Genomic DNA, 72089 nt, shown 5'->3' with positions numbered 1-72089 from the left:
TTTTGGTTCCAAAAGATCAATGAGAAAAAATAATTCTCTTTATTTGTCTTTAGAAAGTTACTGATCTCTCTTTGGCTTTAGCTTTGTTTAACTAAATGTTGGAGGAGTTAATTGCTGTTTTCTAGGGGAAGCTATCTGAACTGTGAGGTTTTCTGTTGAAGATTAAGTTGATGTCTTGCGAAAATATAGGGTCATTGAAGTTGGAAGGAGGCTTAGAGGTCATCTTGTTTAGTGCCCTCATTTTATAAATGAGGAAACTAATAAAGCCTAGGCAATATAATTGACTTGTCACACACTTTCTCCTCCCTTTACTGTAATCTCTGACGAAGATGTCTTAGCCAAGATCAACTTCTCTGCCGGTTCCCTTCATCTTACTCCATTTTCTCTCCTCTGGTTTGTTGCGATCAATCCCTCTCATTATCAGTTTCAATTCCTTCCTGTCTTTTGACTCTTTCCCTGCTGCATTCCCTATGTTTCCACAGTAGCTTTGTTTTATAAAACTAGCAAGTTGTTTATTTGCTATGTGCTGCAGTTTCATATGCAATCATCTTTTTAAAATTATATCATGTTATGGGAATGGTTTATAAATTAAAAATAAAATAAAAATTTTTAAAGATCCCTCACTTTACCCTATCATTCCCTAAAGCTATTATTTGATAATTTCATCTCACTTTGACAGCCAAATTCCTTAAAAAAAGCTTTCTGTGCTCATCACCTTAACTTTTTTTCATCGGTCACTTTGAAACTTCCTGCAATCTGCTTTAGTCTTCATTCAACTGAAATGGCTTTCTCCAAAGTTAACACATTTCTTTTTTTTTTAAATTATTTTATTGATAACTTGTTGTTGCATCACATTCATTTCCAAATATATCCCTGCCTCCTTCCTAACTCACCAAGCCATCTCATTTAACAAAGATTTAGAAAGAAAGAAGAAAAAAGTTCAGCAAAACCAACTAATAAATCAATTGATTTTGATGGCAGATGTGATATTCCACACCTCTGCACTGAACCAAGAGATTTTTTTTTCAATTCCTCTCTGGCCAAGTTTGGTCATTATATTTTTATAGCATTAAATTTTATTTTATTGACTTTTCTTCCATTTAAGATTGTTGTTATGTATACTGTTTTCTGGTTTTACTTGCTTCATTCTGTATCATTTCATAAAAATTCATGCTTCTCTGAATTCTCTCATTTATCATTTCATATATCTGTATGTATAGATACATGTATGTGTGTTATATATATTTATATAACATTGTTTTCCTAATTGTCAGATCCAGTGGCTTTTTCTCAGTTCTCATTTTTTCTGATTTACATTTGACATTTCTAATCCTTGCAGGGTTAACTATCCCCTCCTCCTCGATATTTTTCCTTTTGGGATTTTTGTTACCCTTTTCTCTCTTGATTCTCCTCCAACTGATGTGACTACTGGTTCTTAGTGTCCTTTGCTGGATCATCATCCAAATCCTGCCCCCTACCTCTGGGTATCCCCAAAGTTTTGTTCAGGACCCCCTCCTCTTCTCTACAGTCTTGTCAGCTATGGTGGGTTCACTTATTTTCTCTATTCAGATGACTCCTAGATGCATGTATTCAGCCCCATTCTCTCTGGGTTTTGATTTGATATCACCAAACCGTATGTCCTGCAGGTGCAGAACTCCCTATTATTTTTTCCCCACATCTACCACTCTCCTGAACTTCCTTATTAGCACTTATTAGCAGTCTTCTAAGTCATCCAAGTTTACCAAAGTAGTATCATCTTGGAATCTTCATTCACTCTTGCATGAGTTGCCCCATCTTGTCATCCCTTCCACCACATCTCTGACATCCGTCCCCTTCTCTCTACTCACACAGCCACCACCCTAGTTCAGACTCTTTATCACCTCTTGCCTGGACTTTTCTAAATGGTCTCCATGTCTGAAGTCTCACTCTATTCCATTCTTTTCTCCATGAACCTGCCAAGGTAATTTTCCTCAACCACAGGCCTGACTGTGTCAATTCCCTGATCCAATGGCCCCTTTTCTCTCTAGGATAAAATATAAACTCCTCTGTTTGGTATTTAAAGTCCTACCCCACCTGGCTTTAGGCCTAAATTTCAAGACCAATAAGTGGGATAATTATTTTCTTTCACACATACACTCAACTGTCCCACCAAATGGGCCTATTTCCAGTTCCCTGCATAAGACATAACATCTCTCATCTCCATGGCTGTCTCTGATGCCTGGAATATATGTACTTTCTTCATACCTCTGTCTCTTGAAAGAACCTAGTATCCCTAAGTTCCTTTAAAGACCATGTTAAGTGCTCCTTCTACACAAGGTCATTCTTAACTCCCCCAAATTCTGGTATTCGTTTTGTACAGATTACAGTCTTACATATTATGTGAACATGTTTCCCCCAAGAGAATGTGAATTTCTTTAGAATTGGGACTTGTATCCCTAGGACCTAACATGGTACTTACTTAACTCGTAGTACTTGTTTAATAAACGCTTTATGAATAAGTGGTAAGTGGCAAAGATGGAATTTGAATCTTTAGCCCTCTGGCTCCAAATCCAGCCATTTTCTTGATGCACCAGGCTATGACTGATGATTAAATAAATTAATAAGACCATCAATTTATACTTTTTTCTAATTTTTTGTTGGGCCTTGTGATTTAATCTGCCTAGGGAATTCCCTTTGGAATACCTCAGGAATTTAGAGTCTTGGAGAATTGCCCAAGCCGCTGAGGGTTTGTCACATAGATAGTGTGTGTCTAAGACAGGGCTTCAACAGAGGTTACTTGTTTGTAAGGCCAGCCCTCTATCTCCTAGGCCAGGTGCTTTTCAGAAGGCAGAGTGATCTGTAAGAACTTTTCTCCCCAACCTCCTTTTTGTTTTGAATGGATCAGAGTGTGGGTCAGATAACAATCTGTCCTGCACATCTCCTTCCCCAAAATCTTGCCCCTCCTCTGAATTTTCCTCTTCCTGTTGAGAGAGACCTCGTTCTTCTAGTCAGCTACCTTCTATTCCTCACCCGATATAAACACGTAGTTACCAGATCTTGTGTTCTCTATCTCCCCATCTTTCACGTCTTTCCCCTTCTTTCCATTCACACAGCCATCATCCCTTGTTCAGGACTGCTTTAGTTCTCTCCTGGCCTGTTTCAGTGACCTTCGAATTAATCCCCTTTCATTACCTCTCCCCACTCCAATCCATCTTCCACATAGAAGCCCAGGTGATTTTCTAAAAGGTCGTCTGAGCATATCACTCCCCCCTTAGTCAATAAACTCCATCAGCTTCTTGTTGACTCTACAGTCAAAACTAAACTCCTCTATTTGGCATTTAAATACCTGCTTAGCCTGGCCCCAGCCTACCTTTCCAGCTTTATCATATACATTACTTCCCTTCCTTTACTTTATGGTCCAGCCAAATAGGCCTTCTTGTTGTTCACACTCATACAAAAATGCAACTAAAATATTCAAATGTGGCTAGGAAATTAAGGTATCGTACCATCCATTTAGCAGAACTACTGTGCTTCGGTGACACTGGCCTCCTGGCTGTTCCATCGCCAGTACTTAGCATAGCGTCTGATTTAGAGCAGCTGCTTAATAAGTGTTTATTGACTATGGAAACTTAGCCGAGTTGAAATCAGACAGTTTACTTTCCTTTGTTTTTTTGTATTATATGTGATGAACATGTGTACACATAGAAATAAGATTCCTATGGACAACCTAGAGTTCAATGGCTGTTAGAACCTATTATTTGATTGTTACATTGTATATCTTTTAATTTAAAAATATTTTTAAAAATTACTCATTTGGCAACCTACATTGAGCAAAAAAGAATTAACAATTATTATTTAGCAGTCCATTCTATTCCCCAACATACATACAAATTTTTTAAAGTAATAAAACATGTTCAATTCCACTGTTCTCTCTAGAAATATAATTTTATTTGTTTTTAGGTATAGAACCTGAAGCTGTAATTTCATTGTTATAGGGCTTCAATTTTCAAACTTTTTGGTCTCAGACCTCTTTTATAACTCTTACCATTTATTGAGGATATCCCCAAAAGCTTTTTAGGTGGGTTTATATCAACTGATATTTACTGTATTAGAGATTAATATGTATAAACTAGTTTTCAAAATTAATTTTATTAATATTATTGTAAAAATAATTTTGACCTCACTGACGCACTGAAAAGGTATTGGGATACTCCTGATATAGAGAATTACCAGAACTCTTTCTTCCAATATGAGATACAACCCTCTCTGTACCTTACAGTCTTAGAAAGTTGGCTAGCACACAGAGAGGTTAAGTTGGGTCACACAGCTAGCATATCTCAGAGGCAGGACTTGAACCCAGATTTTCTCAGCTTTGAGGTTGTATCTCTATCCATTATACCTACTACTCTGCCCCTCCATTCATAATTTTAGTAAGAACAAAAGTGTTTCTGTACCATTAATAAATAAAACATTTTTAAAATACTGTTTATCTTTATTTCATCCTATTTAGATTTCTTTTTATGTATGTTCTATAACGTGATATCTAATGCAGCACTAGATGTTTAATATATAAGTAAATTTATAATAAATATAATTATGGGATGTGTGCTTGCCCCTAATTTTTTTAATGGTGGTGTTGTACAATCAAAAACAGTTGGGCTTTACCAAGCTATGTTGGTCCTCCATCTACTGTGCCATGCTACCTCATTTCCTACTTATTAAAAAATTCCTTCTATAATTTTGGTTTCTCCCTGCCATTTCTGCCTTTTGTGGCTATACCTCCATTGATTTCTAGAGAAAAGTGCTACTGACACTGTTGGAACTTATGGTGAACAACATTGAAATGAAGCCTTCTTTCTTAAGTCATGAGAACGGGAAGCACTTCAATGATGGTTTCATGGTTCTTGGAAGTCAAATGACAAGACTCTTCACAGTAGCAGACTCTAAGAGTTTCCTGAGTCAAACTGTGGTCTTCACTAGATCAAATAGAAAGTAGCTTTCTATTTTTAGAAACTATACTTCTCAACCTCCTTTTCCTATTAGTTAAACTAAAGTTGAATTTTGAAATCCTCCAGTGGGCTGCCTAGGAAAAACTGAATAGAGTTCAGTCACAGAATTTATAGGAAAATTTGCCTGTGTGCTTAGACACTGAAATAAAATATTCAATTTTTATTCCATGTCTGTGTGTGTGTGGTTTTTCTTTTTTCTCACATTTCTGCTTTCTAAGTAAATCTGGGTGTTCTAAAGAGTTTCAAGATAAGTGTAAGATAGTGTCCTCAATCAGACTTGTCATTCAGGTATTAATAGTAGTAGATCTTAATATGTATTGCTTTGTTAGAGTTGTAAAATAAATGTATTTTGTATTCTTTTGTCATGACTGAGATGGATAATTTTCTGAAGATTCCCCATGCTTTTTAAAGTCAGGTGGTTTGCGCAGCATTTAGGACAAACAATGAGTCACACAGCTGTGTCTGCTTCTGGTTGTGAGTAGTTTTCTCCAGAGACACGTGATAGTCAGTCATCCCTGAGAGAGAGGAATAAATGACCCTGAAATAGCCAAAAGAAACCCATAGCCTCCTAAATCTTAAATTATAAGCCTATTGATGTCATTTAAAGATGCCTGACTTTTACTAAGAATAGAATTAATCCTGTTCTATAAGCAAATAAATTTGATTGGTTTCATTCATTGGGCTTTATTTGAAGGCAAAGAGTGAATGTATTAACATAACCTAAAATAAAAAAAATTAAAAATTGAAATGAGTATATCAGTTTAGAGAGCGTACACGTCTTCTTTCTTTTCCCTTTAAGCAGAGGAAGAAAAAGAAATGAATATTTCCCACAACTATTAGTTCCTAATATTGGTTTTTGTTGTATGCTAAAATTGAAGTATACATTTATCAGTGGAGAAAAAAAGCTAATATATGTATATGGTGCCTACTATTTGCCAGACATTATGTTAAAGTGCTTTACAAATATCATCTAAAGTTTCTGTTTGAATCTTATAATTTCCCTCTTACCCTCTTCTATTAAACTACAATTTTATAACATCACTCTGTGAATTCCGTGCTTTCTCTAAATATCTTTCTGTTTCCCCCCTAGTCACCCCCTAGTTTGTGAAGCAAGTCTTTAAGATGGTGAAATTTTTTATATTTGGGCAGCTAAGTGATTTATGTTTTCAAGTTGCTTCTACTGTTTCTCCAAAAGCTAGCTCCTCCCCTTTCCTTTACTAGCATGTCACACCACCTCATACCTCTGGCCTTTTTGTTGTCGCTTTGTCCATTCATTGGTAGTTCTGGTCACCCTGACCTCTCCGCCTATTGGTATAAAAAACATTCTTTTTGGCGTCCTGGTTTCTTGCTTCTGGCATCATTTCATGGGCAGAAATGTTAGACACTGAAGGAGTAAAGGGTGGGGATCTTTTAATTTAAAGCTACCAAGCTCTAGTTTTGTCCCTTCCTTCTCTGTTGCCTTTTGGGGGTGGGGGGAGGGATGGGGAGAGGTAGCACTTCCCTTGGTGTATAAAATTTGGATGTAATTTGACCTTCAATGTGCGTAGCCAGCTTTGATTCTCTGCTTTGCCATTTGTTTTGATGCGAAGACATTCCTCTCTATGACCCCTCCCCCCCAAAAAAAAAACCAAACACAAAATATGGGGTGATCCAAAAGTTTTTAGTTCTGTTTTAAGCTTTAATAACTTAAAACTGCACCCCCTAATAGATAAACATACATATGTACATACATATATGCATATAAATAGGTGTGGGGGAGGTATAAACTTAGCAGAGATGAGAGACTATGCTTCAATGTGTATGTCCTCTTGAATGCACACAGGTAAAACAAGATACTTTAAAGCAGTTGTTTTTATGTTTTGTGTTTTTGTTTTTGCTTTGGCCAGGTATACATTGGGCTAAGACTGAAACTTCCTTCAGAATTCCCCTTGTTAAGCTGTTCTTCCTGTTTTCCCTTAGTTCAACATTATGACATCATGGTTATTCTACTGTTATTTGCCATAATCCACTAAATAGAAACTAAGGATTTGGTTCCAGGGGAAAAGTCTAGGCACAGTGATGTCCACAAGCACACTTTATGCTGGAAGGGCAACTTATATTTGGTAAGCACTTTCCAGATGTTCCTAGGAAAATAGACTGTACATCAGCATCTTGGGTTAAGGTGATTTGCTAGTTTTTCTTTTAACATTTTTAATATAAGCAAGTGTAAGGAGAAGTATATATAATTAGCTCATGTATATATGGCTACAAAACCTTTTTTTTTTGGCGGGGCAATTGGGGTTAAGTGACTTGCCCAAGGTCACGCAGCTAGTACATGTGTGAAGTGTCCAAGGCCACATTTGAACTCAGATCCTCCTGACTTCAGGGCCGGTGCTCTACTCACTGCTCCACCTAGCTGCCCCCACCCCCTCACAAAAACTTCTTAATCAAAGAAAATAGTCCTTAGTTTTATGACAGATGACAGGATCACCATAATGGCTTTTGGCAGTTGCCTGTATTATGTTCTATATTATATTACATTCTATATAGTTTTTAAATCTTTTCCCCTTTCTTGGGCTTAGCAACATTTTGGGAAATGTTTATCTTGGTAGTGGAAAGTTGGAATGGGGTTATGGTTTTGTATTTTAAGGGTGGATGGAGGTGGGGGATGGGCTAGAAAATGCCTGCACTGTTCTGTGTTCCTAAGCATACTAGTATCCTGCCAAGAAGATTTTAAATTGTTACCCCTACCAGTACAATACTCAGTGGGTTTTCAGAGCTTCACCTGGCATTATGTGGCCTGGCCTATATCCTTATCTCTTCTGATACAGTTTGGTCTTTGGAATTACAGCAGACTGGATCCATAAAGTTGCAAAGGTCTTATGCATTATTAACTTGTGGTATAACTGGAAACTCCACCTGGCAATCTTTCTCCACAATCCTCCCTACACCAAAGGGATTCTGTCTCTAAAGACTGACTTTGATGTTGATAAGAACAGAGGTAACAGCTATAGGAATTGGTTCTTTTGATTCAGCGGTGTCGTCTGGGGACTTTATCTTTGATAAGGTTACTCTTCTGTATACTAGCATTTCCCCTGAAATTCTGAATATTTAACCACTCCAATTATTGATCCATTTTCAATGTTGTAGTGATCCAATATTAAGAAGCTAGAACTCCTGCTTTTAAATTTTTTTTGATCTCACACTCCTATGTTTAAAAAAAAGTTAGCTACCTCCAGTTTGTTTACAAATTATTTTTGTATTGGTGTACATGTAATTATGTACATTTTATAATGTACTTTAGAGCTATGCAAAGTAAACATTAAAAAGGATTAAAGATGAAATAAATCCTAGAGTCAATAGGAAGCCAATGGAATTTGCGGAGGGGAATGGCATGATTTGAGTAGGGAATCTACTTAAGGAAACTTACTGCAGCAGCTGTGCAGAGGAATGTTTGGAGAAGGTAGAGACTAGAGACAGGAAGACCGAGAAGAAAGCTATGGCTTCAGGTGGTTACCTAAGTAGAGACAAGAGTATAGAGATAAGAGACTTGACAACTGATAAATGATGTGAATAAGAGGGAGAAATTGAGGATGATACCAGTGTTTTGAAACTATGTAAGTTGAAGGATGGTCATGCCATTGCCAGAAAAAGGAAAGTTTAGTAGGACGAGTTTTGGAGGAGAAAGGTAAGGCAATGAAGATTGCAGCCTAGCCATGCGTGCTCATTCTCTATGATTCACTGTATCAACCAAAATGAAAACAGGGAAGGGGCAGTGTTATGCTCACTCTTCCTAACAACTGCCGTAGATTGTAGTGCACTGCCCTCCCTAGCACCTGCTCAAGCCATGAGGCTACTGTGGGGAGGGAGGATTTTGCTTGTGCAGCTGCAGGTGCAGGTGCTCTTGTCTCACTTAGGTTATAACCTCCTGAGGACACCTCTCTCAGTGGAGAAGGGGAGGGGCAAGGAGTTTGTACTGCCAAAGAGTAGGGCTTAGCAAGAGCATAAGGGGGGAGTGAAGGAAATTTGACAATATTGGGTGAAGGGAGTGGTGTGGTTGTGTTGGAGATGTGTCCAGGAATTGGCTATGCCATAGAGTACCACTGTTACTCCTTGGGGTCATGATCTGGTCCCCATTTTGGAGTCCACTGCTTTAGCCCCACACCAAGAAGATGGTACCTTGGAGAGGGACAATCTTAGTTTTTGTCTGTTTCTCCAGCACTTAGTACAGTGTTTGACCATAGTAAGTATTTAATAAAGGTTTGTGAATTTAAAGGTTTCCTTAGATACCTTCTTATTGCCTAAGGCAAAAATGCTAAAGTGCTCTCTTAGGCAGCTTGGTAGTGCTGGGCCTGGAGTCAAGAAGACCTTAATATAGGTCTGGCCTCATACACTGCTCAGTCACTTCACCTCTGTTTCAGTTTCTCCATCTATAAAATGGGTATTATATTAGCACCCGCTTCCCAGGGTTGTTGTGAAGATTAAATGAGATAATGTTTCCAAAGTGCTTCGCCCAGTACCTGGCATATTATTGGTACTATATAAATGCTAACTATTATTATTATCGATTAGCAGTCAGTGACTACTGGAAGAAATTTGCCAGTATCATATTGAAACATTTGTGTTTGTTGATGATTATGTTCATAAATAAGGAAAAGAATTTTTAAGTTCACCATTGTTTTCAGAAGCAGCGAATTAAACTTAGCCCAAACCATTTCCATTTTGTGATTCTTATGCTCTTGTCTATGATATACAAAGTTGGGTAATGGCTTTGAGGACATTCAGTTGTCCCGGGTATTTGGTTACCTTCCCACCCACACCCACCCCCCGCCCAGACTGACAAGTTTAGTTCTGTAGTAAGTAGAAAGAAGATTTTGGGTGATCTACAAAGGTGGTAACTTAGTAGAATAGTTGCAAGGCACTGAATAAGGGGCATGTACTCTCTTTATTGTTTTTAGCACTGTGCTTAGTGATTTGGGACAGTTGTAGAAATAATTTTATTTTAATCTATTAAAATAAAATAGAGGTAAAATATAATCACCCCCAGAACATTTTGGTAAAATTATTGGATAAAAAGGCAACAAAAAGGCCTATGTAGTAAATACCTATAATAGTATAACCATACCTATGAACTAAATATGTTTTTTGCTTATAGGTTAGAATTGTGAGATACAGTAATACATCTGTCCTACAGACATAAGAAATAGAATCATAAAATCTCGTAGTTGAGTTCTGGAACAGTATCCCACTTGAAACATTCCTAGCTGATAATCATTTGAGTCTGTGTTTGAACATGTCTAATGTTCTAGAACTTCTTATCTCCTAAGAGAGTCCATTCCTTTTTTGGATTGTTATGGTTGTTAGGAAGTGTTTTCTTATATTGATAAATTTGGCTCCCACCTGAAAATACAAATACAAAAATGACACAATCCCTACTCTCAAGGAACTTAGATTCTAATGGAATGTTTATTTATTATTAATGGGGAAAAAAGAGGGTAGCCTTGACTCATTCTTCTACATGAGTGGGAAAAGCTCTCATGCTTCCCTCCACTACACCAAGAGATATTGGGATATAATAGAAAAAGTACTAGACTGGAGGACAAGTTTTGGTTCAAGCCCTAACTCTTCCCTGACTAGCTCTGTGACATTGGACAAATCATTTTACTTCCCTGGGCCTTGTTTTCCTCATCTGTTAGAGAGAGAGAGAGAGAAGGGTAGGTTAGGTGATATCTAAGGTCTCTTTTAACTCTAGCGCTTAATAGCATCACTTTCACTTTCTGCTCTTTCTTCTGATGCACGGAGAAGTGGGACTTTGCCCCAGTAGGGGAGAGAGAGAGAGAGAAGGTCTGTAATTAAGAGAAAGTGAGGCAACATGGTGTAGCACAAGAGATAACATTCTTTGACTTTGACCATGACCCTGAAGTAGCATAGTGACAACAAGCCTTCCTTGCCAAGGTCTGGCACTGAATCCACTCCCTCTGCTCCCTCATGAGCTAATCATGGCAAGAAATGATCAGAGAGAGATCCCTGCTAGCAATGGGACAGTGACCGAAGAAGCATCAGTCAGGAGGATCTCCTAGCACCAAATAGCAGATCCACGTTCTGTGACCAGAGTTCCTCAACCTTCACTTAAAAAGGAAGAGTTCCTAACCTGGGGACCCCAGGCCTCCAAGGGGTCCACAGATCCATGATTTTCAGGTGGTCCCTGCTTACATATGTACATGTCTACATATGTGTGTACACACTATGTATGGTCTTCATTTTCGCTAACTTCTAACTAAAATTCAGCATTTCCCTCCATTATGAATGTAGGCAATAAAACATTCTGAGGAGGGAAGAGATCTATACATAGTCGTCTCCTGCCTGACAAAAGGGGTCTATGACGCACAAATCCTCCTGGCATCATGGATCAACTGTAAACTGTTACGTTCACTAATCTCCTTTGCTAACTGGCAGGACAATGGCCCGGGCAGAATAAACAATTAAGTTAATTCATTTCCTAGAATTTCTCAATTTGGAGCAACTTATATACAATCTGGGAACCGCCAAGGTCTTTTGGGGTGGTAGAGGTTTATTGTGCATTTATTGCTTTTATTGATAGTATGTTAAAAGTAAAACAATTATACATAGTTGAAAAAGTTTTGTTTCTCTGGGAAGAAACTCCATCATGCTAAAGTCGCATCGGCAAAATATGGAAAGGCCAGGGAAGACGTGGGGTTTGTCAAGTGGAGGATTGAGAACTGATCCTCCTGGGGGACAAATATGTTATAATGCACACCCCCAAGGTAGCAAATAGGGGGTGGCTACCTAGAGAAAGGAGAAACAAAGTCAAGTATTCTCTGAGTACCATAGAGAAGGTCATAGGGCCACACATTTTACAGAAGGAAGATACCTTCAAAGTCATATGATCCAACTTCCTCATTTTATGATAGTTGAAGAAATTGAAGCCTAGAGATATCAAGTGACTTGCTCACTCAGTAAAAACAAAGTCAGGATCCGAACACAGGCCCTCTGATTCTAAATCCTGGGCCTCTTTCTGGTGGGCAGAAAGATTCCTGCAGAGGTATAAATCATCAGCCCTTCTTCAGCACTATTGCCCAGTGAATACTTTTGTGATAAGTAAGTGCCAGGGTCAGTTAGTAAGGACTTGTCAGATAGTGTCAGATTATTAACCAATGCCACTACCAGGTGGTCAAAGTTCTAAGATTCTCTATAGATTTTGTCTTCTTTTTGTGGGGTAGTGAGGAAGAGGTATAGGCCAACATAGAAAGAATATAGTGGAAAAGTCATTGCATTTGGGGTCAGAGAACTTGAGTTTGATTTCTAAACTCTGTTATTTATTCTTTTTAATGCAATTAATAATAATTAATAATAGACTCATCCAATGATCTTAGATGAGTCATTGAACCTGTTTGGGCTTTGGTTTCAAAATGAAAGATTGGACAGCTTCTTCTCCACCATCCTTCCAATTCTGAGTTCTAATAGCATAGTTTTTGGTAGTGTTTTTTTTAGTACTACTACTACTACTACTAGTACTAGTACTATATCACTAGTATAATAATAGCTGGTATTTATATGGTGCTTTAAGACTTACAAAGCACTTTATATATGTATTAACTCATTAACTTATTCTCCCAATAACCCTGTGAAGTAAGGGCTGTTATTATCACTATTTTACAGATAAAGAAATTGAAGCAGAGAGGGTGTGACTCCTCTCCTCACTGACACTGCTAGCTAGTGTCTAAGAAAGGTTTCAAATTCAGGTCTTTCTGACTCCCAAGATCTTGCTCAATTCGTTGCATAATTAACATAAAGAGGTTTTAGAGATGTTTCTGACTTGCTATTTGTGTCATCCCTGCTCCCCACCCCCACCCCTAAGTGTGGAGATACTGTAAAAAGTCTGACAAGTTTGACCAGGAGATTTTTTAACCAAATATGACTTGATGATTTCACCCGGGTAGTCTACAAAGACCCATAAATCAAATGTGTTACTGATTAAGGGTGCAGAAATAGAATGATTCCATTATGTAAATAGTGTGTTGTTGGGTGGATTCTTTTCTGGTCATTTCCAAGAAGCATGGGGTGGCACCTTACCTAAACATTCACATTAATATGTTGAGGTCAGCAATGACTATTTTTAGTCAGAGTCCTGAACTGAGTCTTAAAAGGGCATTTATTTTTTCAACTTAGTTGTTTATATTTGATTGATGGCTGCTTTTTTCCCCAATTAGAAGATTTAGAAATATTTAGAAGGTTTTTTTTAAAAAAAATTATTTGGATCACTAATAAATTGTTCTTCCATCAACAACATAGCATTTCTATAACTAAGTACACATTTGAGGACCCAACCCATGGAAATATTTATAGCAAGAGGATGTGACACATTCCAAAAGGATTTGAAGTGATCATTTCAGGACTCACTGTGCCCTCTACCTTTAAGTGCATATTTTTTAAGGCAGCAAAGACTAGGATATTCCTTTCTCTAAACTAGTCACAGGTCTTGCCCCAAATGGAAAGATAGTTCCTTGAAACGGTGGACATAATGATGGTGGCCACACAGAATTCATCCCTAATGTGTAAATCTCCCCTGAACTAAATTTTCAAATGTATGCAAAACCTCAGTGTCAAATCTAAGCAGATAAATTATTTATTTCAAATGATAGCACAATACCCTCTTGTTCTCAACCACCTAACCTCTCTTAACAGTAGTTTCCTTATGTATAAAATAAGGATAATAATCCTTATCTTACCTACCTCACCAGACAATTAGGTTAGAGCCAGTGTATCCAGTCATGGAAAAAAGGCTAGGCCTGTAGTCAAGACACCCTGGGTTTGAAGCTTGACTCTGCCTTACAAGGTGTGGGGGGCTCAGTGAGCCACTGTATCAGCAAGGCAATAATCACAATATAGATGATAATTGTCAAAATGCCTATGTGGGTCTGTATTGCAAAATATATGAGACTCTCCACGTAGAAGGTAGAAGTAAACCATTTATTCAGACGCCAGAGAACCATATCCTATAAGCCATCTGCACAATCCATCACAGCAGCAAAGAATTTGATACATAATATCACAACATGGAGCCTCACCATCCCAAAACCATCTGCCGCCTGCTTGGGCCTTCCCCAAAACAAGCAAAACTCAGAGCACAGCTATCACAGGTCAGCTCTCTTTCCCTCAGCTCTGTCATAACTGCCATAACTGCTCTCTCAGCATTTCCTATGATACAGCTTTCTTTTCCTCTCAGCAAGCTCCTCCCACCACATGTGACTTAGGCTTCCTGTGATGTAAGCAGGTCACATGGCCTATTAATTGGTGACAAAGATCTTCAAATCTAAATTATTACAGCCATTTAATATTTTTTGTCCCTAATTTTTCTCATCTATAAAATGGACGGCCACAGATGATGAAAAAGAGGACCAAAAAAGTTAACTGACCCAGTATTAAGCATTAAGAGGTAGTATTGTATGGTAGATGAAGAATGGGTGTGAGTCATAAAGATCTGAGTTCAAATGCTAGCCGATACATGCTGGCAGTGTGACTTCCCTACCTGCCCTATCCAAATTTCTAAGACTACAATGCTAATAGCTAACATTTATATAACACTTAGCATGTGCCAGGAACTGTGCTAAGAGCTTTAAAGCAATTTACACATAATACCTCACACTCTTGTTTTGAAGATCAAGAAAAAAAATCTTTTAAAAATTTAGTACCTGTTAAGTACATTGGTACCTATTAAACACTTCACAACAACCCTGCTCATTCTTAAAACCATTTTACAGTTGAGGAAAATGATACCGAGAGGAAGTGACTTGCCCAGGGTCACACAGCCAGTAAGTGTCTGAGGCTGGACCCAGAGCTCTAGCCACTGTACCACCTGACTGGCCCAGAGCCAAACAAAGCATTTCACCACTCTTCTGTTCTGTTTTTCTGCTGTAGAGGCTCACCAGTAAACCTTTGGAGTTACCACTTCTATTTATAGGTCATTGCTTTAGTGCCAGGTTTGTTATCGCCTTTCTTCAGGCATAATAAAATCAAAAAATTTTGGACTTAACCCCTGGTAATGTCTCCTCTGGTGAATAGGAAAGTCTGGAGAAAACACTTGAGCAGGAAATTCGAGTACCCTGAGCTGTTTTTATCAGTTCAGGAACACTAGACTTGCAAATTGTATCCTGTTCTTTTCTGGCTACAGAAAAGCCTTTATTAAGGCAAGTACAATGTTAAATCCATTAGGGGAATGAATTTGCAATATAATAAGTGTCACTCAGCTGACTGGATCTGTGGTTTGTTAGGTCCTATTGTTTCATTCTTTGGAATTCATTACTAAGGTCCTCATAGGTTCAGTTACGCTATAACTTGATGGTAAACAACTGAGTGTGTTGGTATACATCTGTGTGCATAGGGTTTTTTGTTTGTTTTTTGCTTAAATTCCCAAAACACCATTTGGCCAAAACTATTTTGAAGAGTTGGGATTTTTCTTGCATGTTTGCATCTCAAGATGAATTTTGCTCCTGAAAGCACGTCTGTAGTTTTAATCATTCAATGTAATTTTACTGCCCTAAAGTGAACTCAGTATATCCAGATTTGAAACCAATGAGTCTAATTTCACAGGAAAATCAGCCACTGAGTGACCCCATTTGAGTTTGGGTTTTTTTGTTTGTTTGTTTTTTGGTTTTTTTGGTCACAAATACTGGAGTGGTTTGCCATTTCTTTCTCTCATACGTTATAATCGTTGTTGTTCTTGTTGTGTTTGTCCTTCGTTCTCAAAGAGGACCATGACATCAGGGAAATGATGACACGATTTTGCAGTTGACTTTGATTTGAGTGAGGGAGGGCTGTGCAAGGTCACCAGCCTCACTTTCTCCTCCAGAGCCACCTGGGTCCAGTGGCCTGATAGTCACCAGGAGGACTGGAGATGGCCCAGGATGCATTGTGTGACCCTGGCCCTTTCAGGCTAAGGTCTTTTCAGGTTCTCACTTTGAGTGAGGTAATGCCCATTCAGTGAATTGGCCTCTTTAAGAAGTTAATCAAGGGATGGCCCCTTTAATCAAAGCTCAAAAAAAAAAAATCAAACTGGGAGGGGAAGACCCTCAGGGTTCCTGGCCAAAAGAGAAACAGTTATTATTTGGTATTTCCATTCACTGTGTGCTAGGAGGGCAGGGACCTATTGTCCAATCTGTGAGCTCCAGAGTGAATTGCCTTAAATATGTATAATGCCCATGGGATAAGTATGGAACCTTGTGCCTGCACATTGTGCTGCATCTACAAATGTAACCATTTGGCAAATACTTCTGGTTCGAAAACTTGGGTTTGCCATGTTCTTTTTTTATTGATTGTAGCATTGTTATTTATAAATTTTGTTTTGATATAGGCACTTCCCATAAACAATTCAGTTCCCTACATGGTACTTTCCCATTAAAAAAAAAACAACAGTAAGATGATATAATATGAGGCACCTAGGTGGTGCAGTGGATAAAGCTCTGGGGCTAGTGTCAGGGAGACCTGAGTTCAAATATGTCCTTAATAAACATTAAGTGCCCACTATGTGCCAGGCAATGCGAGGGTTAATAGTTGTGTGACTCTGGGCAAGTTAGTTAACCTCTGTTTGCCTCAATTTCCCGTCTATAAAATGGGGAAAACAATAGCACCTATTTTGCTGGGTTGTTGTAAGGATCAAACGAGCTAATATTTGTAAAATACTTAAGAGTGCCTAGTATATAATAGGGGCACTATATAAATCCTTCCCTTCCCTCTTCCATGATATAGTGATTGAAAGTGAAAGTATATAATTTCCATTTTTTTGTTGCTTGCTATGCTTTAATTTTAATAAAGTCAAAATTGCCCCTTGAATTTGACTTGAAATTAATATCCTTTTAAGCATTGTCTTCATTTAAATTGTGTATGTTTTTCCTTTGATTCTGCTTTCTTTGTTCTGTATTAGGTCATACAAGTCTTCCCATATTTCTTTGAATTTCTCATATTCTTCATTACTTGTAGTATAAGGCTATTCCATTATATTCATGTAATATTTTATCCAACCATTCCTCCATTGATAAGCACATAATTTGTTTCCAACTTTTTGCTAGTATAAGCGCTGTTATCAATATTTTGTTACATGTTGTATTTTTTTTTTCTGTCGACCTCCTCGGGAGATTGGATAAACCTTGTAGCAGGATTACCACATCAAAGAGTATGAATAATTTAAAAACTTTTCTCACATGATTTCTAAGTCATGTTTTAGATGATAAAACAATTCACAATTCTACCAGCAGCAAATTAGCGCCTTTACCTTCCCATAGCATTGGCGTCTTCTGTCTTCCTTGCCATCTTGATGGGTGTGGCGGGGTGATAGTTCAAAGTTGTCTTAATTTGCATTTATCGTAGTGCTAGTGATTTTGAAAAGTTTTTCAGCTGGCAGTAAGAATTAGCTTTTTTTTTTTTTTTTTTTAGAAAGCTATTCGTCCTCTGAATGCTTGTCTATGTGTTACAAAGGTTTTCTCCTCTCTAATTGTATTTTTTCTTTTTATCATGTTTCGATTTTTCATATTCTAAGACCATAGATTTAGAGCTGAAAGGGACCACTGAGGTTGTCTAATCCAAGTCCCTCATATTTTACAAAGGAGAAAACTGAGGCCCAATTTACCTAAAGTCAAAGAAGCTGGTCAGCATCAGAAATGGGATTAGGATCCAGGGCTTCGGACTCTATAGCCAGGGTTCTTTCCACTGTAACATATGGCCTCTTAGTTATTTTGGTTTTCTATTCTCCTCATGTCTAGCTGTGAATCTTTCTCCATTTGCAATTGTAAAACCTTTACCTTTTTTTTTTAACTCTCTTCATTTTTATGGTATTTTTTTAAAAAAAATTTTACAAATCAAGAAATCCTCCCCAAATAATACTGTGTGTTCTTGAATTTATCAAATACTAGATTTCATTTACTTCTATGTATTGCGCTTATTTAATATTCTTTCTTTTTTAAATCTAGTACCAGATAATTTTTACAATTATTATTTTATAATATGCTAGTCTCATTTCATTTCTGTTTTTTTCTTCATCATAATTTCCCTCATAATATATTGTTGACCTTTTGATCCTTCTTATTAATTTTGTTTTTGTTTCTTCTGGCCCCAGAAAGTATCCCCTTGATAATTTGATTGGGATTACACTAAATCTGTAGAGTAATTAATATACGTAGTTTCATTTTTATTATATTAGCATACATCAGTCATGAACACTGAATTACATCTTTAGTTATTTAGACCTCCTTTACTTCTGTAGACCTTATTTTATGGCTATATTTATATCAATCCTGCATCCATTAGTAGCTTGGTTGTGTGGATTTATTTTGTATCTTGCTTCTTTTTTGATGCTATTAATCATCTCAGTGTTCTATTTATTCTCCAAGGTTCTTAGGCAGTCAGTCATCCATGCATTTTTTGGCAATCTTTTTTTTTTTTTTTTTTTTTTTTTTTTTTTTTTAGGCAATGGGGGATAAGTGGTTTGCCCAGGGTCACACAGATGGTGTCTGCAGCCAGATTTGAACTCAGGTTCTCCTGACTCCAAACTTGGTACTGCATGCACTGTGCCATCTAGCTGTTCCTCATCCAGGCACTTTTCAAAAATATTTTATTATAATTATTTCAATATAATTGGTTTCCTTTGTAATCCTGTGTTATTTTGTTTCATGCATTTAAAAATATACTGAGTTTTCCCAGGCTTTACCAGACTTCTAAAGTGATCTTTGACACAAATAAGGTTAAAAAAAATCCTGTTCTAGGATTTTCCAAGTGAACCATTATATAATCTACCAGCAGGGATAAACTTACCTCTGTTTTGCCAATTCTTATCCCCTTAATTTCTTTTTTCTTTTCTTATCACTATAGTTAGCATTTCTATTTCTCTACAATAGTGGTAGGGGGGAAATCTTTGCTTCATCCTGATTGGGAAAGCTTCCAGTGTTTCTCAATTGCAAATAGCACTAGCTATTGGTTTAGATAAATGCTTTTGATGATCTTAAGTAAAGGAATTTCCATTTTAATGCCTTTTTTGAAAAAGCATTTTTTAATACAAATGAGGGCCATATTTTAAGTTTTTTTCCTAAATTAGTTGATACGATAATATAGGTTTTATTAATAATATGATTGATTCTGCTAATTGTTTTTCTTATGTCAAACTCTTAGTATAGTTTTCCCATAATATTTTAATGCATATGTTAATGTAGTTGCTTTGCTAATATTTTGTCTTAAATATTGTATCAATATTTGGAAGTGATAGGTATCTAGTTCCTCCTGTTTTATTTCTCCTTAATTTGACTATCTGAAGAATATTTGCTTTAGAAAAGGGGTTTGTTAGAGTGCCTTCTTTTTCTACTTTTTGAAAAGGATTGATCTTAAAATATTTGATGCAATGGAGTTATAAATCTATTTAGTTCAGCTGTTCTGTCATCCTTCCTTTGGGAGTTTATGTTCTCTCAGTCTCTTTTTCTGAGATTGAATTGTTTAGAATCAATTTTTTTAAATATTCATCTGTTACCATTAAGTTATCAGCTTCATTGGCAAATAATTAATTACACAATTTTCTAATAATTTTCTTTATTTCTGCTCCATTCATTGTGAATTTGTTCTAATTTTTCATTTTGTCCATTTAATTTTTAAGTCAAATTTGCTAATGGTTTGTCAATTTAGTTAGGCTTTTTAGAGAATAGCTCTTTGTTTAGTACATCAGCTCAATAGTCTTTTTGTTTTCAATTTAATTTCCCCTGTGGTTTTCTACATTTTTCTTTTATTCTTCTTTTAAGATTATTAATTTGTTGATTTTCCAGTTTTTAATTGCAAGCTCAATTCATTAATTATCTCCTTTCCCCCTTTATTAATAGAGATGTAAATTTTATTTTAAGAATTTCTTACATCTCATAAATATTGGTATTTTGTCTTCCTGTTTTCATTTACTTCAGTGTGATTTATTTATTGATTCTATGATTTGTCCTTTGACCTGTTTTTTATTTAGATAAGATTATTATCCTTTAGTATACATTTAGGTCAGTATCCCAGTGCTTACCACAGTGATTGGGACATAATAAGTAAGCGCTTACTGACACATATAGTGCCTATCTTTGTGGGGTTTCCACATAAATCTCTTCTTATTTGTTTTCTTGATGATCTTAAGGTAAGACTTCTAAAAGACAGTTGTCTTATCTCCATTTCCTCCTTTCCCTAATAGAGATAGGAATGTGGTTCTGGATCTCCTCCCTCTCCATTTTCCTACTTCGTTTTAATGATCGTCATATGTCCTTTCTCATTATTAAAAATATCAACTCACTTCTTCTTCTTCTTACTTCTTGCCTCATATAGGATAATTTTATCTGTTTTACTTTTCATGGAGAACATGACTTGTTCATAATTATTTTCTCTTTGTTCTTGTTATCACCTTCAGATAAGGTAGAATTTCTGGAAGACAAAATAGTTTTGTCTTTTCCTTGCTGTTTGCAGATATTAACATATCTCCTTGATTTATTTTTTTCCTACCTAGACTTGTTTACTTTTTTTAAAGTTTCCTTTTGCTTGATGAATTTATGTTGCCAAATGTCTTACTCAACTCTGTTTTCTTTCATTTTTCATGATTAGCATATAGTTTTGCATGGTTCTAACTGATTTCCCTTGATTTGTGAGAGCCTCTGTTGTTTGCAAGATTCTTTCCTTTTGATGTTCTAGAATTTGGCAACTACATTTCTGAGGTAGTTAAACTTTGGGTTCTTCTCTGACAGGATCAGGTATACTTTGTCCTCTGGTACAATTTCCTCTGAACGTATACTCTCTTACTATGTCTACCTACTACCTTTGAGTTTCAATTTTAGTCATTTTTGTTGCATCCTGTCCTGGGGAATTCTAGTCAAGAAGAAATCTTAGTTTTTAGTCTAAAGGACTCTAGAAGCATGGTGGGGTTCAAATCTATTTGAGGTGAACATAAGTGTCTTGCCAAGAATAACCACATTTTTTTTCATTTGTGATATTTTTAAAAATCCTTCTGGACTAAAGATAGCCTGAACTATTTTTGACAACCTATGATTTATCCAGACTCGATCTTCAATGTTGGACATACCCCCTCCTAAAACAATCTATTATTAATAATAACTCAAATATATATAAATGATAAAGCATTTACTAAGTGCTTACTATTTGATAGGTACTTGTGTTAATCACTAAAGATACAAATACAAAAAGTTGCCCTCAAGGAGCTTATATTGTAATTGGGAAAGAAAACATATAGAGAAAGGTGTTCAGAGTGAAGGACATTTTGGTCTGAGAAATCAAAATAGCATGATAGGAAGAAATAGGAAGGAAGAAGTAGTGTGTTTGTGAACAATTGTATGACTGGAATACAGTGTGGTGGGATTGGGCCTGTGGTGAGTATGGTTAACTCTTACAATAACAAATTTGTGAGGAGGATAGTACAACTATTACCTTCATTGACATGTAAGGAGATTTAAGACAAGTTAAATGACTTGCATAAGGTCATATAGCTAATAAGCAATAGAGATGAGACTTAAACCCAGGTTGTCTAAGTCCATAGCTTTTTCCCTTACACCATCTTGAGTCCACTAGCTTGATGAGAATGTAATGTAGAGCTGTCCAACCTTAGGTTTTTATTGAAACAATAGACAATATATTTTGATTTGCCGTTTTAGTGAGAGCTCTGCAGTAGCTGGGCTTCATTTACTAAAGCATTTATGTAAATTTCTATGCTTGTAGGCAGCTGTATAAATCGCACTGCTACGGTTGCACTTTGGACGGCCCTGATATAATGAATGCAACAGTCTATGTTACCTTCTCCATTATCATCCTTTTTGCTTGCTTACTTAGTTATCCCAGCTATCCCCACTTTTTTCAAATTCCTTATAAAAAATCATGACTTTCTCAATACTAAGCCATCAAAAAAGTAAAATTTTGGGAAGAAATTGAGCCAAAACATTAGCAATACAATGTGTCCTACCTCCTATACCTCCCTCAACATAAGGAATATTTGTTCCTTAGGCAACTCAAAGGGAGAATTTGTTATATATTCTGATCACCTCATACAGTGCCTGCTACTTGTTAAGTGCTTTACAAATGCTTGCTGATCATTGGACTATAATATCTTCCTATAGTATAGACCTATCAGTACAGACCAACTAATAGAATAGCTAAAAAAAAAAAAAAGCTTAAAACTATGCAAAGATCTTGGGGACACCCTGTATGAGGTACCTAGTCCTGTGATGTTTCCATTATACCATGCTTCGTCAGTACAGTTTTCATTTAAGAAGATGTTATTTTTGCTATCATGGTATTTGTTTCTCAAACATAGTTTTTTAAAATTTATTTTTAGTTTTCAACATTGATTTCCACAAGATTTTGAGTTACAAATTTTTCCCCATCTCTACCCTCCCCCTCACCCCAAGATGGCATGTATTCTGATTGCCCCTTTCCCTGCTCTGCCCTCCCTTCTATCACCCCAATCCCACCCCATCCCTTTTCCCCTTACTTTTTTGTAGGGCAAGATAGATTTCTATACCTCATTGCCTGTATATCTTATTTCCCAGTTGCGTGTAAAAACAATTTTTTTAACATTTGTTTTTAGAACTTTGAGTTCTAAATTCTCTCCCTCCTTCCCTCCTCACCCACCCTCCTTGAGAAAGCAAGCAATTCAATATAGGTTATACATGTATCATTATGCAAAACACTTCCATAATAGTTATGTTGTGAAAGACTAACTATATTTCCCTCTATCCTATCCTGTCCGCCTTTATTCAGTTTTATCCACTTGACCCTGGCCCTTTTCAAAAGTGTTTGCTTTTGATTACCTCTTTCCCTGCTCTGCCCTCCCTTCTGTCATCCCATCTCTCTTATCCCCTTCCCCCCTACTTTCCCGTAGGGTAAGGTACCCAATTGAGTGTGTAGTTATTCCCTCCACGCCAAACCCAATGAAAGCAAGATTCACTCATTCCCTTTCACCTACCCCCTCTTCCCTTTTTCTTTCCCCTTTTATGTGAGATAATTTACCCCATTCTATCTCTTCCTTTCTCCCTCTCCCAATATGTTCCTCTCTCACCCCTTAATTTTATTTTTTTAGATATCCTCCCTTCATATTCAACCTACCCTGTGCCCTCTGTCTATGTATATGTATATTCCCTTCAACTATCCTAATACTGAGAAAGGTCTCTGTAATATCAATTAAGTTGGGTGTCTTTGAGTCTCACTAGGTGCTAAGCCCCAGGCCCAAACCCCTATCTACTAGGTGCCAAGCCTGTGTGGGCGTGAAGCCCTCAGGGTCCTAAGGGGAGTTGCTAAGACCAGAGCCAATAGTAGGAGCCTAAGTTCTGGTCGCTCAGATGACATTTGGTGATGGCTAAAGAGGGTATAAAAAGCTAGAACAGAGCTATTTGCGGGGGATGTCACTCTTGGAGGTGTGTTGATGTGGAGACTCTGGGCAGCTGTAGTTGAGAGCCTTCCAGGTTGTAATCCCAGAAGTTCAGACTTTGTTAAACTCTGGTAACTGTGCATTGAGATTTGAATCAGACAAGTTCTGTCTGTTGATGTTTGTAATTTCTTTGTATTTGCTCTGAAGTTCAGGGTGCTGGCTTTTCTCCCTGAACTAAGTGAATGATATTTGTATGCTGGATTAAAGTAAGATTGTTAACCACTTAACTGTTGCTTTCCTTAGTAAAGCAGATCAAAAGAACCTGTGTTGGCAGCTTTCTGTGTGCTGGTTGTTGGTGGGTCTTACACCCCTTCAGCAGCCACTAGCAGATTGCTGCAACAGTCTCATGAGTTACAAATATCATCTTTCCAAACATAGAAAGTTTTAATAGCTATTAGAGCTTAAAATTGTGTCTGTGTGTGTGTGTCTCTGTGTGTGTGTGTCCTGCTCTATGGGAACTTGGACTAATTCATTTATGTCTTTGTATTCTTAGATCTTATTATAATGCCTGGGCACATGGCTGGTGCTTATTGATCGAGATAGTAGGTCAAGGTTCTTGTTTTTGCTCCACCCACGTATCAGATTTGTGACTCCGGATATGTCGCTTGAACTTTTCTAACTCTATTACCTCATCTAAAAAATAGATACAGTGTCTTTTCAGTCCAACTTTCCCTTCCCTGAGATGTGAAAAGCAAATGAAATAATATATGTAAACCATTATATAAATACATATAAGGTGGTTTGATGAATTTATTTTCTGCTGCTACATTACTGGTATGAGACAAATTATTTTGGACCTTTGTTTTATTATAGCAGTTGAGTTTTATTTGAAAGCAGTACAGTTTTCTGCTTTGCCTGGCATATGTTTTTTGGAATTCAGGAGGCTGAATTATTATCTGGCTATTTGCAAGGAAACATCCATGTGTATGTATGTATGTAGAATACATATAATAATTCCTGTATTCTCCTTATTGCTTTGTTGCAATTTTTTCTTTGTTTTGTTATAGATCATTCATCTTTATTATTTTAGGTGAGTGGATAGCACAATCTTCTCTACTAGTTTGATGTAATTTTATGGTATGAAATGCTTAGATTTGCTTAACTATTCAGGGTAGATTCCTCTTCCAATGAAATTAAAACATTTGGAGTTTGTCAAGAAAGTTTCTTCTGTTGAGTAACTTGTTATAATATATTCTGTTTCAGTATCTGTTACTATGGCAATGACTGCGGGGACTACAACAACTTTTCCCATGAGCAACCACACCCGGGAAAGAGTGACTGTAGCTAAACTTACATTGGAGAATTTCTACAGCAACCTAATTTTACAGCATGAAGAAAGAGAAACCAGGTATGGGAAAAAACTAGTCCAAGTCACTTTCTTATGTTGTTTGGGCTGTTACATTGATTGGTCAGAATACAAAGGTGTTTTCCATTAAGAAGTCTTACAGCATGGAACAAACCATGCAACTTCTGAATAGCCTACACTTAGTGGAAATTCATTTACTCATTGGTTTGGTTTCTAGAAATGCTCTCTCAAGGCATATTCAATTCTGATCAAACAAGTACCCCACATCACACACAAACTAAACACACATAAAATTTTCTAGTTGGGAAAAATGTGTTATACCTCTGAAATGTTTTTTGTTTTGTTTTTAGTGGACATATTCCCAAGCTGTTTTTTTTTTTAAATTGGTAGTAGCTAACATTTTGAAACTTATGCATATGGGTTTTCAGGGTTGCTTAGGCCAGTCGTTCCCTTCCCTACATAGAATACAGAATTAGGGACAAAAGTAGTAAACTGAGAAAATTTGCATCTTCATGATAGTAGCCATTAGTACTTTGCAAGACTGACTTAAAATGTATAATAAATTACAGAATTACAAAATTGTCTGCTTTCATCGTAGGCATTGCAGAGAAGGTATCTCTGGGGAAAATCAGTGTCCCTACATCTGTCTATTAAAATCCTTCAGAGGTCTAGTTCAAACAGGATCTTCTCCATGAAGTCTTCTCTGATCCTTCCTATCAAAAGTGATAGCATAGTATTTTGTACACCTTGCCTCTACTTACCAAATTCTTAGCTTCTTGAGGGTAGAGATTGATGCCTTATTCATCTTTGTATCCCCGCCACCATCTAGCATAGCACATTATACAAACATGATAGCATTCCATAATTGTTGGGGATAGAGTGCTATTATTTTAGGTGACCACTGAATGCCTATTGGAACACAAGCTTCCCAAAGGGAAATATTATACCATCTTATTGCCTTAGCCGTATCTTCCAGCTAACATTGGCAAGCAGTGCAGGTCCTTAATTATTGTCATTTTGAACAAATACATCAGTTTTCTGAAATCTAAAAACATTCCTATGATTTGGTCAAATAATGCTTGCTGGACAACTTTACCTGGGTATTTCTTTGGTACTTCAAACTCTGTTGAAAATTGAACAACTCATATTTCTACTGAAACTTGCCCCTTTTCTCAGTTTCCTTCTTTTGTTGTTGTTGTGATTGTTGCTGGCACCAATACCCTCTCAGGTTTGGTGCCATCTTTGACCCTTTCTTCTCCTTTACTGCCCTCCACCATCAGTTGCCAGGTCCTTCAATATTATTTCACAATATCTCTTTCATCTGCCCCCTCCTCTCCCTTCACACATTTCAGGTCCTTATTACTTTTATCCTGCGTTATTGTGACAGCTTCTTAAGTCTTCGTCTACCTCCCAGTATATTCTGTTCCAGTCTGTCATTTGCACAGCTGCCAAAATAATGTGAGTAATGCATAGGTGTGCGCATGTTGCTCTCTTGCTCACAAACCTTTAGTGATTCTTTATTGTCTGTAGGATAAAATACAGATACCTTACCCTGGGCATTTCAGACCCATCATGAGACAGCTTCCTCTTATCTTTCCAGCCTGTGTTCTTACTACTTTCCTTTACATCTTCTACTCTACATCAAAACCCAGTGCTTTTCCATCTTTGCATTCACCCAGGCCTTCCCTATGCCTGGGGAATTTGTTACCTCCTCACTAATGCCTGCTGAAATCCTTCTCTTCCTTCAAGGCCTATCTCTTCTTTGAAGTATTGTGTTATTTCTCTCACCACCCCACTGCTAAAAATGATTACTAGCTTCCTGAATTTTCGTGGAGTGCTTTGGCCTTTGCCTTTGCACATAACACATTTTTACCTTATACTTACTTGTTTATATGCTCTATTCCCTTCTGTAAGACTGTAAGCTCTTTGAGGGCAGGGACTGTGAATTCTTAAGTTTGAGCCACTTCTTAAGTTTTTGTTGAATTGAATTTTGCTTTATAGTACATACCATATATTATTATATGTTTTGCTGTTGTTGTTCAGTCGTTCCAACAGTGTCTGACTCTTCGTGACCCCATTTGGGGTTTTCTTGGGCAAAGATACTGGAGTGGTTTGTCATTTTCTTCTCCAGCTCACTTTACAGATGAGGAAACTAAGGCAAACAAGGTTAAGAGACTCATCCAGGATCACACAGCTAGTAAGTGTCTTAGGCCAGATTCGAGCTCAGAGTAAATTGAGGCACAGAAAGGTTGTTCTTCTCCCAAAGTTACACAGCTTGAGAGCAACTGAAGCAGGATTTGAACCCAAGTCTTTCCAACTCTTAACTTTGTTCCCTGTCCGTTAAAATATGCTGCTATCATCTACACTCTTCTGAATATCAATTTGAGTAAAAAGAAAAGTGATTAAATTATCCATACCGTTTAGCCCACTTTGCTATGATCCTAGGAAAAAAATAATAGCCAGAATTTATTACATATTACATTATACATATTACTATAGTATGTTATAGTATATATTCATTCATCTATAAATGAGTGGATTGATCTCTCTGGTCACTTTGATAAATTTGTGTTAAGTGAATTAAAGAAAAATATAATCTTCTACAAGGTTTGAGGAAGGAACATCCAACATTCAACTTGCCTTTGAATGACAGCAAGGTGAAATGTTTTTCTACATGTTTATTGATTGCCCAGAGATCATTCTTTAAGCTTGTTTTCCACATTGTTTGACATTTTCTACCATCTGAAAGAAATCTTGAACTCATTTTTAAAGGAGAGGTTTTCAGGTATCAGATAGTCTTCCACTCTTGCCAACCTAACTGCATTTATTGATGCATTCTCTCCTGTCCACCAAGCAGAGGGTTGAGAAAAAGTGGTCATTGTCATTGTTAAAGGCATTCTTAATCATTTCTCTCTGTGTCATGCCATGTGAGGCATTATTCAAAATGAATAGAAAATTGTCCCTGGCCTTTAGAGCCTATAACTTGATAATGACAACAGACTTAGGGCATAGAAAAGTGAGCAAGTGCAAAATCGCAATAGAATATAACAAGAAGATACATACTTTTATGGGGTAATAGGTAGTGGGAAATGATAGGAATTGAAAGTTTACCTAAGGTAGGCTCAGAAGAAACTTCCCACATTGCTTCCAAATAAAGATGTTTTCGTGATGTATGTAGGATTTTAGGAAAATTTTTAATGAAAGAAGAGGACTTGGCAAGCTTTGGCTTGAAGGAAGATTTGGACATAGAGGGCTAATTATGCAGAGGGGTAGACTTGCTTATTACAGGTTCATTAATCCACTGTGTTACTTCAGAGAATAAAATCGGGAGCCACCAGCACCTTACTGGCAGACTTTAAATATTCTAGTCATAGATTTAATTTCATAGAAAACAAACGTAGGTGACTGAAAATTTGGTTCAAAAGGAGGCTGTTGTGCCATTTTATCATTCTCAGTCTACCCAGAGATTTGTATGACTGCAAAGTTTTTATCCCAAGTTGGTTGTCATTTTAATGCAGAGGCCAGTCCTATTTTAGTGCATTCTAATGCTTATTGGTATGTGGCATTCCTGTTTTTCCTTAGTTAGAGTTGTACTATAAAACTACTCTGAAGTATTTTCTTGGAAATATGTCACAAAATTTTTCCTCCTTCCCTTCTGCTTCCTCATGCCTAAACACACACGCACACACTCATGTTTACACACACAAACATATGCCACCACCAATAACAACAGAAACATCAACAACAGTGCCTGGGGTGGCTTCACTTAACTGATTGATTCCTTTTAGGCATTTTTCATAAATAATTCATTTTTGCTTCCTGTAACAATAGTATCAACATGAATCCCATGTTATTTGGCATGATGGTGATTAGGCTGGCATAGTTAATTAGATGTTCTAGTCAATAATAATTTGTCATACAGACATCCATTGATATCATCTTCTCCCAAAACCCTACCCCCTCTCCTTTCGTCTGTTCCTGTGGTTTCTTTAGTGGGAGCTGCCTGTGAGGAACTTCCTCTACCAGTGCATTTCCACATTCTTCTCCATGACTTACAGTCTTAGGGGAGTTCCCCAGGGCCCCAAAAGGCTGTGACTGACTCAGAGCCCCACAGCCAGAATGTCAGAGTTAAGCCTAAAAGCAGATCTTCATTCTGAGGTCAGCTCTCTACTGTATCAGACTGCCTCCATGGCTTTGTCATTATCAAACAATTAAAATACTGCAAATATTTTTGATACCCATTAGGATGTCAGAGTTGAACCTAGAACCAGATCTTCTTCATTCTGAGGTCAGCTGCCTCCATGTTTGTATAATTATCAGACAATTAAAGTATTACAAAATACTTTTGATGCCAAACTTTTTAACATAATTTTTCCTTGATGATTTGGAAGGCACTTTAGGATCTTGCCTTTATTCAGGTTTGCTATTAAATGTAATAGATACAAATGGTACTTGCCCGTGGTGTAATGCCTCACACCTTTCCTATGTACACGTAGATACCTACTTGTTTTTTAGGTTGCCTTATTCATTCCAACCTACTCTCAGACCAGCAGGTCTAGTTTCTCAGAGAAGGACTAAATTCTGTCAGGGTACCTAAGCCACAGAACTGACTCTTGAATTGTGGTGCTGGAGGAGACTTTTGAGAGTCCTTTGGATAGCAAGGAGATCAAATCAGTCAATACTTAAAGAAATTAACTCTTTCTATTCATTGGAAGGACAAATATTGAAGCTGAAGCTTAAATACTTTGGCCACATGATGAGAAGACGCGACTCATTGGAAAAGACTGATGCTGGGAAAGATTGAAGGCAAAAGGAGAAGCGGACAGCACAGAATTAGATTGTGTCATGGAAGTGAGGAACATGAGCTTGGGCAGACTTTGGGAGATAGTAGAGGACAGGAGGGCCTATTTTATGATCCATGGGGACACAAAGAGGCTAAAATGACTGAATGACTGAACAATAACAACCTAAGGAATGTTATTTTGTGGGCATTTCCTACCCACCATTTTAGTTCTTGAACCCCTACCAAATCATTTCCATTTACATAAACCAGCTAATCACAATGATGACATTTTTAGATCTTAAACAGAACTGTTTACTTAGCAATAAGGCAAAATGAAATAATAACATCATATGTTAAAGGAAATGCAGGAATAGTAAATACATTATAATCTTCACATAAACCTGGGTCATACTCTACCACCAATTACCTTATGACCTGCGGGGCAGCGTAGACACACACAGTTAAAAGAAACTGGAAAGAAAGAACATAAGAGGGGAAAAAAAAATGTGCTCAGGTTAACTCATAAATCTGACCTATAGGTTGAGATATCATTGGTTCATTCAGGAACATCTGCACTACATAAAGCTGCTTCTCTTCCTCACCTGAGCAAACCTTCCTTTATTCTCAAATCAATATATGGGATTGACAAGTTCTTTCAACTTAAAGTCACCCATAAAATGGCATTGGAAATGTGTTAACAGCATTGAATTGGATAGCAGTTCTGATTTTTAAGTCAAATAATTCTAAAACTCATCAGACTGACTCTAAAGGCAATCCAGGCTAGCCCAACCAGCTACTCATACAACAGGGATTGTCTTACATTGTCATGTGCCGTCTTACCAATTTGTAGCAAATAAGCCTCAGAGCAAAAACATCTCATGTTGAATTTCTAAGCAAGAAAAACAACCCTGGCTAGCTCTTCACTCTCTAAGATTCAGTGTAATCCAGTTAAATCTCAGCATCTCCAACAACGGAGCAGCTGCATAACCTGTCTTAAAGAGTAACAGGCCCTTCTTGAAAGGATTCGTGTCTTTTAAACTTTTTTTTTAATTGTAGAGCAATAGCTGCTGAAATTGGAGTTTTCTTCCAATGTGCTTAAAATCTTTGTTCAGCCAATAAGGAACTAGCATCTGAAGCTTTCTTATCATCCAATTGTGTTTACATCTGCCTTGACAAAGCTGCATTTCTAATGTCTGCTATGTCTGCTTCATCAGAGAGGTTTTATTGTCCTTCTGCTAATGTACCTACTTAGCCTCAGCTTCATAAATCTCCAGTGGTTTAACAGAACTTAGAACCTAAAATACCACCTTTCACCAATGAGGTGAAAACTCACTAAATTTTCCCTGTGAATTCAACAGCCCTTATTTAATCATCTCTCCTCAAAATAGTTCCATAATTATAATTTTTTGGTTTTACCTTTTTTGATTGTAAAATAGTTTTAGTCAGGTGAACTGAGGGGCCATAATTCTCTCAAGTTCTAAGTTCTCAAGATGGTCTTCCATATCAGTCCATGTTTTTTCATCTGTTTTTTGTCAGTTATTATTTTATTTTTATCAATTATTTATTCTCTTTACCCATTGGGAAGGCAAAAAAACCCCACATTACAAATATGTACAAAACAAAGTTCTGCATTAGCTATATACTTTCAGTTTTCAATCATTACAGATAGTTTTTTCTCTGCCTCTTTAAACTATCACACCTTCACATACAAATGAAGCATCATGCTACCATCCTTGAAGTTGTTACATTTCATGCTTATCCTATAGTTCATTTTCTGTCCTAAACTGCTCAGGTACTGTCTGATAACTGTGTTTTCTTTCATTTTATTTTATTTTAATGGTTTTTATTAAACTTATTAAGCTTTTATTAAACTTAATAAAATAATATAAGTATATAATATAAAATAATAATAATAAACTTTCCTTTCTTATTCCTTTCAAGCATTAAACTGTTCATTTATAAAAAAGGAAATATCTCATACCCTTTACCAGTTGCTTTGATTCTTCTTTAGGCCAAAATACTTATTCCCTCATTTGGTACAAAACTTTTTTTTTTTTTTTTGAAAAATCAGTATATAAAAAAGCAATACCTTAAAAGGATAGTTCTTTACATAAACAGGAATTATTATTGTACTGAAAAGGAGACAAAATGGCAGTTAACTGAATTCTGGTTATAGGATTGATTAAATTTACTACATTTTGGCATTATTCACACTGGTTAACAAATAAATCTAGTAAGGTAAATAAGTGAGCTCATAAGTAAGTTGTTATTATGTAATTGATGTCATTATTAGTGAATTAAGTCTTGATTAATAGTCTCTGATGGAAAAATATTTCCAGGGATGAGAAATAATAAATAAAAAGAAATTTTAAAACGAATAAAAATTGTGCCATGCTCTTACTAGAACTAACTTTTTAAAATTTCTTTTTAAAGAGATATTTAGTTTCCCTTCAAATTGAACTATTCTCTGAACATCTCTTTATAATGTTATCTTATTATTACTATCATTATTATTATTATTATTTTGAGAGACAGCATGATGCCAGAGGCCTGGCCTCCCTGTCAAGGAAGACCTGAGTGTTCACATCCCACCTCAGATACGTACTGACTAGATAACTAACTCTGGGATAGTCACATCATCTCTTAATGCTCCAGGCAACACTCAAAGGCAGAATTCACATCTCACCATCCCCACAATCAGTGGGGATTTGTCCTCAGTACAGCCCTACCTCCATTTCCCCCACTGTCATCCAGTATTTACCCACTCTGCCTTTTCTTGCCATTGGCCTCTCATGGGTATGTGAGTTCCCTAACCCACCCCCTCCCCTTCTGCTTTAGGTATAGACCCCTCAGGACAATTATAACCTAACTCCCACCAAGGCACTGACATCAACAGTTTATTCACATGAAACTCCCTCTACCTCTAGTATATTCACACTCATTCCTTCCTTATTTCTGTAGCAAGTAGGAACCTGTGAGAAAAGTTTTACCCTCCTTGTCGTTTTTTGGTGGAACAGAGTGAGTCCTCTAAGATTAGTAGGTATGGATAGATTGTAATCTACATCACAGATCTTATTACATTCCCTGCCATTGACCTGCCTTCCTTCTGAACTTTCCTTATTTATATTGAAGATGCCACCATTTTTCCAGTTACGCATGTTCACAGACTCAGTGGCATCCTTGATTTCTATCTCCTATTCACTCCGCAAATCTTATCCAGTTTTCAAATCTCAAAGATTCTACCTCCATAACATTTCTCACATCTACCTCCTCCTTTCTACTCACAGACCCTCATTATCTTTTACCTGCCCCATTACAAGAGCCTTCTAATTGATCTTGCCTCAGATCTCACCCTTCTCTAATCTAGCTTCCCCATAGCTGCCAAACTGATATTCTTACATGCAAGTCTAACCTCGTCAGTCTTTTACTGAGTAAAACCTAGTGCCTCCTCATTGATTCTAGAAACAAGTATTATTTTATTTTTGTCTCATCCTTTTTAATCTTCTACTTCTGTGTAAACCTTTTCAATGGAAGTTATGCTTTAATAAATATAATTATTTATATGTTATTTTATTATATATTATACTATGTATATAATTTATAAGTATTTATAAATAAGTAAATATTTATGTATATGTAGCATGCTAACAATTTTTTAATTGATGGAATCTAAGACTGTAAGTAACAGAGCGGTTGTGAATCTTCATAGGTAGAGGGAGTTTCTTCATCGAGAGTATCCCATACCAATTAAATCTTGGCCTTGTGATTTTATGTTATGCTGATTTTTTTACTTTATCTCTCTCCCTTCTAACTGAGCCATTTCTTGTAATGAAGATTTTTAAAAGAAAGAAAAAGTTAAAAATAGTTTAATAAAAGTAACTTGAGTCTGAATGTGCATGCTGTATTCTACATCCATTGTCCACCACTTCTGTAATGAAGCAAGTGAGTGAGATGCATTGTCTCATCTCTTCTTGGGCCAAGCTTGGTCATTATAATTACATGGCATATTGTATTTGATTGGGATTTTTTCCCATTTAGGATCATGGCTTTGTAGCTGAAAAGGATCCCAGAGACTTTTTATCCAGCCCCCTTCTTTTATAAGTGAGGCAGTAGAGGCCCAGGGAGATTGTGGCTTCCCAAGTTCTCATACATAGTAAGTGTCAAAGGAGAAATCAGAACTCGACTTCTTTGAATCCAGAACTAGTGTACACAGTGTTTCCTATGTTATTGTCATTGTGTGAATTAGTTCTATATGAGTGTCTTAGTCCGGGGGAATGAGTGGATGAGAACTATTTGTTCAAAGGGTGTCATGAAGGCAGCTGAAGCAGCAGCTGTGGAGCACTTAGAGCTTGATCAGATATCAAAGATTCCAAGGTCATGCACCGCATTCTGGGCCAGTCATCCTGATTTTGCACTTCGATGACTCTGGAAGAGACAGTAGACAGTGAGGCTGATGACTGTGCAACTCTGCCTCAGTTAAATCCAGTCCAAGTGCAAGTCAAGACATCACCCCATAATATCTTTGGTCCTTTTCAAAAACTGGTGGACAAACAATGGATGTTAATTCTTATTTCAGTTCATATGAGGTTTTTTAATTAAAATTATCTTTTAAATTGTGAACTTAATCAGCAACAAACTAATATTCAAGTATACAATAAAGAACAAAAAGGAGACTGTGTGATAAACTGAACTTGTGGCATTCGTTTTGGAAGAAGTGTGTTTATTATGTAAAATTTAACAAGCTAAATATGTCTTCCCATGCTTCTGTGAATTCATTGTATCCATCATTTCCTGTGCTAGAGTAATAGTCCATTAAATTCACATACCATAATATGTTTAGACATTTCTCAGTCTATGGGCATATACTTTGTTTCTAGTTTTTTTCGTTACCACAAAAAAAAAAGTTACAGTAAATATTGTAGTATGTTTGGCCCTTTTTTTGTCTTTGACCTTTGTGTTTCAGAGGTCCTACCCAACTCTGGTCTTTTCATCAAAAATGCTTGAATGTCCCCAGTTCCATCAAAGGGCCATTTTCCCCCTGTAGGATTATATTCAGTTTTACAGAGAAAGTTATTTTTGGTTGTCAACCTGTATCTTTTGCCTTTGGGAATATCGTATACCAAAATCTTTTCTTGGTAATGGTAGAAGCTACCAGGTCCTTTGTGATCCTGACTGTGGAGCTTTGGTTCTTGAACTGCTTCTTTCTGATTGCTTTTAGTATTATTTCTTTGTTGTAGACCCCCTGCATTTTGGCTATGACGTTCTGTGATTAGATCTCCGTGGACCTTTTAGATTCAGAGTGCTGGATATTCAAGTCCCTCTTTGGAGGCTCAGGGCAGAATGCTAAACACTTTAGTCCTTGGGCTATCATGGCCTGAGCACTGCTGCTCTGCCGTAGTTGGGAGTGGGAAGGGGGAGCCCTGGGCTTTCGCTGTTTCTAGATACAGAGCCCTGAAGGGGACATATCTCTGACTTGTCTCGGGTTCTTTGGGAGGCTACTAGCTTGTTTGCCAGTGCTGTCCCTGGCTTTACTGGTGGCCCTCTTTCCTACTGTCAAATTGACTTCTGAATAACTTTTTAATGAATTTCTAGAGTTGAAGAAGCCATTTTCTGTAATCTCGCTTTGGATCTTTATAATCATTTATTTCAGAGAGAATTCAGTCTTCAGTAGGTTGATGAGAGCTGGGCTGCTTGCCTCTGCTCAGATAGCCATCTTGTCCATAAGGCCTGGAACAACCTTTAGTGGCCCTGTAATGTATGTAGATGCTGGTGGTGGCGCATTTCATAAAGAGCTGGGCTTGTAGTCAGGAATACTTGTTCAAACCCAACCTCAGACATTTACTAGCTATGTGACCCTGGACAAATCACTTAATCTCTGTCTGCCTCAGTTTTCTCAACTGTAAATTAAAGACAATAATAACAATTACCTCTCAAGGTTCAAGGATCAAATGAGGTAATATTTGTAAAGAACTTAGTGTAGTGCCTGACACATAATAAAAACTCAATAAACGCTTGTTTCCTTCCTTTTCAACATAAATCATATAATAGTGATCTCTCTGATAGAACCTATCATTTTTATGCTCTGATCTATTCCTGGCTTAGATTTATAGTTGACCACCACCCCTCTTATTGGAAAAGTGACTTAAATACAATTTTGGATATTATCTATCCAAGACACTTTGTCCTTTGCTTGAATTATTTCATTGAGAACACATTTTAAGAAAGATTTAAGGCTACTTGCTAAGCTTAATTAGTTTAACCTCCTACATATTTTCTATGAAAACAATCTAAAACTCCCATGTGAATATTTCAGTCCCCATGGCCAGTGATCTCATTATTATCCTTGTAGCATTTCATAATTCAGGATGAGGTCTAAAATGCAGCGTATCCCTGTATTTCCTAGGGGTCTAAGACGTCGTACGCTGTGTATGCCTGTGACGATAGTCTGATGACTTCTAAGGCTCTATTTTCCTAGCTTTAGATAACTAAAGTAGTAAATGTGGAGAAGCTTATTATAATGGTCAGCCAGGAGTCAAAGACCTACCTAAAAATAAACGTTTTCTTTTTCTTCATACAGGCAGAAGAAATTAGAGGTAGCAATGGAAGAAGAAGGATTGGCAGATGAAGAGGTAAGATAGCTTTCTGGTTTGCTGATATGTGTCATCATTTTTATACTTCCAGATGATTGCATAGTTTAGAATATCATCTCTTGACTTATAGATAGTATATTTCATCACTTTTAGTCATAAATCTGTTAAAGAAAAGGAAAAAAGTTAGATTACTAGTTTTCTACCACCATTTTCAGCAGTAGTCACCAAAAGGAAGACTCAGGCATTACCTAATCTGTTCTTTTGTAAATGAGATTATACCTCCCTGAATACCTTGTAGTTCTAATATCTTAACATTATATACAAAAGCAATTTGTTTCATTTAAAATAGAAGTGGGTTGATTTGTTTAATAAAATTGATTTACATACCAAGCAGGGAAACTCTTGTTTCCCCACCAACACTACCCTGCCCCCAAAAATGCTTTCTTCTTTACTTAAGGAATCTGTGAGTTCATCAGCTTGGGTGTCCCCTTTATCAATACAGATTTCAGCCCTTCCAAATCAGACAGTTTAATGAATTGCCAGGATTCCCCAGATTCATTACATGATGTTAATGGGCATCTCAGAAGATACATAGGCTGAGCCTCAAAGGATAGATTCTTTGTCCATAACTTGGCCTGGACTCAAAGTCTTTCTAACTTCGTAAGGTGTGCCAAAATTTGAGCTCCTTTAAGACCCCCCCCCCCCAGTTCAATATAAATTAGTCTCGAAGGAGAAACTAAAACAGTGTCTAACCACAATAGATCTTCAAAACTCATTTTATTTTATGACTACAATTACTCATAGTCTTGACATTTTAGAAAGGAAATGCACTAGTTCTGTAGGAAGGCACTTGGAAAGACGGTAAGATTAATGGATTTGCTTTCATTCATCATACTTTCATTTCTACTTATTGCTAATAAAAGCTTCTGTATATAATTTTTAAAAATCTACTGTTTGGAAACTGATACAAAGTATCTCTGCATATAATAAGATCTCTTTAAATGATTATTTGCTACCATTGGTTACAGTACTTTTTAGTTATTCTTCTAAATAATAATCTAATGGAGAAGTTTCATCTCTTTGCATTTTAGAGTTGGAGGGGCATTTCAAGATCATTTAGCCAAAGTTAGGAAACAAGAATACAGAAAGTTAAGTGACTTACACAAGGTCATACAGTTAATTAGCAGGAAAATAGAACCAAGACTTAGGTCATCTGGCTTTTAAGCGAATCTCCTTTGGTGATATTTCTCCCAAACCTGTTGTATCTTCATTATAAAGCTATTTTTAAAATTACGTGAATAACATTGATTTAAATACTATGAATATTCAGGTTGTATTAGTATACATTTGTGCTGTAATTTAAAACATTAAAATGCTTTTTAGACAAATAATTTAATCTAATTTTTTTAATTAAAAATTACTTTTAATCTACCCCAGCATGCATATATTTTTTCCATGATATATGTTTATGATATGTATACATATTTACAAGCATTTGTGAAACCAAAGAAAACAATACATTCCTTGTCCTATTTTAGGAAAACCTAACCACACATAACAATATGCTTCATTCATATGGAATGTTAATAGTAGAGATTTTTAAAGACTGCTTGTTCAAACTGGAAAAGATGGAGCAAGAGAGACTGGGTGTAATATGTACTGATTTTAGTTGTTTCCTTCCTTGTGTGGGACATTTACCAGCCCACAAAAATGTTTAAACTAGATTTTCCTGAATATTTAATCTGTGATACAAATAGTAAGCAAATAAAATACATATTCATTATTCCTAGGGTGTTTTTTTTTTAACGCATATCTGCTTTAGGCACATAATTTGCAAGACTGGTTTTGAGTATATGACTTTACTTTTACTGAGTAATTTAGTTGACAGTATATAAACAATGTGACTTTAGGCATTACATTTATTATTTTGTACTTTTTGAATGATGATCTATACATTAAATATCTGTGCTAAAAACACGTGAGTTATTTGTTGTGGAGTGTAGTATAAGACATCACATGGATAATGCTACTGTTTTCATTTCTCTCTTCCTTTTTTGAGGGTGGGTGGATTTTAGTTTTAAGAAATAGTTGGAAGTCTTTTTTTTTCCATTCTGATTAAAGCAGTGCAAGTTTTCACAACTACACCCAATTACATTAATTTTATAGTTTTAGAGGCAGAAACCCAGCAGCTTCAAATAATTCTTGCATTGATTCATTTCCGTATTTTTTTAATCCAAAGTATTTAAAGCAAATGGTTCTATGATGCCACCTTGTGGTTTTTATTGATGGTCAAAAGAATAACGTAGTTAGCAGAGAAGCCATTTGTAGAGCTAGCCTTGTTTGCTGTTTACAAACAAATCAATTTTTGAAACTAACCCTAACTACTGGAATGTGTCTGACATGAATGGAATGTCAAATTCTTTAGTATTCATGTCTTGTTTATGTTACTAGCTGACTTTTATGCCATATCCAAACTTTTAAATTACTTTAATTATATTTCTTGGCAATGCACTTAATTGTACTTTGCTTTATAGTCAGTATCAAAGTATGGTTAGTGAGAGAGGATATAGAGTAGGCCATCAGAACAAAGATAGCTCCATTCTGATACTCTGTTTTTATCATCGCTCACTATCAAGCAATTTATTGATTTTATAAATCATGCAGCTTTATTCTTGGATATTTGAGTGAGCAGCTTAATTTAGCTGGGCTAAACTACAATTGAATTTAGAACCTAAGTCATTTTTTACCATGAGCTTTTTAGATTATTTATATTTAAATCTAGCAAAATGTATTGGACTCTGGTGAGTGCATTCTGAAATCTTTGACTCAGGAAATGATTTTGACAATTTCATTAGTTTAAATTTTATGACAGTGTTTATTATACCATATTGTAAGGCTTAGGGACAATGTCTTATTCATGGTTATTTCCCCCATGCTACTTGGTACATATATAGAATATGCTCAATAAATATTTATTGAATGGATTTTCAAGTAAGGGAGCTGTATTACCATTACCATCTATGTTATTAAAATCTGATTACCATAGACTTCTCTGGTAATGTGGTTATCAATTTATTTTAGGATAATTTAGTAATGGAATCCTTAGTAGAGCATACTGGATGCTTTAGAAATTTGAGTGGAATCCTAAGAGAATTCAAATTGATGACAGAGTACTGTCAGTTAATAAATAAAAATCAAATTATATATAATTCATACATTTTCTAGTCCTCCAATTCATGTAATGAATATGTCAGGCTACCGAGGAGACTTATCTTTTGGGTAAAGAGTTAGACCAGTTGTTTACCAAAGCTCTTCTATTTCAAGGAGTCTGTGAATAATTGAGGTTTTAAGATAATATATTATTGGTTTGTGTTTTAGAGTAGTAATATTTCTTCTTTTTAAAAACTGCTGGTTAGGCCAGATCTGAAGTACTGTGTTCAGATAGTTTCAGTATTCCCCACAAAATATTTTAATGCTTTCTGCACTAAATTATTAAAATGAAAAATTAAACATTTTCCTACACCCATGCATATCAGAAAATTTTTATAGTATTACACATCCAAGGCTCCCATACCTCATAACTGTTAGTGAATTCCCCTGACCTTTTCCCTCTGACCAGAACAGAATGATAATGGTAACATCCACATAGTAATTTAAGGTTTTCAGAGTGTTAACATGTATGATCTCATGTGGTCCTCACAACAACCTTGTATGGTAGGCCTTGTTATATTACCCACTTTTCAGGTAAGGAAACTGAGGCTATGGGAAATTTAGGAAGCTTTCCAAGGATCACACAGCTGGTGAGAGTTTGAATGTGGAGTTAAATCCTGGTCTTCCTGACTTTAAGTCCAATGCTCCATCCATAATGCTAGAGATGTGCAGCAACACTCCCAGTGTATCCTGGACCAGAGTGTCATGGAATTGGGAAATAATTAACAAAATAAATAAACATACAGTCCAACCTAAATTATGGTAATATGTGGTTTTCTGTGTCAATATTCAGGGATCTGGCCCCTGTTTCTATTTGAGTGTGACAAGTCAGTACTATACCAGGCTGAAAGAAATCTGAGCATCTTTCTAAATTTAGGCTTTCCTTTTGAATTGATTTAAATTGCATACTCCCATAAGCAATCCAGTCTATTATTTCCCTTTCCTTCAGCTCCAGGTCTAATTCATTATCCATTTGCATTGACTTTATATGACAGATGTTTGACAAACTCTAGGTTGTCTGTTCCTTTGCTTCATAATCTTCATCCAGTTGGTTTTTCCTGGGTAGAGTGGACTATTTTGAATGAATTTCACATAGGATTTTGTGTAATATTACAGGGCTTGATGTAAGCATCTAGAGGACTTCTCCATCTATAGGAAATTCTCATTTGATTTAGATTCTACATCATACAGACGCAGTGACAGTGGCAGACATGTCTTTTTTTATGCTTGTTAATGTTAATAGTCAAAGGGTCACTGAACAAAGTCATTTTTAGTTGTTAAGAATCCTATATAATTTTGTCATCTGTATGTGAAATGTCTTGTAGGAAAAGAGCCATTTTCTTTGGCAAATCAAATGCTTTTTTCCTTAATCAACAAGTAATAAACACTTAAGGACCTTGTGTTCTGCACACACTTTTAAAAAATGTATGATTGTAAATATCTAGTATACTGAAGAATATAATCTTTAAAAGCCTGGCTGTTACCTTCTCATTACTTTATCAAGAATTATTGTAAACATTTTGTAGAAATAGGAAATTAAACCTATGGATTGTTTTTCCCTTTTTCATAGTAAGGGCTAAGATTTTTTTCTTCCAACTCTTAGATTCTTTAAAATCAAGCTCTCAGAATCATGTCATCCTCCAGCACAGCTCTCCTCTTGGTATGTTTTTTTGTAGCCCAATTGCTTTTCTAAAACATCTTTCTTTTTTTCGGTTCTGTTTCCACTTGCTCTTATAATATATAGAATTCAAATATGGTAGCACCACTGTTCTTGGTGGTAAAGAGAGATTATTATAAAAGACTTGACAGATCTTTTCTGTATTTCATTTGATTGCTGTCCTTCTAGTTGCACTCTTATGTGTCTTAGAGATGACTTTGCTTGGTCTTTAAACTTGTTTAGCCTTCAGTGCTTCTTAAGAATTTCAGCTCATACTCTCCCACATTTTCCAGATGTTTATAATTTTTCAGTTCAATAGACATTTATTGAAGCCTCTACCATGTCAGGCACTGTGCTAAGTACTGAAGATAGGAAAAGAGTCAAAAGACAGTCTCTATCCTCAAGGAGCTCACAATCCAGTGGCAGAGACAACATGCAAACAATTATGTACAAAACCGGATAAATAAGAAATAATGAAGAGAGGGAAAAACACTGGAATTAAGAGGTGTTAGGGGTGGGATTTTATTTGGGATTTAAAGGAAGCTAAGGAAGGTCAGTAGTTGGAGTGGAGGAGGGAAAGCATTCCAAACATAGAAGAGAGCCAGAGAAAATGTCCAGAGTGAGTGATGGAGTGTATAATTTTGACTGGCACTGTCTTAGGTTACCCTGTCTCTTGAATTGGCAAGGAGATCAAGTATTTTTGCAGGCTGAGACAATTTCTAAGACTTCTTGGTCTCCTCAGCATGGCAATTGATTTATATCAGTCAAACTTATTTATGAAATTATTATTAATGTCCATTTCTCTATCGGTTTCCCATTTTTTGGCATTAATAACTTGTTAAAAAGGTAAAGTTAAACTGTGTCATATCTTTTTCTCATTTTTATTTCATCTAGTTTTGTCTTAATTTTGATCTTTGCTGTAAGTCAGTGGTTTGACTTAGAGTTTGTTTGGGAATGATTCCCACAGTGCTAAATTATTTCTTAAATATTATCATTTTTTGTCTTTTATTTGGTATTCACTATGTCCAGTACCTTATGATTCTTTTCTTCAAAAATAGTTTTGTGATAGAGATGTGGCTTTTGTGTGTCTTCAAGCTTTTGGCTTTTTTCATTTCTTGCTCTTGAAACATTTTCTAAGAATTTTCACCATCCTTATATCCCAGTTTGCATTGAAATCACTAAAAATCTGAGTATATGATAATTTAGTTTGATGGGTCTTATCAGCTGTTTTATGTTAGTACAGAAGATGAAATGGTTTTCATGGTGGTCTCTTTTCAGTTTCTTGCAATCACTGTTGATGTGCTTTTTTTTTTTGAGGGCCTATACTCTATAAAATTTATTTTGTTTATAAATATCATTAGTGAAAAACCTGGCTTCTTCTCACTTGTTGTAATTGAACACAATTTATTATTCTCTTTACTGTTCTTTATTATAATGTCAGACCTCAAACTTATATTTGTCTCAGGACTTACTGGCCTAGTTCAAAAGAGCAAATTGAAAATAAGACAACTTTGAATAACTGGCAAGTATTAAAACTTGGAATTTGTCACTTGGACATACTTGCCGTTAGAAGGAGAAAATATATTTCCAGACAAAAGGGAATAATTTTGCTTTTATTGTATAGATACATCTTATGTCTTCAGAAAACAAGCATTGTCTCTTGCCAGGACTATACTTTCTTTTAAAATTCCTTCTATATTTACAGTATGATGTAGCAGAACTGACAACAATAACTGATGACATTTCTAGAGTGACTTGGGTTTTGCATAGCATTATGCAAACACTATCTTATTTGATAAAATAACCTGATAGAACTATTAGAAGTTTAGAATCGAGGGGAGCTATGTACTTTTGCCAGCTCTTTACCTCTGATTGCCTGTGCAGCCTTTGTTAAGACTAAAAATAAAAGCTGAAACTGCTTTTTGAAGCCAGAACAGTGGAAGACTATTTCTATAGTTGGAGAGGCCATCAGAATTTCAAAGAGTAGCACCACCAGGTGATAAACCTCTCAGATACTTCAAGGGAGTTTATCTCAGGAAAAATATGCACAGTTCATTTTTATTTCTATAGAAAAATTTGGTATGGGGAGTTATTATTTTCAGGTACTTACCTGAATGTATAGGAACATCAGACTGAACTGCTATTCCTGGAGAGAAGTATCAAGTACCAAGAAATACCAAGGAGTCATTTAAAATATATAAGTTGATGCTTATTATGTGGTAGACTTTGGGACAAGAATTGAATGAAGGAAAAAAAACTAAATCAAGTACTTTGGAAATGTGGTAAAAAAAAAATTTAATCAGAGACAAGTAGCATTTGAATTGTACTTTAAGAGTAGGTAGAAATTCAACAGGCCAAAAAAGGAGAGATTGTTCTAGGTGTAGTGAACAATGTCAGCAAAAGCACAAAAGTGGGAAAACAACAGGAAGTATTCTGGAGAAAAAAGTAGTATAGTTTGATTATAATATAAAATGTATAGAAGGAAAAGGGTATATGAGATAAGATTTGGAGGTATGAGGCCATAAAATCATAGGTGCATTGAGTGCAACAGATGCAGCTTATGAAGTGTCTCGCTCAGGCTCATACAAGTAGTAAGACTAAGAGATGAGATTTACCCCTTTCTCCAAATCCAGAGGCAATATACTTTCTTCTACCCCATGCTGACTGTGTGTTTGTTGTCTGAGACCTAAGCCAGCTAAAACTCTGCGATTCATCATCAGATTACCTTCATGTTTATGAATATTTTGGCCATAGGCAACATGAAGGCCATCTATTAGGTTGTAAACTATGAGAGTACGTGGAATAGTCATACTTTTGAAGTCACAATATTAAAGTATTAAAACAAGGCTTGGAAGGCCAGGTGGCATCAGATGACAGAGAGCCTTGATTGCCAATCAAAGGAGGGTGAATTTTACTCTGTAAGCAATAGGAGACACTGAAGATGTTTGAACAGAAGAATGAAAAGCATGACTAGATCCATACATTAAGAAGTTTAAATTAGTTCTACAAAATGGAACAAAAGATTAGTATTCAAGGAGAGTGGTCATGGGAAGACTTGTTAGGAGGTTATTGCAATAGTCCAGGCGAGTGGTGATGAAGGTCTGTTCTTGCGTGCTTATGAGCAGAGAGAAGAGCCGTACAGAGAGGTTAGTATCTAAAAATCTTGGAGATTTATTAGATATGAGGGGTAAGGGAAAAGGAAAGGTAACACCAACATTCCAAATGTTGGAGCCCCAGAATGATGTGTCATCGATGTGGCAGGACATAGAGTGAATGTGAATGAAAGATGGTAAAATTCTTTTAAAAATTTTTCACAGGGCATGATTATCTTGTTTTCTTCTTTTAAATCGAAAAGCGAGTAAACATTACAAAGTTATTGTTAATTTACAGTATTGTAAATTTAATATTGTCTATTTACAATAAAAGGTTATTGTTATTATAGCTTCTTTTGTAACCGGGGCTAAGGAGGAGACAGTGGTTGATGACATTGAAAAGTTTAGAGAAATGGAAGGAGGAAGTTGGGAAGTTTCTAAGGATGACCTCAATCTTTTCCATGAAATAGGAGGCTAAGTTATCCTGAAATAACTAGCATGGGGAGTGGGGGTGGGGGACTGGGGAGCACCATTGAGGTGTGCCTGGGAGCTTGAGGAGAAATTGAAATATTCAAAACAACAGCCTGACAAATGGGATGGAGTCACTAAGAGCAGGCTAGGAGAGTTGTTGATGTTACAGACCATAAATTTGTGCTGAGTCTTATTTTCTACCAGGAGTGTAGAGAATGTGGTGGTGGTGGTGGTGGTGGTGGTGGTGTGTTGGATGGAAAGGAGACATAAATGTCAGAAGCTTCTTAAACTTTTCTGTCCTATCCATTTTAACACTGAATGCAGAAATGTAGGCTCACAGGATTTTAGAGCTGGAAGCAGGGGACCATGGAGGTCAACTAGTTCAGCCCCATCTTTTACACGTAAAGACACTCGGACCTCAAGAAGTTAATTTGATTGCCAAAATCACATAGAATAATAAGTGGCAAGCCAGGATTGTAATCTAGTTATTATAAATAAAAGCTCTATAAATGTTTTATTATAAATAAAAATTCCTTTACTTCTCTTTTATTTCTAAATTTATGCTGCAGACCTTTACAAGAACAACTTTTAAAATAAATCGATCTTGTAATTTATCATTCTTTTTTTTCCCCATAGAAAAAATTACGTCGATCGCAGCATGCTCGCAAAGAAACTGAATTTCTCCGACTCAAGAGGACAAGGCTTGGTTTGGATGACTTTGAATCCCTGAAAGTTATAGGGAGAGGAGCCTTTGGAGAGGTTCATGTCTTTCCTTAAGTCCTGTCTTGATAATTCAACCCATCTTTTCTCCTGAGCCCCTGATTTGTCTTTTGGTATATTTATTAATCTAATATCATGTATTAAATCTTTTTAATTTGGAAAGTAAAAAAATTGTATTAAAACACCAGACTTTCTGAAATTTCAGATGTTACTTCTTTGCAATACTATAATGAATTTTACCATTTTAAGAGTTTTGAAAGAATTCATGAACTTTTTGGTATATTCTAGGAAATTATAGTAGAAAAAAATGTTATTTCCATTTCAGAAAGATTATGTTTTCCAAATGGGCATGTCTCTTAGCTTGTGTTCCTAGGAGATATCTCCTACGGGAAGATAGATCTGATATCTATACATACTTATATGTATTTTTATTAGATCTGTGGTTTCATTGGTGTACGGATCTTACAGAGAGGAGCTACTTCTTCCAATGGATATTAACCCCTTCCTTGCCATTTATAATCTCAGAGAGTTGCCTGGGTCACTGAGGAGGAACCATTTAAATTGTCCAGGGTCACATAGGTAATACAAACCAGAGTAAGGACCCAAACTTAGAGGTTCCTGATTCTAAAGACAGATTTGACTGTCTACTTGCTACTTTCATAGCCTCTCAGGAAATGTGTAACCTAATAGAGTACTAAATTTAGGGGCAGAAAGACACTGTTCAGATCCCATCTCTGACATTTAAATTGTTGTGTGACCATGAGGAAGACATCAAAACTCTGTGAGCCTCAAGCAGCTCTCTAAGACTTTAAATTATAGAGGGGTTGAGACCTCAGTAGGTGGAGGAAGTTTCCATGCCTGTGAAATCACAAGTTATTAATATCCTACATACACACACATGCATGCGCTCCAACTTTGATAAAGCTGAAAATAATTTTTCTTGGTGTTACTGATGGTTTTCATAGAATGTATTTTTTTCTAGTTTGCTCTCAAATTAAAATGATAGCTATGTATTTCCCATGTAGATAGATAATGTTTTGGTGGTATATGGTAGCAATTTGTCATAGTAAACTCCTGCTATCTAATTAAATTCTACTTTGCCTTCTAAAGAATAAATTTCATGATTTTGTCCAGAAAAAAATAGTAGTATACCTTTTGTTTCTAGGTACGCCTTGTCCAGAAGAAAGACACAGGCCATATCTATGCAATGAAGATATTGAGAAAGGCTGATATGCTTGAAAAAGAACAGGTATGTATTGCACAACATTGTTATACCCATCTGAAAGTATTTATTATGTGTTGATTAGGTAGAAATAAATTTGGGATTCTGAAAACATGGTGGTGGGAGAGTTTAGAGTAAAGAATTAAAAATAGAGTCACAAACCTTTAGAGCTGTAAAGCATTTAATCCCATTTCTCCATTTTATGATGAAGAAACGAAGCCTGGGAAAGTTAAATGACATGCCCAAAATCATATAGGTAGTTGGTAGCAAGCCAGATCTAGAAGTTGGATATTAATTGTTTTTAATTAAAGCATATGGGGAACATGAAATTGTAACCTCAGAGTAACAGATTACTGTTTTGGTAATCTGGTCAGTTGTTGCCTAACCTTATCATTAGGTATTGAGTCTCTCCTAAATACCTACTTGCTACTACAAGATAGAGGGCAGCCAGGTGGGGCAGCATATAGAGTGCTGGGCTTAGAATCAGGAAGACTTAATATGCATGAGTTCTAGTCTAGCCTCAGACACTTACTAGCTGTGTGACCCTGGGCAAGTCACTTAACCCTGTCTGCCTCAGTTTCCTTATCAGCAAAATGAACTGGAGAAGGAAATGGCAAACCACTCCAGTAACTTTGCCAAGAAAACCCCAAATGAGGTCAAAAAGAATCTAAAAGACTCAACAACTGCAAGATGTGCCCATTTTCTTTTGTTTCCTGTACTCTGTCAAAATAAAGAGCAGCCTTCAATCACTCTCCTTTTCCCTTCTGTAGGAGAAATAGAAGACTTTCTTAGTAAGTCCCATTTCCTCATAATTTTAATGACTTTGTGTTCCTGTACCATCTCCCAGGTTTTCTAGAGTTCACATTACCTTAAGTTGCAAACCAATTACTGATCTGGATTGGTGGAGCGAGTTTCCTCCCTACACTGATAAAAAGAGAGGTTTAAAGATGCACATGCACACACACATGCGTGCGCGCGCACACACTCTGCACACATGCATACATGTTTCTATTTTGTCAGGTGTTTCAGTTATATCCAGGCAACAGTACTGTTTACCGCTACATCCAGTTAAGCAAAGTACTATACTCTGATCTTTCCTCTGCTGCTCTATGCTCCTCACCCTTTGGATGCCTTTTTGGGAGACATAACTTCTAAGTTGGCTTTGAGACATTTACGAATAATCAAGACATTTTTAGTCACACTAATATAATAATTTCCTGAGCCAATACCCGATGCATTCAAAAAGTTCACCATTTGTCCTTTATTATTTTAAAATACTTTTTCAAAGACTTAGAAGTAAAAAATTCTCACCCCTCCTTTACACTTTGGGTAAGTAAATTCACTTATGTGGACGCCAGGAAATAAGGCCACAGTTAAGGATTCCTAATGTGATTCTTGTATTATCTAAGTGCTCTTAGATAAACTGAGTAATAATATACCATTTTCAAATGTGATATTTTAAAGAGATCACTAGTTTTTTTCTTTTAATACTAGATCTCCTTCATTACTGAAGGAAAGGCACTAAGTAATTTATCAAAATTATACATTAATGTGTATTGCATTTACTTTTTAAATATAGGTGGCCCATATCCGAGCAGAGAGAGATATATTAGTAGAAGCAGATGGTGCCTGGGTTGTGAAGATGTTTTATAGTTTTCAAGATAAAAGGAATCTTTATCTAATCATGGAATTTCTCCCTGGAGGTAAACACAAACACAAGAGCAGTGACAAACTGATGCAACCATGTCATTTTTATGTATGATGACAAAAAGTGCAATATTAATTTGTGCAGAGGTTGGCTTGTATGCTTTTAGTTATTAGTCTACAGAATTAATGAATTGGGGACCTGTTTTATGTCCTAGAATCATTTCTAGCTTGAGGTGGAAAGAATTGTTTCAATGAATATCATTTCTACTCAACGATGATAATTCAGATTCCTTGACCATGAAAATATTCTAGGACAGTGGTTCTCAAACTTTTTTTTTCAGTGATGAGCCCTTCACTTTAAACAAAACTTAGGGGAACCTTTACAGTAAAATTTTTTAAAATATTTTTTATGCTTGCCAATAATGGCTACATAGTAAAATAAGTCTATATAAAAAGAAAACATATTCTATTGAATCTTAGAGCATCTTTGATCTGTTTACAAGAGAGAATCCCAGAAGAGTTAATTCCCTTCTTACATCTCTCAAACCTGACTTTTCATTTTAGTCTTAAGTCAAACAAAAAAAGATCTAAGAGTCAGGGTTGTTTTTTTCCTTAACCACACTCTTCCATGAAACCAGTGAGGGGGCCTTATCCATAGTTAGAGTGGCTGTTTATCCCTCCAGAATGTGACAGAAAGAACAAAAACCAGCTTTACCTTCCTCTAAGGTTCACTGAAAGAAGAGACTATAATAGAAGCTTAAAAAAAACACAAATAGAGGCATCGAAGATTTTTCTTCTTTCTTCATAGAATATAATGTTCTCTGGAGGAGAATTTTGAGAGACAATGATTGTTATTTTTATCTTTCTCTCTAGCGGAGTCCTTTGACTATAGAAGGTACTTAATAAATGTTTATTAATTTTAATTCTGGATTCCCATCCAGCTTCTCTTTAGGAGAGGCCCAGGAGACCAAAAATTGGAATACAAGGTCTAACAATTTTTATAGCAAATTTAATTCATAAACATTTATTAAGCATTAGTATTTTGAAGGCACTCTGCTAGGAGTTAGGGAAACAAATAATAAAAACATAAAAATTCCTAGGGTAGAGTAGCTTACATTCTTTTGGAGAGACCAAGTGGATACCAAATGACATACATAGATATATCCCTACAAGGGAGGAAGGAAAGAGGAGAAATCCAGGTAAAGTGTTCTAGAAATATTTGAGGAAAGAGAGAACTCTTTGAGTTGAAGAGATTAGGAGAGGCTTCACAGAAACGACACCTACGCTGAACCTTGAATTTAAAGATTCTAAAATAACCACAAAGAAATATATCTGGGGCATGGGAGCGGGAGATGTAATGCAGAATTCCAATAAGAGCTAATGACATAAGTTTGTATTTATCTGACATGTGAAATCAATTTAATTCAACAAACATTTATCCTATGACATTCACTCAACATGCAAAGCACTCTGCTAAGTGCTGAGGGCACAAAAATGAAATAGTCCTTGCTGTCAAAGAATGTGCATTTTACTGTAGGGTCACAGGGTCAGAAGCCAGAGTGCGAATGGGCAGTGGATTGTGAGGAAGTAGAGACAGAACATAGTTCATTCTTTGTAGGAGTGTAAGACAGATATAGGATGATAGTGCAATGGGATGGCATGGTGAAATCACATTGTTTTCTTAAAGGTTTTATTATTTTCTTTTAGTTAGTGTGTATATAGATTATTTGAAAGCAGGACTGTTCTGAAAAATCTCAGATGTGGGATCTTTGTACCCAAGAAATAGATAACGGGAGAGCAAAAGGAAATTTGGAACAAGTAAACCAAGAAAGTTGTAAAGAAAGGCAGGGAGCTAAAGAAAAGATGGTATTTCCAGAGATGGAAATTTGAGCAGCAGCCAAAGGAAAGGAAAGAGGCAGCTACTTAGTTGGGACTTCAAAGGCATTGCTACAAAGCACAGAGAGTGAGAGGTGAGGACAGGGATATAGAGCTCCCAGAAAATAGATTCCTGTCTCTTGCTTTTGCTTCCAGTCTTACCACTTGAGGTAGAAAGCTACAAATAGATCCAAGGGAAGATAGGAAATAACATCATTGATTCTGTTGCCCATTTCTGCCTTGATCTAGAATTGCATTGGAGAGTTTGAGGTCTGCATGAAGACTTCACTCAAGAAGCAACATTGGGGCTGTAGGAGTCTTGACCGGTCCTCTGTAGCTTGACTCGGTTTAGCATTTTGTCTCTGGCCAGGTCCCTGAATCTAGTGTAGCTGGAGTTCTAATAGTCATTGAAACTCCAAGGAGGTGGTGGGTCTCTAGGAACGAACAACTACAGTATAAACACCCCTTCTCCCCAGATGTTATTGAAACTATATAGGGCTGACACTGACTACAGAACCCTAGAGAAATTACATAAATAAGACCACAGGATGATAGGATCATAGACTGGAAGGGACCTTGGAGGATACTCTCTAAGTACAATTAATTCCCTTTTTGAGGCATTTCATATAACATGCCTCTTAATTTCCACCATTCAGGAGACATGATGACATTACTAATGAAGAAAGATACCTTGACAGAAGAAGAAACCCAGTTCTATATTTCAGAGACTGTTCTGGCTATCGATGCAATTCACCAGTTGGGGTTCATTCACCGAGATATCAAACCAGACAACCTCTTATTGGATGCCAAGGCATGTGAATGAACTGATAAGCTCTTAACCTGCTGGTTATTATTTGGTAAAGAAATGGAGCTGTTGGTTTTTTCCCCCTTAATGTTTTTATTGATAATAATGGTCTTTTCTTTTTTATATTTCATTGTCACTTTCCGATGACTTTCAACCCCACCTGCAACTGTACCATAGCACTCTTCCCTATAAAAAATAAATACAGTCAAGCAAAAGAGATCAACACATTGGCTGTGCCTGAAAATGTATGCCTCGTTCCACACCTGTACACCATCTCTCTGCCAAGAGATAGGAGGCTGACTTCACGATCAGTCTTCTAAAGTCATGATTGGTCACCGCATTGATCAGAATTCTGAAGTTGTTTTCCTTCACACTGCTATGGTCGCTGTTTAAATTGTTCTTCTGGCTTTACTTACTTTGTTCTTTAGGAAGACTTCAAGATTTTCCAAATTTCTCTAAATTCATCATATTTACAATTTCTTACGAGGAAGGGGAGGGGATATGCATTTATTAGGTGCCTGCTGTGTACCAGGCACTGTGTTAAGAGCTTTACAGATATCTCATTTTTAGTCCTCACAACTCTGTGAGGAAGGTGCTACTATGATCCTCATTTTTACAGTTGAGGAAAGTGAGGCAGATGGAGATTAAGTGCCCAGGGTCACATGGCTAGTAAGTATGTGAGGCTGGATTTGAACTCAGGTGTTCCTGACTCCTGACTCAGCACTCTTATCTACTGTACCACCTACCTGCCTCATGACACAGCAATATTGCATCATATTCATATACCACAATTTTGTAACCATTCCTCAGCTGATGGGCACCTAATTTTCTTTCACTTCTTTGCTACCAAAAAAAAGTGCAAATACACATACATATACATACACACACACACACACACACACACACACACACACACACACACACACACACATATATATATATATCAGACCTTTCCCTTTGTCTTTGACATCCCTGGGGTACATACCTAGTAATGGTATCTTGAAGTGTCACAGTATATACAAATTAGTAACTTTTTAAAAATATAATTCTGATTTGTTTTCCAGAATGTTTGGCCCACTTCACAGTCCTGTCAACAGTGCATTAATGTGCCAGTCTTCCCACTGCACTCTCTCCACCCTTTTGTTTACCTTCTTTCTTCTTTTGTTACCATTAACTACAGATTTTTCCAAATGGAAATGGGCAGATTGAATTTTCATTGAGAATAAACCATTTTATTTCAGAGAATGAAGCAGATGGGGGAGAGAATGTGAGTGATAAGATATCAGGGATCGGAATATGAATATATTTGAGTATCTGGCAACCTTCCAAATCAGGGGTCAGCAAATTATAACCTCTGGGTCAAACCCAAATCCTGTCAGTTGCCTGTTTTTTTTTTGTCAGTCTTCAAAGCTAAGAATGGTTTTCACATTTTTAAATAAAGTTTTATTGTATTTAAATTTTTTAAGCCATTCTTAGCTTCCAAGCTATGCAAAGGTCATTTTGGCTCTTGTTCCTTAATTTATAGACCCCTGTTATAAATGAATGAATATCTTTTAATATATGGTACTCTACTCTCTCAGATCTTCACACAGTATTTAATATCTTCATATATATTCATCTTAAACTAAATACTTTACAAGGCATATTTCCAAATTAAATCTAATAAAATAAATCAATCTCAAAATGTACCCTGAGGCTTACCAGACCTTTTTTCCCCCCCTAGGGTCATGTAAAGTTGTCTGATTTTGGCCTATGCACAGGATTAAAGAAAGCTCACAGGACTGAATTTTATAGGAACCTCACACATAACCCGCCAAGTGATTTCTGTAAGTTTCAGAGTTTTCTAGTAAACAAGCTCAGTGTATTATTTTCAGGGACTTGATTGTTGTATTGTGCTAAGTTGCTTTTCAAGATGAAATTGCTTTAAATTGTAAAAGTTTGTATTATTGGCATGAAATTGTTAAGTCAAAACTTTGTATTCAGTTTTTCTGCTCAGTTTTTTCCCACTATATCTCAATCTTTGTTTTGTTGAAATTAGCATTTCAGAACATGAACTCAAAAAGAAAAGCAGAAACATGGAAGAAAAATAGGCGACAATTGGTGAGTAGTTTTCAAGACCTTCATTCTATTAGACTGGTTTCAATTTGACTGTCATTTGTACTGATTGAGATTTTGGTAGGATGAAGTTTTTTGGTTTGTTTTTTGTCTTGTTGGGTTTTTTGGGTTTTTTTTTCTTCTTAGAATGATCTAGGGGCTAGGGGTGGGGAACCTCACCCCTGAGGCCATGTGCAGCCTTTTGACCAAATCCAAATCCAAAGTTTGGATTTGGTCAAAGAGCCACACTTGAGGATCTAGAGGGTCACTTGCGGCCTAGAGGCTGCAGGTTCCCCACCCTTGACTAGGCAGACACTGGGGAAGCTAGGCAGCTCAGTGGATAGAGTGCTGGTCCTGGAGTCAGGAGGACCTGAGTTCAAATCTGGCTTCAGATACTTACTATGTGACCCTGGGCAAGTCATTTAACCCTGTGCACCTCAGTTTCCTCAACTGTAAAATGAGCAGCAGAAGGAAAAGGCAAATCACCCCAGTGTCCTTGCCAAGAAAACCCTAATTGGGGTCATGAAGAGTTGGACATTACTGAAAATAACTAAACAACAATGAAAGGCAGACATTCCATCAAAATCTAGTTATGATTCTTTTTGGCCACAGAAATTCTTGAATTACCACGTCTCTTAAAACATGGAAAGGTTTGCAGTTTGCATTTCTAGAAAGAATTTCCCCACTATTGAAATATATCCATGAAATATTAAAGTAAATAGTCAAAAAAGAACTTGTTCCATAACCTTGCATAAGGAAGCTAAGTTCATTGTACAGTTTCTTTCCATATAAGATAGTCATGGAGATATACAGCATGGAGGTGGTGTGGGGAGAGTGCATAAAGAACATCAAGCCTTGGAATCTGGAAAAGCTGATCTCAAGTCCTGCTTCTAATGTATTATCTGTGGGGCAAGTCATTTAATCTCTCAGGGTCCCAGGCAGTTCTTTTAAGACTGCAGGTTACCAATGGGCTGCTTATCAATATCAATGGAAGTAGTCTCTATATTAGAGTTCTCTCCCTCTTTGGCTCCCTGGCTTCCTTTAAGTCCCAACTAAAATCCCACTTTCTCCAGGACCTGTTCTCTTGCATGTTGTCTCTCCTATTAGGTTGTAAGCTCCTGGAGAGTAGGGACTCTTTGTCTCTCTTAACATCCCCAGTGATCCACCAATGTTGTGATGGGTCTTCCTCTGTTTATTTTGACATTGCAAGTATACCTGTGGAACAGACAAGCTGCCCAGAGGTTATCCCTTGATCTTGTTATTCAGTCATTACATATTACACCGGTTGAAATTTTGTATGAAATTATTATAATCAGTTTTATTGTAATTATTTTATTATAATATTTATTATACTCATATTATTATAATCCACCATGCCTTCTATCTGAATATCTTTTTGTAACCAAGGACTTAAGTAGCTGTCAGGTGGCAGTTTTTTAATTGCATGCCATATTCTTTACACATTTAAATTCTGTCTTCTAATTTTGTATTTCTTTTGATTTGCACTCCTAACAAGTTAGTGGCCTAACTGTACACAGACCCCTGATCCAGGAATGATTCTTATAGCTGTGACCAGTCATTTCCCATTGTTAAAATCGAATCAGTCTCATTTGCACAATATTATTTGATCCTTACCATTTACAATGTGTTCTAGTTCTCTTAAATAAATTGTTTCTGATATATAGATAGGAGGCTTCTGTATAGTTTTCAAATCTTCCATTCTTTATTCCTGATCCATAATTTACAACATATTTTTTGCTATCTCCACTTATTTCCACCTTTGTATTGAAGTCTCTGAATTAATATATTTGCTTTTGACAAAAATGTTTTAAGTGGTCTTCGAATTTCTTTTTCCAGGCTATACTTGTGCATATCCAAGATTCATAAGCCATCTTGGAGCCAGGGTCATAATTAACGGTTTCTGTGACTGACATTGAAACTCCCTGTTTAGTTTCCAATAAGCAGTAATAAAGTACATTAGGTCATGTCCAATTTAAAAGTAGAATTTGCCACAAAAATAACTCCATTTGTATTTTTAATCCCATAAACTCCTATCCCACCTCTACCCTCTTAGGATACAACTCCATCAATTAATCTATAAAGTAGTTAATGAAAAGATGAGACAAAATGGCACCTTAAAGGCTTAGCCAAATCAAGAGGAAGTATATAAGCACACACAAGTATATATATGTATATATTCATGCATACCTACACTATATGGGAGAGCTGAACATATATTGAGGTAGAATGAAAATAATCTATGTAGAAGAAGAAATGCAAGATGGGGTGGGGGGACTTTCAAGTCATTAGAATGTAGCAGGAGTTCTGTCTTACATTTCTCCTTCTATTTTCATTCTTTCCAAAAATACACTCACATCTCCCATGTTAAAAAAAAAAATACTTCTCTTTGACTTTGATTTTGAGGAAACATTTTATCTCGTCCCTTCCTTTCGCTTTCTATTTACTTGAAAGAATAGGCAACATTTTTTCTGTCCATACTACAACCTTACTCCAAAACCCTGAGGCATCTGACTTCTGCTATCACCACTGTCATCAATAAAGTACTTTATAATAATAAAATACTAAATACTATATATATGTGTGCATATACATATATGTGTGTGTGTGTGCGCGTGTGTATAATAAGATACTGTCCTAATAACCTCCTTGTTGACAAATTCAGTGGCTTCAGTCATCATTTTAAGGCAGCTAGGTAGCACGGTAGATTGTGCACTGGGCCTGAAATCAGGAAGACCTGCGTTCTAAAATGGCCTTAAATACTTAATACCTTTGTGACCCTGAGCAAGTCATTTAACCTCTGCTTACCTTGGTTTCCTTAAGTACAAGATGGGGATAATAACACCTAGCTCCAAGGATTGTTACAACAATCCAATGACATAATATTTGTAAAGTGTTTAGTATAATGTCTGACTCAAAGTAAATGCTGAATAAATGCTTGTTTCCTTCTTTCCCTTTACCTCTCTGCAGCATCCTTCAAACTCTTTGCCCCTTTAGCTTCCATGATGCTGAATTTGTTTTAATTCCTGCCTGTGATCATTCCTTTTCCATACTGCCAAGGTTTGCCTTCCTCTTTGGCCTACTGAAAGTAGCCACTCCCCAAGTTGTCATCCAGCCTTACTTCCCTATTACTGTTCATTGTACTCATCCTCTTTGACTTTGTGGCAGAGGTTGATACAGCCAACCACCCTCTTTCTTAACATTTTCTCCCTCTATAGTTGTCCTGATATTGCTGGCTACTGACCTAGCCAAACATGACTCTGTTTCCTTCTGTAGTTTATCTTTCTTCTTCTGCCTCTTAAGCACGTCTGTCCTCTAAGACTCTGTCTTCAGTCTTCTCTTTTTTTTTTTCTTTCTCTATACTTTTTCCTCCACTCCCATGGCTTAAAAAAAAATCACTTTAATTTCATATACATGGCACTATACCTGAGATACAAAGACAGAAAGGAAAAAACCTTCTGCCTTCAAGAAGCTTCAGTTCTACAAAGAGGATACAGTGTGTGCCCAGATGAGCATAAATACGCAATAATTTGAAAAGAAGAATGCTGACGGCCAAAGGCTTAGGGAATTTGGCAGCTGAACTGCTATGCAGATGACTTCTGAGTCTATATATCTAGCTTCTGTCTCTCGACCAGTTCTGCATTTCCAGCTGCCCTCCTGATGTTTCTACATGCAAGTCCCTAGTTGTATTCCTCGTCTCTACCCTTAAACTTGCTAACAACTTATTTCTGTTATTGGCTCACCATCTTGCTAGTCACCCACATTCAAAATGTCAAGCTCAACCTTCACTCTTCTCTGCTCATCCTCAACTTCTAATCATTCACCAAGTCTTATTGATACTGATCCCACAGAATCTCTGGCATCTATCAACTCCTTTTTATTAATAATTCTAACCCCCTAGTTAAGGCCCTTGTTATCTCTCTCCTAGACTATTCCTATAGGATCCTAAATGGTTTCTCTGTCCCTCTTTGTTTTTTTTCATCTCTAGTCTATCTTTCATACATGCCAAAATAATCTTTGTGCCCAAACCTAACTATATTTACTCACCACTCAAAACTTTTCATGTCTTCCTGTTGCCTCTGCAATAAAATACAAATCATGTAAGAGTCTCCATAACTTACCTCCAACCTATGTTTTCAGCTGTTTCACATTCAACTTCACCAAACATTTTTTAAAATTATAAATTATTTTTTTTTAAAAAAGTCACACTTAGTGCCAGCTCAAACTGTTAGCTGTTTGTACATCTCTTCCTGCATACTCCATTTTCTCATGGGCCGTGCCCCATGCTTACTTGCTCCTCTTCTCTTACTATTGAAATCCTTTCTTTTTTCCAAAGCCCAGTTTGGATTCCACTTCTTCCTCAGTGCCTTCCTGATTCCCACTTTCCTCTCACACCAGATCAAAATGATCTCCTTTGTCTTAACACCTTCTAAGAGTACTTTGAGCTTCTCCTTTTTGCCTTTATCCCATTTTACATTACATCCTATTTATTTTTCTCATTTATTTATCTCATTGAATGCCCAGACTATGTTTTCTTTCATCTTTGTATTCCAGGTACCAAGTGCCTTTTAAAAAGTAGATGTTGGTTGGAAGGATTGATACATGCTTTTCATTTCAAATAATACTTATTCCAAGTTACATGTAGAACTTTCAGAGAATGCTAAGAATATTGTTAGTGCGTCTTTGACAAAGTCTTCTCTTTCAGGCATATTCCACAGTTGGAACTCCAGATTACATTGCTCCAGAAGTATTCATGCAGACTGGGTACAACAAATTGTGTGACTGGTGGTCTTTGGGAGTAATTATGTATGAAATGCTAATAGGTATGACTTTCATTATTAATTTCAATCTGCAGTATGTAAATGTTCCTAAAGGGCTCTGACAGAGCATAACAAATATTCATAGTCACCATTAGAAGTACGCCATCTCATGGTTTTGGTTTTGGTTTTTAGAAAGTTGTTAATTCTATTTTTATTTATGGTAAAATAATAGTGGAAGCTTTGGATATGTGTGTTTTCAACATATTTAAATATGTTAAATATGTTTTAATATACTTAAATATGTTTTTCTGAGTATAGAGCTTAGGGAGATGTTTATATAACCATTGTGGTAAAATAGAGATAGGAGTACTTTTAAAAAGTCTTCTATATACTTTGAGAGGCAAGGTGGTAGTATGGATAGAGAGCCAACCTCAAGACCAGGAAGACTTGAGTTGAAGCCTCACTCTGAGACATACTGGCTATGTGACCCTGGGCAAGTCACTTAACCTCTAGGTGCTTTAAGCTATATCTCTAAGACTTATATGTTGCAGAGAAGGTGATCAACTACATTGGAAAAGGAAGCTTTCTTATCTGGGAATTCTCTATAGTCAAGTGAGCAAGCATTTATACCATTGAAATGATGGGTCTAGTCCCTATCTTATATATATTAAACTTTTTATACATACATATATTTGTGTCCCCCAGCATCTGTTCTCTTTTAAAACACATTGAATACTGTTATATCTTGTTGTCCAAAGAATCCCATATTTAGCGCAGATTGAAGACATCATCTGGTTGGTCCCTCCATGGCTACCTGTTCCCTCTAGGATAAAATGAGAACGCTTCCTACAGTATGTCTCCAACTTTCCTTTTATGCCTTATTTCACATTACTCACTGTCACACACTGTTCTTGTCAAATTGAACTATTAGCTATTCCCCAAATTCAACGTATCATTCCCTGTCCCCATGTCTTCACATGGGCTCCATCCTTACCTTTCTTCAAGATTCAGCTCAGGCACCACCTTCCCTGATCCCCTCAACAGAAAGTAATCTCTCCCTATCTCTGCCCAGTGACTAGAGTGCCTTGACCTCTTCTTTACTCCTTCATACCTCATGTATTTATTTGTGTGTGTGCTCTATCCCATTGATAAAACGTAAGCTCCACGAGGGAAGGGGCCATTTTGTTTTTGTCTTGGTAGCCCCAGTTACTGTATTATCTTGTAAGTGGTAAGTGCTTAAAGGAAGGAAACAAAACATTTTTTTAAAAGCACCTACTGTGTGCCAGGCACTATGTTAAGTGCTTCACAAATATTATTTCATTATTTAATAATAGAGCTTGAGTCCCAGCTGCAACAGCAATATCATCATTTACTTTCCTCACAAAAACCCCTCAGGGTATTGGAAGTATTTTAAAAATTATTTTATTCTGAATTGCATGGATGAAATAAAATGAGCATTGCCATATGCAAAAGTAGAACAAGAAAAGAGGATTGAACATGAAACTGTGAATCTCTTATCACCTGCAGCTTGCTTTTCCTTTTTTAGCACATAATAAATTTAACATGTAACTTTCAAAGGTCTTCTGTTTGTGCTTCCTTCTGGCCTGCCTTCTGTTCTCTTCTCTGCACTTAAAAAAAAAAAAAAGTATTTCCATGACCCTCTTTTCTTTCTTTTTCCTCTTTTTGAGAGGATGCCCTAACATTTGCCCTCATCACCCACCACTGACAAAAAAAAGAGAAGAAAACTCTTGCAACAAACACACATAGTCAAAAAATACATTCCCACATTGTCTGTGTCCCAAAATATACGTCTCATTCTCTACTGAGAGTCAAACACCTCTCCGTCAGGAGAGACACAAGTAAAAGCATTTTTATCACCATTTTATGGACAGTGAAACTGGGGTTAAGAGCTTATGTAACATTCAGCAGAACACATGCTCCCTGAAAGCAGCCACAGTTCCTGGCCCCTAGAAGTTATTTAACAAATGCTGACTGATTGATTGACTTGCCCATGGTCACAGAGATAGTCTTCAGACTGGGACTAGAATTCAGTTTTCTTGGCTCCAAATTTCAGGCTTTTCTTGTAGACTCTGGAGGTTTTCAAGCAGTAAACCAGATTAACTACTTATCTGAGGTCTTGTAGAGAGCTGCTTAAGAAAGGTGGGACTAGATAACCCCTAAGGTTCCTACTGACTCTGAAATTCTATTAATCTAATTCAGCAAACATCTCTTAAGTATTAGATGGGTGCAGATCACTGTGCTAAGGACTAAGAAAGATTCCAAATTTAGATAAGGTGCAGTCCTTCCCTCATGGAGTTTGTGATCTAGTCAGAGAATTTAATACATATAATATTTGTAAATAAATGTAAAATAATGCATGTTAAATTCATAATAGCAGTTATAACAAAGTGACACGTTAATGTCAATGGAGTAAAGATCATTTCCAACTGAGGCCTTCAGAGGAAGCGTCTTTTGTTAGGAGGTATTTGAGGTGGTCTTTAGTGACTGGGTAGGAATTGAACAGGTGGAGGAGGGCTATCTTATTTCAGGCATGAGTAATAGGTTGGACAAAGGCAAAGAGTTGGGAGGGTACAGGTACATACCTGGGACTGATAGAGGTTTGCTTTGGCTTCAGTGGAGAGGAAGGGAAGGGGGGCAATTTAGCATAAGACTAAAAAGGTAGAATAGTATCAGATCATAGAGGAACTTGAATGTAGCAGAACAGAGAAGGCAGAGAAGTTTGAACTCAGAGACTGTAACAGGTTTTTATCAAAAAGAAACATGAACAGAGCTATAGTTAGGAAGTTAAATCTGGCTGGCAGCGTATAAGAAGGATTGGATGAAAGGGGAAAGCAAAGGCAGAAAGCTGTTAGTAAGTGGTTAAAATAATGTGGGAAGGCAGCAATGAAATGCCTATCTTGATGTGATTCCAGTGGGAATAGAGAGGAGGAACTGGATTTAAGTGAATCAAAAATGTAGAATTGGCAGGATTTAGTAAAGTAAGTGTATATGAGATGTAAAGCAGAAATGAATCAAAGTTAACATTAAGGTTGTGTACATGGAAGCCTGCTTCTGCCTTACAGAACCAACTAGATTAGGTCTAATCTCTCTTCCCCTATGCCATGACTTATATAGTTCTTACTATATTTGATCAAAAAGTCAGATGAAACTTTGTTATCTTTGATATGTAGGGTATCCACCATTCTGTTCTGAAACACCACAAGAAACTTACAGGAAAGTTATGAACTGGAAAGAAACGCTAGTATTTCCTCCAGAAGTACCTATATCAGAGAAAGCCAAGGACCTAATTCTCAGGTTAGTACCTAAATCCATATAAGTGACCCATTCGAATCTTAAAGATACATAATTAAAATGTAGCAGGATGTTTTAATTTTTTCAGCAATTTTAATTGGGATTTAGAACATAATTGTAAAGAATGTACTGTACCTTCAGGAAGAACCTGATCTGCCTCTTAATTAGGATGATAAAGAGCTGTGATGTTTTGAATATATATAGTCTCATGAAAGAAAGAAATAATGAATGAATAATCATATATTAAGAGCCAAGCTCTGTGCTAAGAGCTCAATGTGCACTGTATACAGCTACAAAAGCAAAGACAGTCTCTACTCAAGAAGTTTACAGTTTCATGGGAGACAATGTATATACTTTGCATTCTAATGGAGGATACAGTGCATAGAGAAGAGTGGTGAAGGGGTGGGGGGGATAGTTTTGATTTGGAAGGTTACTAGTGTGGTAGGGGGCACCATAAGGAATTAGATTGATACACACCCTTTCTGAGAGCAGTGACAGAGTTGATTTGATTATGGTTATAGAACAAGAATGGGAGGGTAGTTAGGGGGGACAGGGTGTATACACCCAGTGTGGCCACTAATGGAAAGATAACCGTAGAAAGAAGTGAAGAATGGCTGCAACCCAGGCCTAGATGCAGTGGGCGAATGAGGCAACCACCAATCGGGGCAAATTGCAGACATGGGTAAAAGGTTTTATTCTTTTGTATGGTGAGTTGGGAAATAGTGGTATAAGATGTAATTAATGTCTATTGGTCTCACTATCTGGGAAAAACTGCTGTGAAAAATGGAAAGCAGTCTGGCAAAGATGAGGTATAGACCAACCTTCACATCATATACCAAGATAAACTCCAAATGCATATATGACTTACATGTAAAAAGTCACATATAAACAAATTCAATGGGCAAGGAAGAAATTGTCTGTCAGATCTATGGATCTGAAGAAGTCCAGGACCAAATAAGGGATAAAGAGGACCACAAAAGTTAAAATGGACAATTTTGATTATGTAAAATTAAAAGTTTTTTTTTAAATAAACAAAACCAGTGCAGGTAAAAGTTAAAGGGGAATAAATGATTGTAGAAAAAAACTTTGCACTCAGTTTCTCTGTTAAAGGTCTCATGTCCAAAATGTATAAAGAATTAGTTCAAATTTATAAGACTCAGAGTCATTCACCAATAATAAATGGCAAAGGGATATATAAACAGGCAGTTTTAAAGGAAGAAATCCAAGCTATCAATAGACATATGAAAAAAATTCCCTTAGTCACTAATAATTAGAGAAATGCAAATTAAAGCTGTTTTGAGGTTCAGCCTCAGATCTATCAGATTGGCAAAGATGACAAGAAAAAAATTTTGTTCTGTTCAATTATGCACATTTGTTATGAGGGCTTATTTTTCTTTGGAGGTAAATGAGGAGAGAAAAATAAATATTTATTCAAAAATTGGAAAAATAATTAAATTTGGAAGGAAACAAAAAGAAAGCAAAACAGTATTATTGTAGAAAATTATGTCCATGTAGGACTATGACCCAAACTCATAAGAAGAGAAGGGAAAAGGTACATTTGTTGTAATTGCTTGTTACACATTTTCATAACTTAATTCACTTACCCATTCACTCAGAAATCATTTGCTAAACATCTCTAGATGATGGAGTCCTAATAGAACTGTCCCCAGCCCCAATATTCTAACTTCATTATAGGCCCCACTGTACCTACCTAGTGCCCCCCCCCCCGCCCCGCCACCAGTGTCTTAGCTTATACCTCATTGCTCACTAGAACAACAGGTGTGTCCCTGAACTTTTAATTCCCACAGAAACAGCAGGCATGTCCATGTGATGAGAACTCAGCCACTGCCTCTACCTAGGTACTGCCCCCAGACCCATTCCCACAGAAACAGGAGTGTCCTTGTGTTCAGTTATAATCACATCATCCATCTAGCCCAAATCAGGACCACAATACCTAACTATCTATCTTGACCAGACAGGACCACAATAGCTAGCCAATTGGAGGGCAGCATGACCAGAATGTTTAATCACCATAGGTGGGTCCCCTCCTCCATTACCTAATCCCTTTACAAACTCCTCCTGCCTTTTTAATATTAATCATATTCCTATATTGTATGTAAATTTTGATTGTGTCATCAGCATCTTTATCCTATAAAAATCTATCTTGCTTTCCCTGAAGTTGCTGGTTCCTCTTGGAACTTAGCCCTCTTCATGAGAGGCATCAATTTCAATAAATGCCTGTACTTGGATTAGAGGTAATCTGACTGAATTCTTTGAGATGGCTCCACTACAACATATCATGAAACCCCAACAGTTTTTGGTGGGCAGAAACGAAACCTCCACATAGGTGCAGATATTTGCTTTTCCTTAAAATTTACAAATATAGAATTATTTTGTACTTATTAACTAAAGATGAAGTATTTAAAATAACTGATTTTATAATAACTATTTTTTGAAGCTGTCTTGATTGTTATGCTAATAACTTGCTTCTATTTTATAGATTCTGTATTGATTCAGAAAACAGAATTGGAAACAGTGGAATAGAGGAAATCAAGGATCATCCTTTTTTTGAAGGAGTAGATTGGGGACACATCAGGTATGTTCATCTAACATATATGACAGGTTAAAAAAAGTTAAAGTTAAAAAAAATTAATAAACCCTAGTGATCAATTTGATCATATCCTGTCAGAACCAAGATAAGAAATAATTTCGTTACGGTAGTAGATAATTAATAGATTTTTAAAACATTAAATCCTTTTTTCATAATTGCATTCACATTAGAATATGCAGGTTAAAGCTGATTGACTAAATCCAAGTGTCATTTTCAGTGATTAAAAACAATTTGAAAATGTACAATTGTGTCTCTGTTGGGCCTTCTCTATTCAGAGCAATTTTTATTGATCAAAGTAAGGACTTCTGCTTCATCAAAACTATTAGCACATGAAAATATATTTAGGTGTGATAGTAACTATATTTTTCACCAGTGATGAGTTCATTAGATACTTCTATGTATTTATGAAGATAAAACCTCGTTAAACAATTCATCTTTGAGTAAAAAAGGCCACTGGAAACACATTAGATCAATTTGCTTATTATTCTCCCTTCACCGTGGATTATTGGTTTCAGTTTAATGTTCAGAATACTTTCATCATTTTACTATATTATGACTCTTGCTGTTAAAATCAGTGTGGAAACTTCTGGAAAAAGAAAAAGATATCTTCTTCCACCTTTCAGAGACATGTGCCTAGGATTAGTAAGAGTTGGTGGTATAGAGCTAAAGAAAGTTAAATTTTACTCATTTTAAAATATATAGTATAACTTGTTTCATACGAGAAGGGACTAGCATTTTCTTTTATCCTAATCTGCATGGCTGCTGAAACATACAGTAGAAAGAACATTGGATCTAGTAACTAAAGGGACCTGTGTTCAAATCCTTCCTCTGATTCTCCCTTACCTGTGTTACCTTGGGCAAGTCATTTAACTTCCCTAGATCTCGTCCATAGAATGAGGTGCCTGGACTAAGTTCTTTACCAGATCTAGAGCTATGATACCAAGTTTGCATTTTATTTTTTTAATTCAGCTTTATTTTTCAGTTCCAAATTCTTTCCCTCCAACCACCCCCTATAGGTTTGTGTTTTTATTTTTCTTAGTCCCTTATGATTTTTTATTTTTTTCTGATATCTTAGTTTTATTTATTTATTTTTAGTTTTCACCATTCACTTTTATAAGATTTTGAGGTCTAAATTTCCCCCCCCTCCCCAAGATGACATATAATGATATAGGCTGTACACCTACAATCATATTAAACATATTTCCACATTAGAAGTTTGCATTTTTAACAAACTGATACATTCAGTTTCCTTTTTAATGTTATAATCCCATTTCTCTTTTCACTATACTACCCTCTCCCCCGTAGAGGGGGTAGTGAAAAGACCACTATCTAGTGATCACTTCTGATCACTTCCCAGGGAACAAAATGTTCTAACCTCAGCTAAATCAGGTTGGAGCTAAGCACTCCACTATTTAATATCAGACAGAACACAAGCACAATTTGACATTGTCAAGATAAAAGATTCTCTGATTTTGCTGTGAATTTATTACTCTCTTCTTCCATCCTTTCCTTTCCTTCCTTGGCAGGAGGTGGGGATGGGGCAGCAGTTCAGAAAATAGAGTATATGATAGTATTGGGCTAATAATGTCACATAAATAAAGGTTTTTATTTTAAATTACAGAAAGTCTTTACAAACTTAAAATACATTTAGCTAATTGATCCTATCATACAGATGCTGGACATCCAACACAGATCTTCTAATGTCTCTGTTATTCTTTTGTAATGTCCAGAGAACAGCATGCAGAATTTCTGAGTGGGATTTTTTTTTTTTTGGTTAATGCACAATTGAAAGTAAATTAATATTTACTATAGCTGCTTAATGATCTTTTTTGGCATGTGTAGGGAGAGGCCAGCTGCAATTCCCATAGAAATCAAAAGCATTGATGATACATCAAATTTCGATGAATTTCCTGAATCTGACATCTTACAACCAGGTAAGAGAAGATGCCACTTGGAACTCTTCTTGATTATAAAGACGACAGAAACATGTTTATCCTCCTTGCCGCTCTTATCTTTAATTGTAAAAGTTCTTTGGAATTCCTTTTGTACATGGTTAACTTGCTGTCTCTGTTTTACAGTGCCAAATACTACAGAACCGGACTACAAATCCAAAGACTGGGTTTTTCTCAATTATACCTATAAGCGGTTTGAAGGGCTGACTCAGCGTGGTTCTATCCCTTCCTACATGAAAGCTGGGAAATTATGAATGAAACTCACATACGCCCACACCCCAAAAGAACTCAGGTAGCTGCATCACCAAGGCTTGCTTGGCGTAGATAACAATACACTGAAATAAATATTCCCAAGGACGGTGGTGCTCATCGACTTCAAGAGGAAATTCTACAGGATTAGGATTTCTAAGACTTCTACAGGAATTAGTTGGCAGTGCCAGCTGGATTTTTTTTAATATTTGACTATTTTTGTTAACTTTATTATACAAAGGTACTGGAATAAAAGGAGTGTACATCCCTTCGTAACTGCACTGCCTTGGCGCATTACGTCCATTCTGCCTCTGTGTACTGTGGCTTTGTACTGTAACACTTCTAATCAATTCAGGAGAAACACATATCATTTAAAGCAACATAGGCTAACCTGTAGGTCATGGTGCAGTATTGCTGTTTTCTTGCAAACCTTATGGGTTTAGATAATCAAGATAAAAGCCATCTTCCATAGTTGTTAGAACACTTGCCCTATTGGTTTAAACATCCGTAGAGCATATATGAAGACAATTTAAATAATGATTTTAATAGAAATAGGAAATACACTGGTTATTTAAAGTTAATTAGGTTTATCATCAAGTTATTGTGCGGACTCCACCATACAGGGTGACAAGCTTATGAGCCGAATAAGGAAGTACAACACCTCCACCCCAACACAACACTAATCCATTTACTTTTCATCCAGAATTACTGTCAACTTGTGCACACCTATCTGTGTACTCTTAGGAAGATGTAATTATATAAAATATAGAGAGCATCCAGTTGCTTTCCTTAAGGCTAAAGGACTTTTTTTTACAGAGAACATGGCATTATTTTCATTTAATTATAGCAAGTTGTTTTAAGAAATGACTATGAGGGCTGCTTGTATGTAGAATTTGTGTATTTTTATTAAACTATTTTTTTAAATGTCAACCTTCTGATCATGATAATGAACTTGCAGAGATGCCAAGAGCTCTTTACTTTGGCTTTCCAGAAAGATGACGTTGATACATATCATACCTGTTATTTTTTTCTTTCATTGAGTAGTACTTGTATTTTTGTGCCATTAGTCATTATACTCCAAATGTACCAAAGATCCTGAATTGAGTGGGTGTTCATGACTAAGAGGAATTTTTATTTTCCATTGGGAATGACATATTAAGACGTGAAAGGGTTTTGATTGAGGTTAACTTATTCAAGGGCAATATTATTCACATTTAGTTTCATCACTGTGGTTTAAGTAGATGGGTTCCAGGAAGTGAATGTTGGCCAAGGTTTTGTGAATTGGGTGGGGGGAGGGAACGTAAGAGTTCATACTCAAATCTAATGATGTGGCCAGTGAATCTGTCTTGCCTGAAAGTTAGATAATCTTTTATAGCTCTATATTTTAGTTTTGAAATGACTATCTGAAGTTTTAGCATTTCATAGGGACCTAACAGTTAAAAGAGTAATCCGTTATCTAAGAATGCCCTAATAATTTTTGTCTCCAAACAATGAAAGCAGTTGACAACTACAATTATTGTAACTGACCTTTTTCCAGAATCTAGACTGATGATTTGCTCTTAGGAGGTTTCCTGCTCTTGAACAGGAAAAATTACAGATGAGCATTATGCAAAATTTTTAAAGCTTTTACAGTTGTTGCTGCTAGGTAACCTCACATCTGTCTCAAGAACATCTGGCATTTACTTTTGCCACCTAATGTTCAGTTCCAATATTTGAACCCTGCTATGTGTTCATCCATGACTTCATCTTCTCTATTTTCCATGTCTGGGTCATGTGACTGAGTATCCTAATGGCGAAAGCTATTAAAATTTTGATTTGGGTTATCTCAATTTGACTAACTTTCTGATTTTGTAAAGCTATAACTGCCTTTTATAAACATTTTCAGCTTCCAGGATTCTTTACTAGCTACTGCTGGTTTTTTAAAGAGCTGTCCTAATAGGATAAAGGTGTTTTGGTAAGATTCAAGGAGATTGCAACCTTATCCAATTCTTAATTTCCCTTTTTTAACCTTAGTAACTAGTACAGTAAAACATTGTTAATTCAAGATTCAGAAGGCCAAATAAAATAGTAATGTCTAGTGAAAGGAGCTGAAATAGTCACTGTCTCGTTTTAATTTCAAGGAAGCAGGAAATTTAGGAAACCTGCTTCTTTCAGATTGTTTCATGGAAAGAACCTAGAAATGTTCCCAATTGCTTGTCAGTGGAAGTCATAAAGAGTTTACTTTGTTTAGATTATCACACGTCACTTTTCTCACCTTCACACAAGTTAACAGGGTGATGATTCACAATCCATCAGATCATTTCATCAAAAGCATTTCTTAAGTGCCTATCTAAAAGCAATTAAAGACTCTCTGTCCTTTGTGAGCCTATGATTTGATTAATGATGCAGATTAAACAGGTGATTTGCAAAGTACTATTGAGACTGAATTTTCACTATTACATGTGTACCATATTTCAGGTAAACCACATCATTTAAATGGCAAAACACTAAACAACGGGGTAATAGTACTTGCTTTGAAATTTGCCATGATTTTGAATTAACAGAAGTTTTACTATAAATTATTTTTTCCTAAATATATATAAAACTCTGTAACTCATATTTCTTGATATCTTGATTTTAATGTAGACTTTGACTTTTTTATTGGAAAAAACACCTTTATATTAAAGTAAGTTATGTTATTTTTCTTTATGTATATTTCTTATTAATACAGCTTTAAATCTCCTTTAAATTTACCAAAATGTAGAGCTGTCAGAAAATACTGAATTGCCTAGAAGTCATATATGTGATTTCTTAGCAAACTGATTTTAATAAAATTATTTGGTGAAGATGGGAAGTAAGAACTGTGAAATATTGGAAACATTTTTTGATCTTCCCAGATCATTATAAAACATTAATGAAATTAAAATGTGAGCCTAATGTTATGGGTTTCTTTGTTTTTGAACCCCTATATATCTTCCTGGAAATCTGTATATTTTAAAACTTTTTCCATATGTAAGTACATTGTTTTAATGCTTGTCTATGGAAGATCTACAGAGTATTGGTATTCCACTTTGTTGGGGGTAAAAAAAAAAAGTCAGTTGCCCAGTTTTTTACAATTTCCAAAGAAAGTAGATCTCTGTGTTGATAAGCTGAGATCCTGTGCCCCTAAACATATTCTCTCGTCTGAATCCCATAAAAATTCTAGATGAATATTTTCTTCTTACCCCAATATTTTCACTTTATTTTTATTTAAAGTTTTTTTTTCTTTTCCCTTTAGAAGTGCACTTATTTCTGAAAGATGTACATGAGAATACTCAAAATAAACTTAAATAAAAAGACCTTCAGACCTCTTGAGGCAATACTTCAGTTTTCTATGAAAGTTTAATATTTGAGGGTGATACTGTTATTTTAAATAAGAACAAGGTTACAAACAGAAAAATAGACCTCCATTCTTAAAAAGCAATCTGAAAACATAGTTTAGTAATTATGTAGAAAACTAATCATCAGAATATTGGGTTCTGTGTTCAGTTACTAAGATTTGTAAATGCTGGTTTTGGTGGGGCTTAGGTTTCTTTTTCAAGAGTCAGACAAGAATAAAAAGCTATGTTTACAAAATTCCTTCTGATGAATGGTGGTTTGTTTTGTGTTGGTCTTGGGTTTGGGGGAGGGCAATTTATGCTGTTTCTGTACTCTATGGAAAAAAAATTATGTGTTCAAATTGTAATTCACAGTAAGATTAAATAGTGGAGGTTATGTTCTAGTAACACTTAGATAATTGCATACGTATGTAAACATATCATGTAGATACGTATACACACACGCGTGGACATGCATACACATGTATGTATATCAAGAGAGAAGAAAAGAGGGAAGAGAATAGACCAATATGACGTGTAAACAGGTAAGCATATCAATACTCATTTACAGTGAAAGATCATTAACAATTCAGGGGACGAGGAAAGGCTTCTCATAGGAAGTAGCACAGGAACTGGGCCTTGAGGTGAGGTGGGGATTCTCAGAGGCAGAGGTAAGAAGGGAGTTATTTATTCCAGCCATGAGGGAGGACAGACTATACAACACCACAGAGCTAGAAAATAGAATGCCGAGTTGTGGTCATTTGAGCCGGAATGTACAATACGTGAAGGAGGATAATAAAAGATACTTCCAGAAAGTTAGGCTGTTGTCAGATTGTGAAGGATTTTAAATGAGAATGTTGAGGGGTTTGTCTTTTATCTTAGAGGCAATAGGAAACCACTGAAGATGTGGTGAATGTACCAAGACACATTCAGAATTTTTGGGAATAAGACTGTAAAATGCTTTTTGCTGGGATAAAAGAAGACAAATAATTGGCAGGTCATTTTTCAGTATTAGACTGCTCCAGTATAATAAAAATGACTATGTATGTACTATGTGCTGATCACTTTATGTAAGGAGATGAAATAAAATCCATTTGAAGGAACTCAAGGTCTTTCTAGGGAATGAAGGGGAAATATTAACATATCTCAAACTATATTATAATGTAGTAATCATTAGAAATGTTTGATACTGGTCAACAGAAAAGTAGATCAATGGAACAAATTAGATAAGCAACATCCAGAAGCATTTGCATATAATAGCTTCCTTGTTAAGCCCCCAAAGAAAAACTGCTGGTAGCAGGAGTCTGACAGAAATTAGATTTAGACCAACGTCTTTCAGTTTTGAGGAAGAAAAGGGCACTAGGGGCAGCCAAGTGGCACAATGGATAGAGGCCTAGACCTGGAGTCAGGGAGATGTGAGTTCAAATGCTAAGACACTTATTAGCTGCGTGACTCTGAGCAAGTAACTTAACCTTTGTATGCTCAGCTCCCTCATCTGTAAAATGGTGATGATGATAAAACCTACCTCCCAAGGTTGTTGGAAGGATAAAACGGGATAATATTTGTAAAGTACTTTGCAAACCTTAAAGTACTACATAAATACTTGATACTAATAGCAAGTGTCAGGTGACGAAATGCTTCAGTGCTGGGCCTGAAGTCAGGAAGACTCATCTTCCTGAGTTCAAATCTGGCCTCGGACACTAGCTGTGTGACCCTGGACAAGTCACTTAACCCTGTTTGCCTCAGTTTCCTCATCTGTAAAATGAGCTGGAGAAGGAATGCCAAACTACTCCAGTATCTTTGCCAAGAAAACCCCAAATGGGGTCATGGAGTTGGACATGACTGACAAACAACTGAAAATTGATAAGTAACCCTTCTTGAAAAAACCAGTACATGAATTGAACCTTTCCATCTCTGCCAGGAGCTTGCCCCATCAGTCATTCTCCACCTATACACTAATGACTTCCCCAGTACCTACAAAAATGCTCAGGTCTACCCCATCCTTGGAAAACTCTCACTTGACCTTGCCTCCCTTTCAAACATTGTCCCAGAGCTCTTCCTTTTCTAGGACTCCTAGACTCCTAGAAAGAGTCACTGTCCTCACTTCTTCACTATCTGATCTTTTACAATCTGTTTTCTGAACCCACCACTCAACTGAAACTTCCCTGCAAGGTAGCCACTGGTCAGCTAAGTGTTAACCAATTAAATCTTTTCGAGCTTTCTTCAGTCCCTCTTACTCCTTGCCCTTTTTCTCCCTCTTGGTACTACTGACCTCACTCTCTTTCAAGACATTATCTCCTCCCTTGGCTACCATGAAGCATCACTCTCCTGATTCTCCTCCTGTATCATCATTCCACCTCCTACCCCCTAAGCATGCATGTTCCTCAGGCTTCTGTCCTGGTCCCTCTTCTCTGGTGCATGGTGACTACCTCAATACGCCTATGACTCCCAAATCTATATATCTGGGTTTAGTCTTTATATCTTGTTGTTCAGTCTTTCAGTTGTATCCATGTCTTTGGACAAAAATACTGGAGTGGTCTTGCCACTTCCTTCTCCAGCTCACTTTACAGATGAGGAAACTGAGGCAGACGGGGTTAAGTTACTTGCCCGGGGTCACACAGCTAGTTAAGTGTCTGAGGTTGGGTTTGAATGGAAGAGGAGTCTTCCTGATTCCAAGCCCAGTGTGTCATTAAGGGACCCAGATTAATCTACCAGATCCTACTCATGCATCAGCAACTGCCTCCTGGATATTCTGTGAGCAACCCAAACTTAGCATGTCCAAAATGGAACTCATCTTTCCATAAAAACCACCCTTCCCTCAAACTTCCTTATTTTGGCTGATGGTTTTTAACCTCGAGGTCATTCTTGACTTTTTCTGCCTTTCCTGTCTTCCCATGTGCAATCACTTGCGAGTCTCACTGATGTGTTACCTTGACGCCTTTCTTTCTTCCGCCCCCTTATT

The 72089-nt window shown here is 36.4% G+C and overlaps 1 protein-coding gene across 2 annotated transcripts; it reads left to right on the top strand.

Moving 5' to 3' along the window:
- The first annotated feature begins 24602 nt into the window (after window positions 1–24602).
- Window positions 24603–69386, top strand: STK38L (serine/threonine kinase 38 like). 2 transcript variants are annotated; one of them, XM_036759913.1, is made up of 13 exons: window positions 24603–24766; window positions 36085–36136; window positions 45164–45286; window positions 46413–46496; window positions 48049–48172; window positions 50648–50802; window positions 52520–52622; window positions 52835–52896; window positions 57614–57731; window positions 60860–60983; window positions 63481–63576; window positions 65434–65525; window positions 65670–69386. In XM_036759913.1, the coding sequence occupies exons 1-13, from the start codon at window positions 24633–24635 to the stop codon at window positions 65795–65797; spliced, it is 1395 nt and encodes a 464-aa protein (XP_036615808.1). In that variant the 5' UTR covers window positions 24603–24632; the 3' UTR covers window positions 65798–69386. The 2 variants fall into 2 exon arrangements, with proteins under 2 accessions (XP_036615808.1, XP_036615807.1); XM_036759912.1 differs by lacking the exons at window positions 48049–48172; window positions 50648–50802 and having other exon boundaries at window positions 24626–24766.
- Window positions 69387–72089: the final 2703 nt, after the last annotated feature.

The sequence above is a fragment of the Trichosurus vulpecula genome, chromosome 5 (assembly GCF_011100635.1).
Source record: "Trichosurus vulpecula isolate mTriVul1 chromosome 5, mTriVul1.pri, whole genome shotgun sequence".
In the NCBI taxonomy this organism is placed as follows: Eukaryota; Metazoa; Chordata; class Mammalia; order Diprotodontia; family Phalangeridae; genus Trichosurus; species Trichosurus vulpecula.
This window is presented reverse-complemented; position numbering and strand designations above follow the sequence as displayed.

Excerpts from the sequence above, each read along its gene's own strand:
- STK38L (XM_036759913.1), top strand. The coding sequence starts at position 24,633 with ATGGCAATGACTGCGGGGACTACAACAACTTTTCCCATGAGCAACCAC. Across the intron at positions 24,767-36,084 it reads CATGAAGAAAGAGAAACCAG|GCAGAAGAAATTAGAGGTAG; the intron begins GTATGGGAAAAA and ends TTCTTCATACAG. Across the intron at positions 65,526-65,669 it reads ATCTGACATCTTACAACCAG|TGCCAAATACTACAGAACCG; the intron begins GTAAGAGAAGAT and ends TCTGTTTTACAG.